The sequence below is a fragment of the Helianthus annuus genome, chromosome 1, assembly GCF_002127325.2.
Source record: "Helianthus annuus cultivar XRQ/B chromosome 1, HanXRQr2.0-SUNRISE, whole genome shotgun sequence".
NCBI classification, from domain to species: domain Eukaryota; kingdom Viridiplantae; phylum Streptophyta; class Magnoliopsida; order Asterales; family Asteraceae; genus Helianthus; species Helianthus annuus.
Genome location: NC_035433.2, coordinates 61,614,572 through 61,686,660, shown reverse-complemented (window position 1 = coordinate 61,686,660; position 72,089 = coordinate 61,614,572). Strand labels below are relative to the sequence as shown.

The 72,089-nt window shown below is 39.6% G+C and overlaps 1 protein-coding gene and 3 long non-coding RNA genes across 6 annotated transcripts; 3 read left to right on the top strand and 1 right to left on the bottom strand.

Annotated features, from left to right (window-relative positions):
- Positions 1–32,279: 32,279 nt before the first annotated feature.
- On the bottom strand, positions 32,280–54,620 carry LOC110867320. 2 transcript variants are annotated; one of them, XR_004865544.1, is made up of 3 exons: positions 54,488–54,620; positions 53,235–53,313; positions 32,280–32,465 (listed from the first exon to the last, which is right to left on the bottom strand). It is a non-coding gene; the product is annotated as an uncharacterized LOC110867320 (long non-coding RNA). The 2 variants fall into 2 exon arrangements; XR_002551521.2 differs by lacking the exon at positions 32,280–32,465 and adding an exon at positions 40,883–40,923.
- On the top strand, positions 43,721–46,563 carry LOC110867302. Its single transcript, XR_004865539.1, has 3 exons — positions 43,721–44,185; positions 45,315–45,790; positions 46,369–46,563. It is a non-coding gene; the product is annotated as an uncharacterized LOC110867302 (long non-coding RNA).
- On the top strand, positions 49,667–52,508 carry LOC110867285. Of its 2 annotated transcripts, XR_004865523.1 has the most exons (3): positions 49,667–50,131; positions 51,261–51,736; positions 52,314–52,508. It is a non-coding gene; the product is annotated as an uncharacterized LOC110867285 (long non-coding RNA). The 2 variants fall into 2 exon arrangements; XR_004865515.1 differs by having other exon boundaries at positions 49,710–50,131; positions 51,261–52,508.
- An 8,316-nt stretch (positions 54,621–62,936) lies between the features above and the next one.
- Positions 62,937–64,472, top strand: LOC110895593. Its single transcript, XM_022142943.1, has 2 exons — positions 62,937–63,053; positions 63,471–64,472. Exons 1-2 carry the CDS (start codon positions 62,937–62,939, stop codon positions 64,470–64,472), a joined length of 1,119 nt encoding a protein of 372 aa, XP_021998635.1.
- Positions 64,473–72,089: the final 7,617 nt, after the last annotated feature.

Below are 72,089 nucleotides of genomic sequence, written 5' to 3'. Positions count from 1 at the left end.
TTGAGCCTAAACCTTTCATTTCATTACCCCAAAAACCCTTTTTACCCACCAAAAACCTTTTTATTTTTCACCCTTTATTTTAGTAACAAGCTCGGTTTTTCGTAAACTTGCCCTTTCATGTGACGTAAAAAAAAAAAAAAAACAATATTGATGAAGTCAAAAACAAACAAAAGCTATATAAAAGCTTGTTTGGAGAAATACTTCAAAAATAAAAAGTCACTAAAAACAAGGCATTTTACGAAAACCGACGCTTTTTACAATTTTCGCCCTTTTTACTAACCACTAACCCAACCACCCACCTTTAACTCAAGCCTAACCCTTCACCCAAAAGTCCTCTTGATATTTACAAAGGTAAAAAGTTAAAAAGGAGGAGGATTGATTGCTTGGCAAGCCTATGGAAGGCGTAAGTTCCGTGCCGCTCTCGAGTGATTCACTAAAATATACACCTTCGGCCGAGTGTTGAGTGATCTCCCGTGAGGTATGTGAACTTGTATATAAATGGAATTTTAATAAGGCATGCTATGCCCAAATAAGTAATTTATCTTATGAAAAGTTCAAAATAAATCATAACGAATAGGATTGTAAATAAATAAAAATAAAACCTATAAAAACCTTGGATTCCCGACACTCTAGGACAAGCTAAAAAACTTCTCTTCTACCTATCCCATTTGGGAGTGTAAGCCACATTTAAAGAGTTTTGCTTGAGGACAAGCAAAAGTTCAAGTGTGGGGGTATTTGATGTGTGTAAAATGCAACATATAAATCACATCAATTAAGGCATAAAACTAACCCTTTTTAAGTACTAATGTTGGAAAAAGAGTGTTTTTGTCTTCCTTTTGTATTTTCAGGATGAAATGAGCTCAAAATCACAAAAGAAGCAAAAAAGACAACTAATTCTACCATAAATACAAGAAAAGGAACAAAAGTAGACTGCCCGGACCCTCAACGGCACCTCCCAAAGCAAAGGAGAAGAAACAGAGTCTGAACACGCCCCGTGTCCAGCGAACACGGGGGCGTGCCCAGGAAGCAGCAGAAAAGACAAACCAGTAGAAGCTTCCATTGCCCACCACGGGGCCGTGTCCAGCGGGCACGGGGGCGTGGTGAAAGTACAGCAGGCGCATTAATTGTAATAAGGGTATTTTTCTTTCATTGTGGCTTCGACTTCCCACGTGTATTCGGGACCTCTACGGGCATCCCATTTGACCTTTACAATCGGTACATGCTTTCGTCGAAGCTTTTTCACCTGTCGATCTTCAATCGACAACGGCTTCTCTATGAATTTTAAGCTCTCATCTATATGCACATCTGTGTGTGGGATCACCAATGATTCATCGGCGAAGCACTTCTTGAGATTGCAGATGTGGAACACATTGTGAATTCCATTGAGCTCTTCAGGCAAGTTCAACTTATAGGCGACTGATCCGACACGTTCAATGACCTCAAAAGGTCCTATGTATCTCAGACTCAGTTTACCCTTCTTGCCGAAACGCATCACCCCCTTCCAGGGTGATACTTTAAGCAACACTTTTTCACCTACTTCGAAGTGAAAATCCTTACGCTTCGGATCAGCGTAGCTTTTCTGCCTATCCCGGGCAGCCTTGAGACGTTCCCGAATCTGGACAATCTTGTCCGTCGTCTGGAAAACTATCTCTGGTCCTGATAATTGGACCTCTCCTACTTCCGCCCAACAAACAGGCGATCTACATTTCCTACCGTATAATGCCTCGAAAGGCGCAGCCTTTATGCTGGTATGGTAGCTATTATTGTAGGAGAATTCGATTAGGGGTAGATTCTTATCCCAGTTACCACCTAAATCGATCGCACATGCACGAAGCATGTCTTCTAGCGTTTGAATGGTACGCTCACTCTGACCGTCCGTCTGTGGATGGTAAGCAGTACTGATGTTCAAACGCGTGCCCAAAGATTGCTGGAAACTCTTCCAGAAATGAGACGTGTACCTAGTATCCCTATCGGAGATAATAGACACAGGTATGCCGTGTAAGGCTACAATCTTATCAACATAAAGTTGGGCTAGCATATCAGAGCTATACGTCTCCTTGATGGGTAGGAAATGAGCTGATTTAGTCAGCCTATCGACTATGACCCATATTGTGTCGTTTCCTTTCCTAGTTTTGGGTAACTTGGTAATAAAATCCATCGTTACGCGTTCCCACTTCCACTCGGGAAGCTCAGGCTGTTGTAGCAAGCCAGACGGCTTTTGGTGCTCAGCTTTGACTTGAGCACAAGTCAAGCACCTTGCTACATGGGCGGCTACAGACTTTTTCAAGCCTATCCACCAATAATTTGCCTTTAAGTCCTGATACATCTTGTCTGCTCCAGGATGGACAGAATATTTGGAGCTATGGGCTTCCTGGAGGATAACATCTCGTAGTCCTCCATAAATAGGAACCCATATTCGTCCGTTCAATCTAAGGATTCCATCCTAGCTAAGAGTCAACTGTTCTTCAGTTACTCCTAACTTTTCCTTAGGATAATTAGCTTCCAACACAGCCTCTTGCTGTGCAGCTAATATCCTTTCAATCAGGTTGTTCTTGACTTCAATGCTCTTGGCATTGATTCGAATAGGTTTCACCCTTTCTTTTCTGCTTAGGGCGTCAGTGACTACATTCGCTTTGCCGGGATGGTACCTGATCTCACAATCATAATCATTCAGGGTCTCCATCCAACGGCGTTGCCTCATATTTAGCTCCTTCTGATTGAACAAATGTTGAAGGCTTTTGTGATCTGAATAGATCACAAACTTGATTCCATATAAATAATGCCTCCATAGTTTTAGTGCGAATACAACGGCACCCAACTCCAAATCATGGGTGGTGTAATTCCTTTCGTGCACCTTTAATTGCCTTGAAGCATAAGCAATCACCTTGCCTTTCTGCATAAGCACACATCCCATGCCTGTGTGTGATGCATCGCAGTAAACTACGAATTCATCTGTACCTTCCGGTAGTGTCAACACAGGTGCGTTGCTTAGTTTCTGCTTCAAAATTTCGAAGGACTCTTGCTGCTTTGGGCCCCAAATGAACTTTTCTTTCTTCTTGGTTAGGGAAGTCAAGGGCGCAACAATCCTCGAAAAATTCTCAATAAATCTCCTGTAGTATCCTGCTAACCCCAGGAAACTACGAATTTCGGTAGGCGTCTTTGGCTCTTGCCAATTCATGACTGCCTCTACCTTAGCGGGATCCACCTGGATACCACGCTCACTTACAACGTGACCCAAAAATTGAACCTCTCGTAGCCAGAATTCGCATTTAGAGAATTTGGCGTAGAGTTTCTCACGTTGTAGCAATTCGAGAATACAACGGAGGTGTTTCTCGTGGTCAGCTTGGTTCTTGGAATATATAAGGATATCGTCGATGAAGACTATGACAAATTTGTCCAAGTACGGCTTGCAGACGCGATTCATGAGATCCATGAACGCAGCCGGTGCATTTGTGAGCCCAAAAGGCATCACTAGGAACTCATAGTGACCGTAGCGACTCCTAAATGCTGTTTTATGCACATCTTCATCTCTGACCTTTAGCTGATGATAGCCCGACCTTAAGTCGATCTTCGAGAAGTAGCTCGCTCCTTGCAGCTGATCGAACAGATCGTCGATCCTTGGCAACGGATATCTATTCTTTATGGTAACTTTATTCAGCTCACGATAATCGATGCACAACCGCATCGATCCGTCCTTCTTCTTTACAAATAGGACAGGTGCTCCCCAGGGAGACGAACTTGGTCTGATAAAACCCTTTGCCAACAGTTCATCCAACTGGGTCCTTAGTTCCTTCATTTCAGTAGGAGCTAGCCTGTAGGGCGCTCTAGCTATGGGAGCTGCTCCAGGAATGATATCTATTCTGAATTCCACTTGTCTATCTGGTGGTAAACCAGGTAGTTCTTCGGGGAAAACCTCGGGATATTCAGAAATGACAGGAAGATCTTCTATCTTCGGCTTGGGCTCTTCAATTATCACCTGAGCCATGTAAATGACACAGCCCCTTTTTAAACATCTAGAAGCCTTGAGCATAGATACGTCCTCGGGTAATCCATACTGTGTATCTCCTCGAATGGTAAGCGATTCACCACTCGGAGTCTTTAGCACTATATGCCTTCTGTTGCAAATGATTTGGGCCTGATTACGGGATAACCAGTCCATGCCTAGAACAATGTCGAAACCCGCCAATTTGAAGGGAAGTAGAGATAGAGGAAAAGAATGGTTCTTAATGGACATTTCACATCCCTCTAGAACAGTGGAGACGGTTTCTATCGTGCCGTCTGCTAACTCTACCTCGTATTTTACGTCTAGGGTTTTGATAGGCATATTCAATAGTTTGCAAAATTTTTGGTCTACAAAGGATTTATCAGCGCCTGAATCGACAAGTACTCTTGCAAATATATTATTTACGAGAAAAGTACCTGTAAGTACATTGTCGTTCAGCACAGCCTCCTTTGCATCCATACGGAAGACTCTCGCATTCGTCTTCTTGTTCTCTTCTGGTTTCCTGGCATTCTTGGGACAGTTACTCTTGATATGCCCCTTTTCATTGCAACCATAGCATGTTGCATCCTTGATTTTCTTGCAGTCCACCGTCTTATGGTCCTTGGACTTGCATAGTCCACAGGCAAAAGACTTTGGCTGGGACTGTGAATTCGACCCAAACCTGCATTTTCCAGAGTGGGGTTTCTGGCAGATTTTGCACTTGGGTCTCTCTCCTGACTGTTGCCCGTCTTTCTTTGCTTCAGCCCCTCTCTTGCCATCACCGTTTCCACAGTGTTTCTTTCCTGACCTTCGTGAGGTGTCGTCCTCACGTTTCCTCTTCTCTGCCTCCTTGCTCCTTAGCATCCTCAGACGGACAGCATCTAAAGTGAGAGACAAGGAGAGGTCAGTTACTGACCTGAAGGTCGTCGGCCGAGAGGCCTTCACACTATCCTTTATCGCAGGCTCTAAGCCCCCAATGAAACGGGCGATTCTCCTGGACTCTGGTGTCACAAGGTACGGGACCAGGCGAGACATCGTATTGAAGCTCGTCAAATAGGCCTGGCAGTCCAGGTTTGTCATCACCAGTGACACAAAATCAGACTCGATCTTCTCTACCTCATGCTGAGGACAGTAGTTTTCCTTAATGAGAGCAATAAATTCCTCCCATGTCATCTTGTATAGAGCAGACTTACCGGATGCCTGTACCAACGCTCTCCACCACGCTAGGGCCTCGCCCTTAAATGATTGTGACACAAACTTCACCACATCCTTCTCCGCACACCCACTGATGTCCACAATAGTGTCCATCTCATCCAGCCAGGTGATACAATCAACAACACCCTTTTCCCCTGTGAATTCCCGGGGTTTACAAGACACGAAGTACTTGTAGGTGCAACCCTTGGCACCAGATGCATCAGTATATTCTCGATCACGACGAATACTATTCTCAGCGGACGAGTGATTATCGTCATCTTTCTTGGGTTTGGAGAGTGGTTTGGATTGTGACTTTGGTTTGGAGGGTGGTTTTGATACAGTTCTATTTTGAGACTCAGTGTATTGACGATCAAGAGCTGCCTGAACAGCGTTGTCAATCAGAGCCTTTAGCTGTGCGCCTGTCAGATGCACTTGCGCATTATCGTAGTCATTTGTATGGCTGTTTTCTCCGTTGGGATCTGCCATCGTAACTTGTATCTGTTACAGAAGATAACATAATTTTATTTAGAAGCTTATTATGGAATTGTCTTTTATGACAATTTGTTAACCATGGTAACAGAGACCATATCTGATTAACTTATTACGCACTTAGTTTTAGGATTTGAATATATCCTATTTTAGCTATAACAATAATATTGGCGGCATAAAGCCTAATCACGAGGATGTTTTATAATATTAGCCGAGATTTCAGAGAATCAAAGGCATAGAGGTTTGAACCGTAGTTATTTTACCCCTTTCTGACAGGAAGTCATAGACCACCACTGTCTTTTGTCCTTATAAGACAATTATTATGGCCCATAGGCACTACATCACTAATGGATGTTTTATTAAGGTTGGCCCGTAGGCACTACATCTCTAATGGATGTTTAAATAAGATTGGCCCGTAGGCACTACATCACTAATGGATGTTTTAATTAGATTGGCCCGTAGGCACTACATCACTAATGGATGTTTAAACAAATGATCATCTCTATTGATGATTTAACCCATGATTTGCAAATCATTTGGTAGGGTTTTTGAAATCCTAAGAAGGATTATTGTATAAGAATGACGTGTGCGATTTTAACGAATCACATCTTCCATGATTGTTAACATGCTTACAGAGGTTAACAGGGAATCTGAATCTTTTAATTAGGTCGTACCATCTTGGCCGGATCTTAAAAGACACCAGGCTAGGTTTCACTCTTAAGATTCTTTATTTAGGCAGATCAATTTAAAAGGAATGGTTTTTGATTTATTTCATATATAGTGATAACAAAAATGAAATTCATGATATAACATTCCAAAATATTAATACGATTACACACCGCCCTAAACGGGACTTTTAAATAGTACATACCTACATAGAGGTTTTAAAACAAGAGACAAGTCCACGCAGGGACTAGTACAAGATAAGTGTCCATGCAAGGACTAAAAGATAAGTCCACGTAGGGACTGAAGTACGATAAATGTCCACGCAGGGACTTATTTTAAAGTAGAAATTACATTAGTACAACTATTAAGGGCTAGTGGTCACGTTTCTTCTTCTTGCCCTTTAGTAGGTTTGCTAAGCCCTTGAGAAATCCTCGGTGACTCTTTTTCTCTTCCTCGAACTCTCTCTCCACACGATCCAATCGTTGGAGTATCTCTTCCTGCTCAGGAGGAGAGAAACGTGGTTGTGGTGCTGGTTGCGGAACTGGAGGTCTGGGAGGTATTGGATACCCATGAGCTGAGTAGTCCGGTGCTCCCATGTTCCCATGAGCTCCGTCGGGATATCGTGCATTATACCTGGCCGACACCACATATGGGTCGCGCTCATAATTGTAGTTGTAATGTGCTTGTGATGACGGTTCGAACGGGTTGTAAGCCGTTGGACCCGTGTAAGCAGGTATGGGTTGGTCATACCCAAATGGTGGCGAATTTGGTGCAGCTGGTGCGGAGTTCGCCTCCTGTACAGGACTTGAAGGTCCTTCTTCTTGTAGTGGCGGATAGTGGCTACTACTAGAGTGTCGAGGGGTGCTGAAGTGGAAATCCCCTCCTCCTCGTGTGGACATACGAGCATTTGTCCTCCTACGCCTTGGCGGATCAGGCATTACTGGTTGCGCCGGTGGCGGAGGTGGTGGCGTAACTGCCACGAAATGTGGATCCTCGGAGGGATCTCGCGGATGTCGCGGTTGTTGTGATGTCTGCTGAGGTGGCGTGTAGTACCACTCATGTCGGTCGAACAACGCTTGAAAGCTATCAGGTCCCTGATAATGTGTGCCATGGAAGGATGACCCATCAGAGACTTCTATTGGATGCGTGGGCGTACCACGAGCAGGTTCTGTCGGATCAGTATCCTCGTCCATATGATCTTCGGAGAAATGATCTTGTGGCCCTAACGGAACAAAGCCTGAAGGTTCCTGGATGTAGTCAGCTGGATTAAACTGACCTATGAAGTATGGAGTAGGGTCGTCATAATTTCGATGCGATACCGAACGTTGTAGAGGTATGGAGGAGGGTTGCGGGTTGTTGGGGTCATTCTCGGAATTTGGCCCGTATGAGTGCCGGTATGATGGCGTCGAGCTGTGCGAGGTGGAATGTCTCGCAGGTTCGTAAAGGTCTCTTCGCCTCTGTGGTTCTTCACTCCTTGTAGTCGAAGGAGCTCGCGTACCTGAAGGCCCGGCTTCGTGATCGTGATGAGTAACGATCTCTCCTCTGCCTCTTCTTCCCCTTCCTCGTCCTCGGAAAATCACTGGCGGCATATTTCCTGCTTTATAAAACTTTAAATACCAATAATAAAAGAAAAGACAAAATTGGAATAACAATTCGAATTTATCCTATGTTCTTGTCTAGACTCAAGTATGTGCAATTGTGTCACTGAAAACACAATGCCTAATGTGTTTAATTCACTCAATGTTGGCTCTGATACCAACCTGTCACACCCCGATTTCCACGTGTATCACCGGTGGGCCCGGTGGGGGATTACCGTGACGTAGTTGGCAACAATATAGTCAAACCACACAATTATATGAATGCACAGCGGAAGCATAAAGATAAATATAATTCAACCTTTCGAATGTAATATCAAGTGTATTACAGAAGTCGAATTGTATCCACAGGGGATCATAAATAAAATAAAGTATTGTTCAATCAGGTACGGCATCAAGTTTGCGAGACTATTCGTGATGCTAGGAAGCTATTACCACCAAATTTCGTGTAGTACCTGCACTTAATCTTTTGGGGAAAATACGTCAGTTTACACTGGTAAATACGTTCAACTGACACATTTGAAAATGTTTATTAAAATTGATTTGAATGCACAAGGCACAAACTCTTTTATAACTTGGGAAAATTATTAAAATCTTGTGAACGAATTACATGTCCTTTTATGCGTTCAGTAGCCCGGATCCTGTCCGGGTTAAAGATTAATAGACACACCACATTTGCGTAAAACCGTAGTGTAAAAACCAACGGCTACGTCTTTTAATAATAATAATGTCGACATAATATACCGGGTGTACGCCTACACCGGGATGTCGAGGTCGTGGCCATTTCGTAAAATGATGCCAAGGATATCCGGGACAACGATCATTAACTCCCAAAAGGCTTTTAAGTAACAAGACTGTTTAAATGAGCCGATCACATTATTCAATTAACCACCTAAGCGATGGAAGATATGATGCTCAATCAAGCGGTATTAATATACAGTATCCCAAGCCCGTATAAGGGAAAATAAGTTAAAGTATTTACCTTTGCAAGTATATTCCTTAATGGATTACGCCACAGATAGCTTTTACTGGGGCTCCTATTCTGGAACGAAGGTTTTAATTAACCTCTTAGAATCCTAACGGGTCTTTATATTGGCCGTAGCCTAGACCGGTTGGTTTCGAAATATAAATACGGTTTAATCGCGCGAAAAGGCGAAAACCGAGAAAGGAGTGTGATTCTGACCCAACAAGTTCAGAGACTTGTCTTATATGGGTTTAAGGTTCACACTCTGGATTTTGGGGTCATGATGATATAATTTGACCCATATCGGCTAATTTACGAAAACTAGTTTCATAAGCCGAACCGTGCGCGCATTAGGCGAAACGGTTAGCCATGAGAGTCCTACGCTTATTTCCTAAGTCAATATGCCTTAAAGAGGTTGTGGTATCAGTAGGATACCTTCCATGATGCCCGTAACGAGTTGTAGTTAATATATCGCCCCGTAGGGGTTTTTCGGTCATTTTAAAGACTTTTAAAGAGCTTTTCGAGTTCTACAGGAAATCCGAGTTTCCCGAACAGTATATAAAGTCTAAAATACTTTATATATTATTTAAAATCAGTAGCAACTGGAATCGGGTCAAAAGACCTTGTAGAACTCAAGTTTTGGCCGAAAAGGGCATATTCGGTATTTACCGAACCGTAGCCATAACCGCAGGTTATGAGCAAGGTAAAAATTATTAAAAATCTTTAAAATTCCAAAAATATTATTTCATAACAGTGGGTAAAAGTTTTAGTGAGAAAATCTTGGTTTAGATAGGTGTTATGCTAATTGCGCCGTCTATTACAAAAGTTTACTTTAATTGCGCTATTTAGCATAACTCTCATTCTAGACCTCGGATTGACGTGAAACTTTAAGGACATGCTTATAATTTAGTAAGCAAGGTTATGGTCCATTCACGCGTCCGAAATACTCGTTTTATTTTAAAAAGACCGTTACGGTCAACTTTTAGTCGATTAACGGAAATGCGTAAAAGACTCGGACAACCAATGAACCGGTCACAGAGGTTTATACCATCATGTAACCTGGTCCTAATAGAGTCCTAAGGCATATCTATACCTCACTAAAACGGGTCAGAACTGAAGTCAAAGCAAAAGTCAAACTTTTGCGACATTCGGCTCCGAACCGGGTCAATATAGCAAATGGTCGATTCAAACGAGCGTAAACAAGTTTATATACTTAGTATCATGTTTTATGAGTGTCTAAACAGGTTGCATATCATTTATATCACAGATTATGCAAGAATCGCAAAAATAGCTTTCTGTTGACTTTTTAAGCATTCGTTTGACTCGACATTTGAACTAGTTAGAGTGGTGATCAGAGGGAACCCTTTTAGGGGTTTATTACCCACATAAATACCAACTCATAACTACTTTTGATCCGACAATTCACTGGACCATTTGTGATTTATCGCTATGACAACCGTTAGTTACGACGGTTTGGTTTATGAGCTAAATCTATTGAAAAACAAGACCACAATGGTTAGGTAACTTACAGAAGCTGAAGGCAAGACTTGAGAACAAAGAAGAAAGCTTGAGAGCTCTTAGAATGATCAGTAGTTGAGTGTTTGAGGTGTGTGATAGTTATAAACAATGCAAGCCTATTTATAGTCAAAGACAAGGTCCAAGATTATCACACATTGGTCTACAAGTGACCATGGATGAATGGCAGGTGTCACTAGGTGTTATGGGTCGAGTAGGGGGCGTCCATACCTCTGATAAACCCATTCCCACATGTTTGGCCGTTTAAATCAGCCAACAGCCATATTTCTGTCGCTGGGCATCGCTTACGGACCGTATGGCTTCGGCCTTGCGGTCCGTAAGCCATAGGCGGATCACCAGCAATCATTCACCTCCTTACGGTCCGTAAAGCATACTCTTTACGGTCCGTAAGGGGTTAAAATTGTATCTTTTTGAAATGATTACTAAATCTTAGTAATTAATATCGAATCTTTGGTAATTAATAACCTGACCCTTCGGGTTTGAAGGGGTAACTTTGCGATATGGCCCTTGATTAATTACAGTTAAGGACCTCGCGTTATTTACCCGTATCGTTAAGCCCCCGGTTAATTTATTTATTATCCGGAAAGTCTTAAAATATATTGTTGACGCTTTTAACCCTTCTCATACGAATTTGATCATAACTTTCTCGTTTTAAAACGGAACTTCGCGGAATTTATACAGTATATTCTGGTGAGCGTATAATACTGTTACAAAGCCTTGGGAACGTTAAAGGGTCACTCAGAGGTATAATTTAAACATGTTGACACGGTTAACCCCTGTAGCTCGTAATCTCTCACTTTCTTCCGCGTTTCGCTTCCGTACGATCCATGATTTATTCGTTTGAAGGTACGAGCATCATTTAGGGTTACTATACAGTATATTTACCCTTTGGTGACATTTATAACCCTCGAATTTACATACTTTCAAGGCTTGTCAAAATTAGTCCTTTATTTAATATCAATGCCACGTGTAATCAAATGACACGTGTTAACACATCATTTGACACAAAAATTCTAGGTGTTACATGAATGACGGAACGCTCACCCTAAGGTACGGGGATGATGAAGTAAAATTCGGGGTCGGGAAGAGAATAGAGGACGACGACTCGGTCAACTACATGAAGGTTATTGATTCGAGTTTGGATGCTGCTCTCCGACGGTGCAACATGGGATGCCAAACATCCCACTCGGAAAATATATAACCTCACATTGGGTCTAGCCAAGGACCCTTATAAACGTGGCGCACCAAGGAGACATTCCGCGGAACTATCCTTAGTTTAGTTTAATCTTTTAGTTTTAATTTGCAGGAATAAAACACACTCGTGGTGGTAAGGGATGAAAAGGGGAACGAGAAAAATGACCCCATGCACAAGAACAAGGCAACCGACATCAATTTCACCATTACAGAAGGTTCAACACGGGCCATGTCCAACCAACACGGCCCCGTGCTGAACCCCCTGCAGAAAAATGCCCAGTTCAGGTAACTGGACACGGGCCGTGTTCACCAGACACGCCCCCGTATCCAGGCTTCTGTTTCTTTTCTTTAATTTTCATTACTGACACCTGAACACAGGGCCGTGTCCAGACTGCCAGTAACATAAATCTTTGCTTTTAACACCATATTACACATTTAATCAACCTAAAAATTTATTTTTGGGACACATTGAGGACAATGTGTAATTTAAGTGTGGGGGGTATGCTAAAATCTTGAAATTTTGCAAGTCCTAATAACAAGCCTTACACAAAACTCTATTGGAACCGCTAAACACCCCAATTTTTTTTCAAAAATTTTCATTTTTTTTTACTTGTCTAAAGTTTAAGTTAGGAATCCTAAGATTAATAAGGTTATATTTTTACAAATTTACAACCGAGAGCGTCGTGATAACAAGAACCAACATAAGAAAATTATGAAAAGGCGTGACAATCTTAGTTAAAATTTGATTATATATACTTGATCACATAGAAAAACCCATTCCCACAAAAAGTGAGTTTTGAGCCTTTATTGAGCATACAAATTTACATCTTTAGACTAAATGCTCATTTTTCATTTCTTGTGTGAATAGTGATGTGTGTAAAATGCAACATATAAATCACATCAATTAAGGCATAAAACTAACCCTTTTTAAGTACTAATGTTGGAAAAAGAGTGTTTTTGTCTTCCTTTTGTATTTTCAGGATGAAATGAGCTCAAAATCACAAAAGAAGCAAAAAGACAACTAATTCTACCATAAATACAAGAAAAGGAACAAAAGTAGACTGCCCGGACCCTCAACGGCACCTCCCAAAGCAAAGGAGAAGAAACAGAGTCTGAACACGCCCCGTGTCCAGCGAACACGGGGGCGTGCCCAGGAAGCAGCAGAAAAGACAAACCAGTAGAAGCTTCCATTGCCCACCACGGGGCCGTGTCCAGCGGGCACGGGGGCGTGGTGAAAGTACAGCAGGCGCATTAATTGTAATTCGCAATTACAATTAATGAAGAGAGAGAATGTCAGACGGGCACGGGGCCGTGTCCAGCGGACACGGGGCCGTGTCCAGCCTTCTGTTCAGCCTATAAATAGAGGAGCTTGGCTTCATTTTCTCTCATCCCTTGGCACACCACCTCTCTCACACTTCATCCACCACCCACCACCACCATAACATCATCATCCACCACCATCATCCATTGTCCATCGTAGAGTGTGTGAGTCGTCTCGGGATCCAAGATTGATCGTAAGAGTTCTTGACAATCAAGGCCATGTTTGCTTAAGTCTCTTACATCACTTGGTGAAGACAAGTGTTTAGTATAATACTTTTTATTTTTAATCTTTTGCACTTTTTATTTGGTTTTGTATTAATGACTTTAATAACTAGTTACTTATGTTGAAGGTGATCTTTCCTTATCGTTTGTCCGTGGTGTCTTGGCATTATTTTACTGTCTATATAAAATAAAAGATTTTCACCATTCATATCTCCACGGTCTATATGGAGGTATGTTGGCTACCTGGTCGGGGGTTAAGGGAACGGTTTGGTAAGGGTCTTGCCCTTGTTCAGCGTTTAGAGGTCCTGCTTGGGACCTGGGTCAAATTTAGTAGGATCTCCTTCAATGCCCATAGGTATTGGATGGCGGGGATCCAAACTCTTTGACCCCCTCATAAGTTAACTACTATTAATACTATAACCCGGCTATTTAGGACTGTATCCCTGCTGACTCAGACTACTTAGCCGAGGGTAACGTCACCGCCAAAAGCGAGGCCTACCACAATTTGCATTAATAACTTAATTAATTATCTTTCAATAATCCGACCCTTTAGGATTGTATCCTTGCTGACTCAAACTACTGGGTTGAGGGTAACGTCGCCTTCAAAAGAGGGGCCTACTAAAATAACTAAGATAATCTCTTAAACAAGTGCAAAAGTGCGAAAATAATCAAAGGTTATACTAATACACGAGTCGGATCCAAGTGATTCATCTTGTCTATCTGTTTTTATTTTATTTTTATTTTCAGCATTTAGTTAGTTTTTATTTTCTTAGTTTAAAAACATTTTTCTAACCTTTTTTATTTGATTAGACGTTGAGGATAAACCGGTACTAAAAGCTCTTGTGTCCTTGGACGACCTCGGTATCTTACCAACACTATACTACGTCCACGATGGGTGCACTTGCCCATATGTGTGTTTAGTGTTAGTAAATATCGTGTTTTATAAATTTAAAACTTGGCTAAAGGTGTAAAAAGGGCTTAATTATATATCTAAATTATATACACACCAACACACATCAAGTTTTTGGCGCCGTTGCCGGGGACACAAGGATTTTAAGAAAGCTTAAAATCGACGGCCTAATCAGTTTTTCAAAACCTTTTTAAAACGCGCGCATTTTTCTGCATTTTAGTTTAGTTTTGCATTTACAGTAGCCTGAACACGGGGCCGTGCTCACTGAACACGCCCCCGTGCTGCATATTTTTACTTAAATACCCAGATACAGAGTCTGAACACGGGGCCGTGCTCACTGAACACGCCCCCGTGCTCAACGTGACCAGTGACTTTAATTAAAACGCCCAGATACAGACCCTGAACACGGGGCCGTGTTCACCCAACACGAGGCCGTGTCCAGCTTCTGTTTCCGTCTTATTTTTGTTTTCTGGTCCCAAGACTCAGTTGTGGTCTGTTGAGTGATTCTTATGGATCAATACTCAAGAGGTTACAACTACACCTATGATGAGGATGATTATTGGGGTAATTATTGCACTAATTGTCGTAACGCACGCTCGGTTCAATATAATAACTCATATCAACCATCCAATTCATACAATCATTATGAGGACCCTAGGTACGAGCCATCAACTTCATACACATCCTATGAAGACCAAAGGTATGAACCTACTCCCTCATACTCATATTTTGATGAACCAAGGTATGAACCTTCATACTCATACTTTGAAGACTCAAAATATGAGCCACCACCTTCATACTCTTATTATGAGGAACCATGGCGTGAACAACCCACCTCATATGAGTACTATGAAGAACAAAGTTTCGACCCTTATCCATCATATACTTACAATGAAGAACAATGGTGTGAACCATCTACTTCATATGAGTACTATGAGGACCCAAGGATCGAACAACCGGATTCAAGCTTTGAGGATCCAAATTCTTTTTCTCTCACCGAAGTAACTAATAGGATATTGGAACAACTTAAAACTATCGAACGTTATATAAAAGAATCTCGCGCAAGGGAAGAGGAATCCCACGCAAGAGAAGAATTAAAAAACGATAATAACGTAGAGGTAGTTGAATGTGTAAAAATGGAAGAACAAGAAAGTGAAAAACCGACACATGAGTTAAACAACGAAAAAGGTGAGTCCGATAATGTTAAAATTCATGAAGAGTCTAGTTTTGAGGAAATTATTCTCTTATCACCCACTTTCGAATTGTTTAATAACCCCTCATGCCAAGTTTTTGAAAGAGTTAAACACTAGTCCTAAAATCAAAGACTTAGTAAGTGTTAAGTTAACAAATGATCAAACCTCGCTAATAAAAGAAGATCCTTTTGAAATTAACATTACACCGGTTCCATGTTTCTTTCAAAATTCATTTATTAATAATATCACCATCGATAAAGATCTTTGTGTTAACATAATGCCTAACTACATTTTTGAAAAATTAAGTGTTAGTGATTTTACTCCACTTCAAATACCCATTTTTCTATCCAATCGGAAAGTAATGAAATCAATCGGTGTAGTTGAAGATGTTTTGGTTCAAACAAATCAAATGGTAATCCCAACCGACTTCGTCATCCTAGATGACGCCCCCTAGTCTTGGGAAAACCTTTTGTACAAACTCATAAAGCTTTGAAAAACCGGAAATTCAACAATCTACCTCTTCAATTAGGGGCATTCAAAAGGAGCATAGATCTTGAGCGTTCAATGAAATATCCTTTTGGTAACAATGACCCCCTAATTGAAGATGAAGCTGAACCACCCGATACAACCAACGAAGAAGACCACTTTGTCGAGGAAGAGATAGCCATAGAACAAACCTTTAAGATTCTTAATCTAGATGAGCCACAAAATAAGGTGTCTTCCAAAGACCCACCCGTTGAGCTCAAAGAACTTCCTAAAGGTTTGGAATATGCTTTTCTAGGCAAAGATGGTAGTTTACCTGTAATTATTTCATCTAAATTAAGTAATTTAGAAAAAGAAAAATTAATAAGCCTACTTAAAAAACACAAAAACGCGATCGCTTGGAAGCTTGTAGATATTAAAGGAATAAGCCCTTCCATGTGCACGCACAAAATTCTAATGAACGATGACTACAAAACGGTAATTCAACCACAACGAAGAATGAACCCCAATGTTCAAGAAGTGGTTAAGAATGAAGTCATCAAACTACTCGACGCCGGACTAATCTACCCTATCTCCGATAGCCCGTGGGTAAGTCCCGTTCAAGTAGTCCCAAAGAAAGGAGGTATGACGGTAATAACTAACGAGAAAAATGAATTAATACCAACAAGAACCGTCACAGGATGGAGAGTCTGTATAGATTATAGGCGATTAAATGAAGCGACAAGGAAAGACCACTTCCCTTTACCCTTCATTGATCAAATGTTAGAAAGATTATCCGGTCATAAATTTTATTGTTTCTTAGATGGTTTTTCAGGTTACTTTCAAATACCGATAGCACCAGAAGACCAAGAGAAAACAACTTTCACATGTCCCTACGGAACTTTCGCATATCGACGCATGCCATTCGGTCTATGTAATGCGCCTGCAACATTCCAACGTTGTATGGTCGCCATTTTCCATGATATGATCGAAAAGACAATGGAAGTCTTCATGGATGACTTTTCCATCTTTGGAGACTCATATGACCAATGCCTCGATAATCTTGAACGAATGCTATCCCGATGTGAGGAAACTAACCTCGCCCTTAACTGGGAAAAATGCCATTTCATGGTAACAGAGGGAATAGTACTCGGTCACAAAATCTCAAGCGAAGGAATGGAAGTTGATCGAGCAAAAATAGAAACTATTTCTCGATTACCTCCTCCATCCTCCGTGCGAGCAATCAGAAGTTTCCTAGGACATGCCGGATTTTATAGAAGGTTTATCAAAGACTTTTCAAAAATTTCAAGACCTCTAACAAAATTACTTGAAAAAGATGCACCCTTCATCTTTGACAAGGAATGCAATCAAGCATTTCTAACCCTCAAGGAAATGCTAGTCAATGCACCCATCATGATAGCGCCAGATTGGAAATTTCCTTTCGAAATCATGTGTGATGCAAGTGACTTTGCTGTTGGAGCAGTCTTGGGACAAAGAAAAGAAAAACATTTCCACCCAATTTATTATGCTAGTAAAACTCTTAATGATGCACAAGAAAATTATACAACTACAGAAAAAGAATTACTAGCGGTGGTATTTGCTTTTGATAAATTTCGTTCTTATCTTGTTCTTTCTAAAACAGTAGTCTATACAGACCATGCAGCCATCAGGTACCTCTTCAAGAAGCAAGACGCAAAACCCCGTTTGATCAGATGGATTCTACTCCTCCAAGATTCGACATTGAAATCAAGGACAAAAGAGGAGCAGAAAACACTGCTGCAGATCATCTCTCGCGCTTAGAAGACCCGGCTTTGGAAACAACCAGAGACGAGCAAATCAACGAGAAATTTCCCACAGAATCCTTGGAAATGATGGAAAGTAGACAAGAACCATGGTATGCCGACTACGCTAATTTCTTAGCTAGCGGTATAGTCACCAAAGGATGGCCACATCATCAAAGAAAGAAATTCTTTGCTGATGTAAAGCATTACTTTTGGGAAGACCCCTATCTTTTCAAAATGTGTGCCGACCAGCTCATCCGAAGGTGTGTCCATGGTAATGAAGCACGAAGAATTCTCCATCATTGTCATGAAGGTCCATACGGAGGACATCATGGTGCCGCAAGTACCGCACGAAAGGTATTTGATTCGGGATTTTACTGGCCAACCATTTACAAGGATGCACAAAACCTTGTAAAGACATGTGATGCCTGCCAGAGATCAGGTAATATTTCTTCCAAAAACGAAATGCCTCAAAACAGCATTCTCGTCTGTGAAATCTTTGATGTGTGGGGACTCGATTTCATGGGACCTTTCCCACCTTCAAAGGGAAACAAATATATACTTGTGGCAGTCGATTACTTGTCTAAATGGGCAGAGGCCGAGGCTCTTCCAACAAATGATGGGAGAGTAGTGGTAAAATTTCTGAAAAAGTTGTTTTCTCGCTTCGGGACACCAAAGGCTTTAATAAGTGATAGAGGTACCCATTTTTGCAATCATCAACTCGAAAAAATATTAACAAGGTATGGGGTCTATCACCGGGTCTCAACAGCATATCACCCTCAAACAAATGGGCAAGCCGAAGTGACTAATCGAGGTTTAAAACGAATACTTGAAAAAACCGTAGGAATAAATAAAAAAGAATGGGCCGACAAGTTAGACGACGCTTTATGGGCTTTTCGAACTGCTTATAAAACCACTATAGGCACAACCCCATATAAACTCGTCTATGGAAAAAGTTGTCACTTGCCAGTAGAAATAGCTCACAAGGCCTACTGGGCAAAAAAAAACGTAAACTTAGATTTAGAAAATGCAGGTAAAAATCGATTCTGTCAAATAAATGAATTAGACGAGCTAAGGAATTATGCATATTCTAACTCCGAAATTTATAAAGAAAGAATGAAAAATTTACATGATAAATATATTAAATCTAATGAATTTCGGGTTGGAGATCAAGTTCTATTGTTTAATTCACGACTTCGATTATTTCCTGGTAAGCTAAAATCTAGGTGGTCAGGACCTTTTTCTGTCACCCATGTTTTTCCACACGGTGCAGTAGAAATTAAAACTCGAAATGGGACGCCATTTAAAGTCAATGGCCAACGGCTGAAACTCTACCAAGGATCCATTGAGGATGAGGAAGAGGAGATCTCACTTCAGACGGTTAACGAATAAACTCATACCCGACATGTTACAGGTAAGTGTACGTTTAAAAACCGGTAAATCGTCTAACCATTTTTCGGAAATAAGGGGCATGCACACGAGCACATATAAAAAAAATTAATTTTAAACTTTGCTCGGCACGGGGCCGTGTCCGCTGGACACGGGGCCGTGTCGAGGCGACTGTCGGGATAAAACCCTCTTTTCCTATCAGTTACACCATTCCACACGCCCCGTTTAGCCGAAAACTCTCTGGTTTGAGGCGATTTTCTGCAGTTTTTCAACGTCACCACCGAATCTAACAATGTCAAGGTATGATTCTATCCTCATTAGTAGTTAGATTAGTTACTTGCATGTAGTTAAAACATCAAAAATTGGGGAAAAATCTAGGGTTCTTCATGTTCATCCGGATCGAACTCAAAATTTTTGATGAAATTTGTTAGTAGTAGTTTAGATTAGAGTAGTAGAAAGTAAATAGACAAATATTGTTGACAGATTCGTTCGATTTCCAACTAAAAACCCAAACCCTTGTTCTTGAACCGAAAAACACGAAATTGAAAGGGTAAACGGTTTGTTTTGGGAAAAATGACACTTAGGGTTTCATTTTCGGGGGTAACCACTACTATTGGGCTAAAAATTTTCAGGTTTTCGAAACCGGGACGAAAAATGGAATTTTTGGGTTACAGACGCCTGGACACGGGGCCGTGTCCGCTGAACACAGGGCCGTGTCCAGCCCACTGTTTGCAGTTTCACTCTGATTTTCCTTGTTTCGTACTAACTTTTTATGTATTCTTTTCAGATGGCTAAATTCACGAGGTTTAACGCAAATGAACTGGACGCTAGGGCACGATACGAGGTTCTACAAACAAGACCGGAAGAGTACCCAAGGCGGGCGTGTACCGATTTGCTGACCATGGTGAATCAACTTGACCGCTTCAACAACATTGTGAGGGGTCCACTGCATGTCGCATTGACCACCCGACTACGGTCGGTGCATCAATGCACGATGGAGTTCTACAGCACCTTCCTTTTCAACTCGAGATGTGACCCGTTTGACCATGATGCAGTCACATTCCGATGTGGAGGGACCACGTTCACAACCTCCATGGCACAGTTTGGATCTATCATTGGGCTATACAGTGATGAAGAAGTGAGGAATGAAGAGAATACTGGGGGATTACGAGACTTGGATGCAACTGAACGCCAAGCCGCATGGGCTCAAATAGGTGAAGGAATCTACAACCTGAGCAGCACCAAAAGCACCAAACTGAGGGACCCGCTATACCGATACATCCACAGGCTCCTATCGTACTCGCTGAACCAACACCACGACAGTAGTGGCGTTGTTGGGTTGAAAGATTTGGTCGTCCTTCACTGCATCCACAACCAGAAGCCTCTCGATGTTCCGTACCTCCTACTGCGAAACATGCACCTAAACCGCCTTGCTCATGCTCCTACACCGATCTTCTTCGGAGGATGGGTGTACCGTCTTTTCAAGCACTTCACGAATATCCCAAGGTCCTTCGAAAGGAGTCCATGGTCGGGACGGGTCGATTATCACATTTGCCGATCCATGAACTTGCTTTATGAAGCAGAGGACGGGACGGTGAGCTTTCAGAGGACGCAAGGCTATGCATGGAACCCACAGGAGGCTCTAGTTCTTCATGCACCACATCCCCATTTTTAGTACCCACCCCAAGGCGATCCGGGCCAATCCTCCTCTCAAGGAGGTGGTTTTCCTAACTTTCAAAGTTTACATGATCTTTTGCAGGAAAACCTCATGTGCACAAGGAACACCTACAATCTCGCCAACAACACACACCACCGGGTTGGAGCTATCGAACGCAACATTAACGATATACAAGATGATATCGGTAGCATCCGGGAGTACATGGCGAGGCACGGGGGTGGAGGTGATGGTAGTGATGAAGACATGGAGTAGGAGGCTTGAAGGAACAAGGGGCTAGTTGGTGATGAGCCCACAGGTTTAAGTGCCCTTCTATCTATCAAACAATTCATGGCCTGCGTGCCATTTGTCGAACAATTTATTTTCTCTAACTACTTTTTATCTTTGTTTTATTTTTACTTTATGTTTGGATGATGCTTGACAATGGTAAATTAGGATGGTTTATGCTTGTTTGGTTGGTGTTGAGTGATTAAACAGGTGCAATGCAAGGGTTAGAGTGCTAAACATTAGCACTTGCAACCCCGAAATGAAGAAACCGGGAGAAAAACCCTATTTTTCAGGCTAACAGACTGTCCACACGGGGACGTGTCCAGCCGACACGCCCCTGTGTCCATCTCCCAGATCTGCTGTTTGGCTACTGACCTGCAATTTTTTGCCAGACACGAGGCCGTGTCCAGCCGACACGCCCCCGTGTTCACCTTCTGTAAGTTTTCGTTACTGGCAGTTCACCACGGGGTCGTGTCCAATGGACACGGGGCCGTGTCCAGACTGCCAGTAACATAAATCTTTGCTTTTAAACCCACTTTTACACATTCTAATCAACCAAAAACATTGATTTTGGACACATTGAGGACAATGTGTAATTTAAGTGTGGGGGGGATGCTAAAACCTTGAAATTTTGCAAAATCCTAAACACAAGCCTTACACAAAACTCTATTGGAACCGCTAAACACCCCAAATTTTTTCAAAAACTTTTTCATTTTTTATTATTTACTTGTCTTAGTTTAAGTTGGGAATAACAAGTTCTAAAAAGGTTATATTTTTACAAGTTTACAACCGATAGCGTCATGATAAAAAAGAACCAACATAAGAAAATTATGAAACGGCATAACAAGTCTAGTTAAAAATTCGATTATATATACTTGGTCACATTAAAAACCCATTCCCACAAAAGTGAGTTTTGAGCCTTTATTGAGCATAAAAATATACATATTTAGATTAAATGCTCATTTTTCGTTTCTTGTGTGAATAGCCGCTTGGTTCTTACAAATCTAGAACTTGCCACGACGATACATTCCCGGTCCTTACCAACTTAAACCCAAGTAAGTAAATGATGGAGGCATTAGGACTAACCATTTTTCTTTCAAAACCATTATTTTTCTTTTTTTTTATCACCTACCCAAAATCCCCTAGATAGCCCCTTTGAGCCTAAACCTTTCATTTCATTACCCCAAAAACCCTTTTTACCCACCAAAAACCTTTTTATTTTTCACCCTTTATTTTAGTAACAAGCTCGGTTTTTCGTAAACTTGCCCTTTCATGTGACGTAAAAAAAAAAAAAAAAAAAACAATATTGATGAAGTCAAAAACAAACAAAAGCTATATAAAAGCTTGTTTGGAGAAATACTTCAAAAATAAAAAGTCACTAAAAACAAGGCATTTTATGAAAACCGACGCTTTTTACAATTTTCGCCCTTTTTACTAACCACTAACCCAACCACCCACCTTTAACCCAAGCCTAACCCTTCACCCAAAAGTCCTCTTGATATTTACAAAGGTAAAAAGTTAAAAAGGAGGACGATTGATTGCTTGGCAAGCCTATGGAAGGCGTAAGTTCCGTGCCGCTCTCGAGTGATTCACTAAAATATACACCTTCGGCCGAGTGTTGAGTGATCTCCCGTGAGGTATGTGAACTTGTATATAAATGGAATTTTAATAAGGCATGCTATGCCCAAATAAGTAATTTATCTTATGAAAAGTTCAAAATAAATCATAACGAATAGGATTGTAAATAAATAAAAATAAAACCTATAAAAACCTTGGATTTCCGACACTCTAGGACAAGCTAAAAAACTTCTCTTCTACCTATCCCATTTGGGAGTGTAAGCCACATTTAAAGAGATTTGCTTGAGGACAAGCAAAAGTACAAGTGTGGGGGTATTTGATGTGTGTAAAATGCAACATATAAATCACATCAATTAAGGCATAAAACTAACCCTTTTTAAGTACTAATGTTGGAAAAAGAGTGTTTTTGTCTTCCTTTTGTATTTTCAGGATGAAATGAGCTCAAAATCACAAAAGAAGCAAAAAGACAACTAATTCTACCATAAATACAAGAAAAGGAACAAAAGTAGACTGCCCGGACCCTCAACGGCACCTCCCAAAGCAAAGGAGAAGAAACAGAGTCTGAACACGCCCCGTGTCCAGCGAACACGGGGGCGTGCCCAGGAAGCAGCAGAAAAGACAAACCAGTAGAAGCTTCCATTGCCCACCACGGGGCCGTGTCCAGCGGGCACGGGGGCGTGGTGAAAGTACAGCAGGCGCATTAATTGTAATTCGCAATTACAATTAATGAAGAGAGAGAATGTCAGACGGGCACGGGGCCGTGTCCAGCGGACACGGGGCCGTGTCCAGCCTTCTGTTCAGCCTATAAATAGAGGAGCTTGGCTTCATTTTCTCTCATCCCTTGGCACACCACCTCTCTCACACTTCATCCACCACCCACCACCACCATAACATCATCATCCACCACCATCATCCATTGTCCATCGTAGAGTGTGTGAGTCGTCTCGGGATCCAAGATTGATCGTAAGAGTTCTTGACAATCAAGGCCATGTTTGCCTAAGTCTCTTACATCACTTGGTGAAGACAAGTGTTTAGTATAATACTTTTTATTTTTAATCTTTTGCACTTTTTATTTGGTTTTGTATTAATGACTTTAATAACTAGTTACTTATGTTGAAGGTGATCTTTCCTTATCGTTTGTCCGTGGTGTCTTGGCATTATTTTACTGTCTATATAAAATAAAAGATTTTCACCATTCATATCTCCACGGTCTATATGGAGGTATGTTGGCTACCTGGTCGGGGGTTAAGGGAACGGTTTGGTAAGGGTCTTGCCCTTGTTCAGCGTTTAGAGGTCCTGCTTGGGACCTGGGTCAAATTTAGTAGGATCTCCTTCAATGCCCATAGGTATTGGATGGCGGGGATCCAAACTCTTTGACCCCCTCATAAGTTAACTACTATTAATACTATAATCCGGCTATTTAGGACTGTATCCCTGCTGACTCAGACTACTTAGCCGAGGGTAACGTCACCGCCAAAAGCGGGGCCTACCACAATTTGCATTAATAACTTAATTAATTATCTTTCAATAATCCGACCCTTTAGGATTGTATCCTTGCTGACTCAAACTACTGGGTTGAGGGTAACGTCGCCTTCAAAAGAGGGGCCTACTACAATAACTAAGATAATCTCTTAAACAAGTGCAAAAGTGCGAAAATAATCAAAGGTTATACTAATACACGAGTCGGATCCAAGTGATTCATCTTGTCTATCTGTTTTTATTTTATTTTTATTTTCAGCATTTAGTTAGTTGTTATTTTCTTAGTTTAAAAACATTTTTCTAACCTTTTTGATTTGATTAGACGTTGAGGATAAACCGGTACTAAAAGCTCTTGTGTCCTTGGACGACCTCGGTATCTTACCAACACTATACTACGTCCACGATGGGTGCACTTGCCCATATGTGTGTTTAGTGTTAGTAAATATCGTGTTTTATAAATTTAAAACTTGGTTAAAAGTGTAAAAAGGGGCTTCAATATATATCAAAAATATATACACACCGACACACATCAATAGCCGCTTGGTTCTTACGACTCTAGAACTTGCCACGACGATTCATTCCCGGTCCTTACCAACTTAAACCCAAGTAAGTAAATGATGGAGGCATTAGGACTAACCATTTTTCTTTCTACACCATTATTTTTCATTTTTCTTACCTACCCAAAATCCCCCTAGTTAACCCCTTTGAGCCTAAACCTTTCATTTCTTTACCCTAAAACCTTTTTACCCACCAAAAAAAAAACCCCTTTTTATTTTTCACCCTTTATTTTAGTAACAAGCTCGGTTTTTCGTGTGACAAAAAAAATGATGAAGTTAGAAATAAACAAACAAAGCTCTTAAAACAAAAAGCTTGTTTGGAAAAATACTTCAAAATAAAAAGTCACTAAAACAAAGTGTTTTATGAAAACCGACGCTTTTTACGCTTTTCGCCCTTCTCTACTAACCCATTCACCCACCTTTAGCTCAAGCCTATACCCAAAAAGTCCTCTTGATATTTACAAAGGTAACAAGTTAAAAAGGAGGAGGATTGATTGCTTGGCAAGCTTATGGTAGGAATAAGTTCCATGCCGCTCTCGAGTGATTCACTAAAAATACATCTTCGGCCGAGTGTGAGTGATTTCTCCCGTGAGGTATGTGAACTTGTATATAAATGGAATTTTAAAAAGGCATGTTATGCCTAAATAAGTAATTTATCCTATGAAACGTTCTAAATAAATCACAACGAATAGAATTGTAAATAAATAAAAATAAAACCCAAAAAAATCTTGGATTCCCGACACTCTATGACAAGCCAAAAACCTTCTCTTCTACCCATTCCATTTGGGAGTGTAAGCCACATATTAAAGAGTTTTGCTTGAGGACAAGCAAAAGTTCAAGTGTGGGGGTATTTGATGTGTATAAAATGCAACATATAAATTACATCAAATGAGGCATAAAACTAACCCTTTTTTACTAATGTTGGAAAAAGAGTGTTTTAATCTTCCTTTTGTATTTTCAGGATGAAATGAGCTCAAATTCACAAAAGAAGCAAAAAGACAGCTAAATCTAACATAAATACAAGAAAAGGAACAAAAGTGGATTGCCCAACCCCTCAACGGCATCATCCCAAGCAAAATAGAAAAGTCAGAAGACTGGCTCAGCCAGCACGGGGCCGTGCCCAAGAAGCAGCAGAAAAGACAAACCTATAGAAGCTTCTATTGCCCACCACGGGGCCGTGTCCAGTGAGCACGGGGGCGTGGCGAAAGTACAGCATGCGCATTAATTGTAATTGCGAATTACAATTAATGAAGAGAGAGAGTGTCAGACGGGCACGGGGGCGTATCCAGCGGACACGGGGCCGTGCCCAGCCTTCTGTTCAGCCTATAAATAGGAGTGCTTGGTTTCATTTCAACTCATCCCTTGGCACACCACCTCTCTCACACTTCATCCACCACCCACCACCATCACAACACCATCATCCACCACCATCATCCATTGTCCATCATAGAGTGTGTGAGTCGTCTCGGGATCCAAGATTGATCGTAAGAGTTCTTGACAATCAAGGCCATGTTTGCCTAAGTCTCTTACATCACTTGGTGAAGACAAGTGTTTAGTATAATACTTTTTATTTTTAATCTTTTGCACTTTTTATTTGGTTTTGTATTAATGACTTTAATAACTAGTTACTTATGTTGAAGATGATCTTTCCTTATCGTTTGTCTGTGGTGTCTTGGCATTATTTTACTGTCTATATAAAATAAAAGATTTTCACCATTCATATCTCCACGGTCTATATGGAGGTATGTTGGCTACCTGGTCGGGGGTTAAGGGAACGGTTTGGTAAGGGTTTTGCCCTTGTTCAGCATTTAGAGGTCCTGCAAGGGACCTGGGTCAAATTTAGTAGGATCTCCTTCAATGCCCATAGGTATTGGATGGCGGGGATCCAAACTCTTTGACCCCCTCATAAGTTAACTACTATTAATACTATAACCCGGCTATTTAGGACTGTATCCCTGCTGACTCAGACTACTTAGTCGAGGGTAACGTCACCGCCAAAAGCGGGGCCTACCATAATTTGCATTAATAACTTAATTCATTATCTTTTCTCCTTTAATAGTTTTTACCATGCACTTAACTAGGTTGAATAGCCTAGTTATTTATTTCGTAATATAACGCATAAGGACACATTTCAAATATATGACATTTGAATTTTGGGGCGTTACAGAACAAAAGTGGAAAGGACAAGATGGTCCTTGGGAACCTTCTTTTAGCACTTACCTAGGATGGTATATGTGAAGATCCCATGAATCTCTGTCTAGTGAAGTGGTAAAAAATGAGCAGGAATCAGGCTGCATTTAAAGAAAACGACAGCACGCTGGACACGGCCCCGTGTCTGCTGGGCACGGCCCCGTGTGCAGAGAAAATCCTGACACATTTTGTCCGTATTCTGACAAAATCAGCAGAGAATCTTCTGGGTGGGCACGGGGTCGTGTTGACCGGACACGGCCCCGTGTTGGGAGGCTGTTTTATGGAGTTTTGTTGCTCCTAAGGATTTTATTTATATCGGGTGGTTCTTGATTTGTTGGAACAACCCCAAAGTGCCTAAGATACCTTAATTGTCCTATACTAAGGCGAGAACGCAAGAGGTTATCGGTGAGGGTAATTCCTATTTTCATTCTAGGTGGACAAGTCCAACCCTTTCCCGGGCTCTCGTTAAAGAAGGTGTATGCCGAATCGCTCAGGTCTATGTATGCATCGAACGAAGTCGATGGAGAGTCCTTCACGGCACAATCGGCACAAGGACGACTATCGTCCAAGTCTTTTCTAGGTATGAAGGTATTTTCGGGAGCAACGAGGTTGTCGGAATGCGGTTCCAACATTTCCCCATGGTCATCGTCTTGGGGCGGATCAATAAAATCCTTCCTAAGTTCCTTTGACCAATTTAGAATTAGTTCTTCTAGTTGAAATAACTCGTCAAGGAGCATTTCCCCTAGAATATCTGGCTGGGCGCATTCGAGAGAGAGATAGTGCTTATTTTTACTTTCGCCCCTCTTAAGGTTATAAGGAATCGGTGGGTCTATATAGTGGGGCCTATAATTTAGAAAATAACATTTTAATTCTTCATGTTCGCCTCCACATAATCGACACCACGTACCATAAGAGTTCCGAAAGTAAAAAGAATTACTATCACTCATGTTTGTGTCAGAAATTACCAACCGTCGGGATCTAACGGTTCTGTTTTCAGTAAGAGAATCTTGGGCACGGGGGCGTGTTGAGTGGACACGGCCCCGTGTTCAGCTTACTGTCTGACTTAAAACAGGATTGCCAGTTCCAATGATTGAGCACGGGGGCGTGTTCAGCGGGCACGGCCCGTGTTGAGCTCTGCAGAAGCTGAAAAACTAAGAAAAATCCTAAAAATTAAAAAGAAAAAAAAATATGATTAGGCCGTTGATTCCTAACTTTCTTAAAATCCTTGTGTCCCCGGCAACGGCGCCAAAAACTTGATGTGTGTTGGTGTGTATATAATTTAGATATATAATTAAGCCCTTTTTACACCTTTAGCCAAGTTTTAAATTTATAAAACACGATATTTACTAACACTAAACACACATATGGGCAAGTGCACCCATCGTGGACGTAGTATAGTGTTGGTAAGATACCGAGGTCGTCCAAGGACACAAGAGCTTTTAATACCGGTTTATCCTCAACGTCTAATCAAATCAAAAAGTGAGAAAAATGTTTTTAAACTAAGAAAATAAAAACTAACTAAATGCTGAAAAATAAAATAAAAATAAAAACAGATAGACAAGATGAATCACTTGGATCCGACTCGTGTATTAGTATAACCTTTGATTATTTTCGCACTTTTGCACTTGTTTAAGAGATTATCTTAGTTATTGTAGTAGGCCCCTCTTTTGAAGGCGACGTTACCCTCAACCCAGTAGTTTGAGTCAGCAAGGATACAATCCTAAAGGGTCGGATTATTGGAAGATAATGAATTAAGTTATTAATGCAAATTATGGTAGGCCCCGCTTTTGGTGGTGACGTTACCCTCGGCTAAGTAGTCTGAGTCAGCAGGGATACAGTCCTAAATAGCCGGGTTATAGTATTAATAGTAGTTAACTTATGAGGGGGTCAAAGAGTTTGGATCCCCGCCATCCAATACCTATGGGCATTGAAGGAGATCCTACTAAATTTGACCCAGGTCCCAAGCAGGACCTCTAAACGCTGAACAAGGGCAAGACCCTTACCAAACCGTTCCCTTAACCCCCGACCAGGTAGCCAACATACCTCCATATAGACCGTGGAGATATGAATGGTGAAAATCTTTTATTTTATATAGACAGTAAAATAATGCCAAGACACCACGGACAAACGATAAGGAAAGATCACCTTCAACATAAGCAACTAGTTATTAAAGTCATTAATACAAAACCAAATAAAAAGTGCAAAAGATTAAAAATAAAAAGTATTATACTAAACACTTGTCTTCACCAAGTGATGTAAGAGACTTAGGCAAACATGGCCTTGATTGTCAAGAACTCTTACGATCAACCTTGGATCCCGAGACGACTCACACACTCTACGATGGACAATGGATGATGGTGGTGGATGATGGTGTATGGTGGTGGTGGGTGGTGGATGAAGTGTGAGAGAGGTGGTGTGCCAAGGGATGAGATGGAATGAAACCAAGCACCCCTATTTATAGGCTGAACAGAAGGCTGGGCACGGCCCCGTGTCCGCTGGACACGCCCCCGTGCCCGTCTGACAGTCTCTCTCCTCATTAATTGTAATTCGCAATTACAATTAATGCGCCTGCTGTACTTTCACCACGCCCCCGTGCTCACTGGACACAGCCCCGTGGTGGGCAACGGAAGCTTCTACAAGTTTGTCTTTTATGCTGCTTCTTGGGCATGGCCCCGTGCTGGCTGAGCACGGGGCGTGTTCAGGCTTCTGTTTTCTCTTCTTTGCTTTGGAGGATGCCGTTGAGGGTCCGGGCAGTTTACTTTTATTCCTTTTCTTGTATTTATGCTAGAATTAGTTGTCTTTTTGCTTCTTTTGTGAATTTGAGCTCATTTCATCCTGAAAATACAAAAGGAACACAAAAACACTCCTTTTCCAACATTAGTACTTAAAAAGGGTTAGTTTTATTCCTTAATTGATGTGATTTATATGTTGCATTTTACACACATCAAATACCCCCACACTTGAACTTTTGCTTGTCCTCAAGCAAAACTCTTTAAATGTGGCTTACACTCCCAAATGGAATAGGTAGAAGAGAATGTTTTTGGTTTGTCATAGAGTGTCAGGAATCCAAAGATCTTTTTAGGTTTTATTTTTATTTATTCACAATCCTATTCGTTATGATTTATTGAGAACGTCTCATAGGATAAATTACTTATTTGGGCATAACATGCCTTTTTTAAAATTTTATTTATATACAAGTTCACATACCTCACGGGATAAATCACTCAACACTCGGCCGTAGGTGTATTTTTAGTGAATCACTCGAGAGCGGCATGGAACTCACGCCTTCCATAGGCTTGCCAAGCAATCAATCCTCCTCCTTATTAACTTTATACCTTTGTAAATATCAAGAGGACTTTTTGGGTGAAGGGTTAGGCTTGGGTTAAAGGTGGGTGGTTGGGTCAGTGGTTAGTAAAAGGGCGAAAAGCGTAAAAAGCGTCGGTTTTCGAAAAAAAAAAATTTTTTAGTGACTTTTTATTTTGAAGTATTTCTCCAAACAAGCTTTTGTTTGTATAGCTTTGTTTGTTTTTAACTTCATCATTATATATATATATATATATATATATATATATATATATATATATTTTTAGTCACATAAAAGAACGAGCTTGCGAAAAACCGAGCTCTGTTACTAAAATAAAGGGTGAAAAATAAAAAAAAGGGTTTTTGGTGGGTGAAAAGGGTTTTAGGGTAATGAAATGAAAGGTTTAGGCTCAAAGGGGTTAACTAGGGGGATTTTTGGGTAGGTGGTAAAAAAAATAATGGTGAAAGAAAAATGGTTAGTCCTAATGCCTCCATCATTTACTTACTTGGGTTTAAGTTGGTAAGGACCGGAAATGAATCGTCGTGGCAAGTTCTAGAGTTGTAAGAACCAAGCGGCTATTCACACAAGAAACGAAAAATGAGCATTTAGTCTAAAGATGTAAATTTGTATGCTCAATAAAGGCTCAAAACTCACTTTTGTGGGAATGGGTTTTCAATGTGATCAAGTATATATAATTAAATTTTAAGTAGACTTGTTATGCCGTTTCATAATTTTCTTATGTTGGTTCTTGTTATCACGACGCTTTCGGTTGTAAATTTTTTTTTTTTAAATATAACCTTATTAATCTTGTGATTCCCAGCTTAAACTTTAGACAAGTAAAAATGAAAGGATTTTTAAAAAATTTGGGGTGTTTAGCGGTTCCAATAGAGTTTTGTGTAAGGCTTGTTGTTAGGACTTGCAAAATTTCAAAGTGTTAGCTTCCCCCCCACACTTAAATTACACATTGTCCTCAATGTGTCCCAAAAATAAATTTTTAGGTTGATTGGATGTGTGGTGTAGTGTTAAAAAGCAAAGATTTATGTTACTGGCAGTCTGGACACGGCCCCGTGGTGACCGGGCACGGCCCCGTGGTCAGGTGCCAGTAACAGAAATTAAAGAAATGAGACAGAAGCCTGGACACGGGGGCGTGTCTGGTGAACACGGCCCGTGTCCAGTTACCTGAACTGGGCGTTTTTCTGCAGGTGGCTCAGCACGGGGCCGTGTTGGTTGGGCACGGCCCGTGTTGAGCCTTCTGTGATGGAGATTTGTGTCGGGTTGCTCTGTTCTTTGTGCATGGGGCCATTTTTCTCGTTCCCTTTTTCATCCATTACCACCATAAGTGTGTTTTATTCATCAATAACCATCAATCTTAGAAACCATCATATCATTGCAAACATAGAGAATTACATATAGTTAACTAAATAACTAGAGGGATACATGAGGTTATCATAAAGGTTCTACTTATTTAGGAAAATTTCGGGAATAGCTTCCCGATGTAGTAAGACCCTTTAGCCGATGGCTCCTCGGTTATTGTTCAAAGCCACTCTTCTATCTCCCTTGGGAGGAAGAAAGCAGCTTCATTCTCTTCAGTGGCTTGAGGAGGAACATTCACCGGGACTCCTTGCACCACCCTTTGCTGAGGCCTTTGGTGCATGGCATGCCATTCGGCCGGAATGATGACCTCGGGCACTACATTCCACGCTCTTTGGGTTATTACGGGAACCAAAGGCGGGGAGGCGAGAAGGTTTAACCTCTGGTGCAGGAGGTTTACTTCTCGAAGACAGCCTTCCAATCCTACCGTCAGAGGATTAATACGGTCCACTAACGCTTCTTCTACTCCCGTCATCTCGTCTATGGCTTCCCTTAAGGCGTAAACGTAGTTTACTAGGGAGTCTTCTGCTGTGGACGACCTTCTCCTATTTCGGTTATTTCGTGAAGATGATCCGCTAGTCCTGCTGGCCATTTTCTGTGAAAGAAACCGAAGATAACTAAATTTTTGCAAAACAGCACCTCGAGCACGGCCCCGTGCTCACTGAGCACGGCCCCGTGTTAAGTTGTCTGCAGGATTTTTGGCTAAGGATTCTTGGGTTTTAAATTATTTTCACATCTTTTAACTGTGGTTTAAGCTTAGAAAATTTAAAACAAAGTTATTGAATCAACTTTAAACAAGAATCCGCAGCAAATAATCTCACAAACTTTACATAGAAGGTTGGAACCATGGGGTTTCCAAGCTTCCATGGAGGAGATGTTTGAAAATTTTTGAAAGAAGGAGAAATGAACATGTAAGACCCTAATTCGTATTTGACAAAAAGTCGCAGCGGAAATTCGTGCCATAAAATTTCTTTCGTTACAAACGTCTGGACTTACTTGAAAGTTCGTCTTAATATGTATCTTTTACAAAAATAAAGCATAAGTCCTGTTTACTAATAGTACATACTCAATTATTCCCGTACAATCTATCTTGTGACTCGGTCTTCGATCTCTATTCCTCGTGATAACCGCCCGTGATTCGTACAACCTGCACTCACCACATACATTCATCACATTAGTACACAATACATAAACAAGATCCAATACATGTACACTTTCCATTCAGCTTTCTCTCTGATTTTAAGCATATCATTTGCATATCCATTCCCTGGTGAGCCTTCAATAATGTACCTGCATAAATCTTCGTTTTCCAGGCACACGATTAATATCATTGTCACACCCCAACCGATGGCGGAAACATCGGGATGAGACGAAGTGTGTAGATTGCTCAAAACGTCATAACACTATGTGACAATAATTAATTTAAATTGAAATTTCATTTCAAAACTAAATGTCATACATAATTCAAAAGGAAATAACAACTTTGTTTCATAACATAACATAACCAACAAAGTGATAGATTAATCTAGGTGTGTATCTAGTCCACCCTAAACTTGTTTCATGAATCATCCATACTTCAAAAATCAACCTGCAACATGTATTAAAATAGAGTTTCAATGCAAAAGCAAAGAGCGAGTATACAAGTTTGTTTACATAGCATAATAGAATAAAAACTCATATCCAACATGAACATAATAAAATAGTTTAAACGTGCTAGTTTACGTAGTCCATGTGATAGCCCAAGTTTCCCAATGCGTTTAAAGTACCTAACCCAAAGTTTAACGGGAGGTTGATATGTCTCCTCCTAACAATACCCCAAAGACTAACGGGGAGGTGCATTACTCCTATAGCGCTACTATTGTTAAGGCGGAACTACACACAAGAATTAAACGTTCACATTGCACAAAAAGTCTCAAGATTCACAAGTTTCATGTTTCATGTTTACATGGATAGAGTAAGTTTCAAATAAGTTTCAAGTGTCGTGTGCGTTTAATATAGAATACATGTTGCACCCAAAGTGTTAAAAGTAGAAATGGGTTCGAGTATACTCACGGTTTACAAGTGGTGACTTGAAGTTCCGAGAGCAAGTTTGTAGATGAGTTAGTTTGGAGCACCTTGTCCTTCTACACAAGGAAACGTAGGTGTGTGAGTTTGGCGTATACAGAAGATTATAGATTCGGAGTTTAAAATATAAAGAAAGTAATATAGGTGAAAATAATCATCTTGTACACATAACTCTTGTTCTTGACACTATTGAAACTCAAAAGAGTTGGTATGATTTCATGGATTCTAAGATCCATTAGAGTCGTAACAAGGGCATGGTCATAGATGATGTAACGTCCACTTAACAAATAACTATTAAGTCATCATCAAGTCTTAGTTACTTAGATGTATACGTATAGAATAACTTAGATATTATATAGTTTTACAAGTCTTAAGATTCAAGCATGAGGTAGGAGATTAATGTCTCCATTTAGGTACCTCTTTGTGTCATAGAATACATACATGAGGTAGGAAGAACAAGCTTCCATTTAGGCACCTCTATTTTTCACCACAACGCTTGTTGTTATAAACGACAAGGAGGGTCATGAACACACAAGTATCAAGGTATGAACAACAACTAATCTATAGTGAAACATCAAGTAATGGGTGGATTCTTATGAAGGATAGCCCAAGCTAATCCAACCATCACACATACATCAAGCTTCACACTTGAACACTACTTGTGGGTAAAACCCTAATTAAAACAGAAAGTTTATGAGGTTTTAACCTCTGATTTAGATGTCTCAACCATGTTTTTAAGCTTAACCAACCATGAGAGGGGTTGTAAGCATTAGGACATTGGTTTGAGATGTGTTTCACACAAGTTAGATGAAGTTTGCATAGGTTTGAAACAAAACAGAAAGTTTTAGTCCATTTTAGGGCAAATCCAAGCCTGATTCTTCCAAGGAAAAACCAAGGATTCAAACCCAAGGAAATAACAAGGCAATAGGAAGAAGAACCAAGTGATTTGGTTGAGAAATGAGCAAGTTACACTCACTTTTGTAAGTCTTCACGAATCTGTCCAAAACTCAGATTCTCAGCTGATTAGAGAGTAGTTTAGTGAAGATTAGAGAGTTGTGAAAGTGTCAAATGGGTTGGAGAAGGTGGGTATTTATAATTAGGGAGTTAGAAGGTGATTGGAGGTGATTAGAGGTGGATTAAAGGTGATTGGGTGAGATTAGAACTTGGGATTTCGTGCAAAATTTGAAAGAAACACAAGTCTGCCGAAAACAGGGGCTCGCGTGACGCCAAGGAGCCTCGCGTCACGCGGCGCCCTTGATCTCCAGACTTTCGTTTTATTACAATTTAGCCCCTGAAGTTTTGAGTTTGATGCTTTTAGGTGCAAACTTGAGAGTTTGGGGACTTGTTTCGATATAAAAGCATAGTATAAGATGTAGTCAAGCATGATGATCATAACCAAAGTATATTTAAGCGTATAAGAGTCATATTCAAGTATCGTTCTCGTTCAAAAGACGTTCAATGCGTAAGTTTAGTTTAATTACAAGTTTCGCACATAGTTTCCAAGAATCACGATTAAACATAGACTGATTCACCAAATTGAACATACGAGTATACATAGAATGCGTTTAACATAGATGTAACAAAATATAAGCTTCATTAATGATCCAAGTCTCGATTTGATAAAGATTACAAGGAAAGAAACGATTACAAGAATACAAAGTTTCCAAAAATAGAATTACGAATCAAACTTTCTATAAATGGAAAGTACAAAATAGCCGGGCGTTACAGTCTCCCCTCCTTTAGGAAATTTCGTCCCGAAATTTAGGAAGACGAAGGGAAGAGATGAGGATACTTTGACTTCATATCCTTTTTGAGTTCCCATGTAAATTCAGCGCCACGTTTTCCTTCCCATCTAACTTTGACGATAGGAATCTTGCTGCGCCTTAATAGCTTGACTTCTTGCTCAACGATTTCCACTGGTTTTTCCACAAAATGCATAGTATCGTTGATTTGAAGATCTTCGAGAGGAACTTGAAGTCCTTCATTAGCGAGACATCTCTTTAGGTTCGAGACGTGGAACGTTGGATGAACGTTGCTGAGCTCTTGGGGTAAGTCGAGTCGATAAGCCACCTTACCAATCCTTTCGAGTATCTTGAAAGGACCGACATAACGAGGGGCAAGTTTTCCCTTTTTACCAAAACGGACCACTCCTTTCCAAGGAGATACTTTGAGTAGGACATGGTCCCCAACGTTGAACTCCATTGGTTTTCGTCCCTTGTCAGCATAGCTCTTTTGACGATTTCGAGCCTTGAGCAGATTGTCACGGATTTGGAGAATCTTATCCGTTGCCTCTTGTATGATCTCAGGGCCAGAAAAATGCTTATCACCAATCTCGTGCCAGCTTAAAGGAGATCGGCATTTGCGACCATACAATGCCTCGAAAGGAGCCATTTGAATACTAGAGTGGTAGCTATTGTTGTACGAGAACTCGATCAAAGGTAAATGCACATCCCAACTACCACCAAAGTCGATGACACAAGAACGGAGCATGTCCTCTAGGGTTTGGATAGTACGTTCAGTCTGTCCATCCGTTTGAGGATGGAAGGCCGTACTGAGATTTAAATGAGTACCCATAGCGGACTGAAAAGTTTGCCAGAGACGCGAAGTGAATCGACCATCACGATCAGAAATGATGTCGAGAGGAACACCATGATGGCGTATGACTTCATTGGTATAGATACGAGCAAGTCGTTCAACCTTGAAATCCTCACGAATGGGAATGAATTGTGCGGACTTGGTCAAACGATCAATGACCACCCAAATACTATCGTAACCAGCAGGTGTACGAGGAAGTTTAGTTATGAAGTCCATCGCAATGCTATCCCATTTCCAAACAGGGATCTCAGGTTGTTCGAGTAGGCCAGAAGGTCGTTGATGCTCGGCTTTGACTTTCGAACAGGTAAGACACTTGGAAACGTACACAGCAATGTCTCTCTTCATACCAGGCCACCAATAGGATGTACGTAGATTATGGTACATCTTGTCGGCGCCAGGATGAATTGAGTACCTAGATTTGTGTGCTTCGTTCATGATAAGGTCACGAAGATTGTCGCGATCTGGGATCCAGACGCGATCACAACAATAGAGAAGACCATCAGGTTTCGAAACGAGTTGACTTTCAGAAGCTCCACGTATTTCTACAGCCATGGAACCTTCATTGATAGACGAGTATTGCGCTTCACGAATACGATTGTGAAGATCGCTCGAGATATGAAAACAACGAATGACATCTACGTGAGCTTTACGACTAAGTGCATCGGCCACGACATTCGCCTTACCAGGATGGTAGCGAATCTCGCAATCATAGTCATTAAGTAATTCCACCCAACGTCGCTGTCGCATATTGAGTTCTTTTTGGTCAAAGATGTGTTGCAGACTCTTATGGTCAGTGAAAACCACACACTTAGTACCATATAGGTAGTGTCACCGAATCTTTAACGCAAAAACAACTGCGCCAAGCTCGAGGTCGTGGGTAGTATAATTTTTCTCATGTATTTTGAGTTGGCGAGAGGCGTAAGCGATAACTTTGCCTCGTTGCATGAGCACACAACCAAGACCACGATTTGATGCATCACAATACACCACGAAATCATCAGTCCCATCAGGGAGAGCGAGAATAGGAGCGTTGCAAAGCAAGTCCTTGAGAGTTTGAAAAGATTCCTCTTGCTCAGGACCCCAAGCAAAAGGTTTCTCCTTTTGAGTCAACGAAGTGAGAGGAACGGCGATCTTTGAAAAATTCGAGATGAATCGACGGTAATAACCCGCCAATCCTAAGAAAGAACGGATTTCAGAAGGAGATTTAGGCGCGGTCCAATTCTTCACAGCTTCGATTTTTGAAGGGTCGACATGAATTCCTTTTTCACTAACAACGTGCCCAAGGAATTGAACTTCTTTGATCCAAAACTCGCATTTAGAGAACTTAGCGTATAAACGTTCACTACGCAAGAGTTCGAGTATAAGACGAAGATGACGCTCATGATCGGCTCGAGATTTAGAATAAATGAGGATATCGTCAATAAAGACGATTACGAAGCGATCCAAGTAAGGTTTACAAACACGATTCATGAGGTCCATGAACACAGCGGGTGCGTTGGTTAAGCCAAGAGGCATAACCACGAACTCGTAATGTCCATAGCGAGTACGAAAAGTGGTTTTGGGAACGTCCTCTTCGAGGACTCGAAGTTGATGATAACCAGAACGAAGATCGATTTTGGAGAAACAGGTAGCGCCTTGAAGTTGATCAAAGAGGTCGTCTATACGCGGAAGAGGGTAACGATTCTTGACGGTGAGTTTGTTGAGCTCACGATAATCGATACACATGCGAAAGGAACCATCTTTCTTTTTAACGAAGAGCACGGGAGCACCCCAAGGAGAGGTACTTGGACGAATGAAACCCTTCTCGAGGAGTTCTTGAAGTTGCGAAGATAATTCTTGCATCTCGGAAGGTGCAAGACGATAAGGAGCCTTGGCAACAGGAGTTGCGCCAGGTACGAGATCAATACGAAAATCAACGGATCGAGGAGGAGGAGGACCGGGCAAATCTTCAGGGAAGACGTCAGGGAAATCGCGCACCACTGAAACATCACTTAGGCTCTTTCCCTTGCCTTTTTCCACAACGTGGTCTAAAAAGGCAAAGTACTGTTTGCGTAAGTACTTGTTTGCTTGTGTGCAGGACATCAACTTTAGTCCCCTTGAAGGTCGGTCTCCATAAACGTGTAAAACATCACCAGAGGGAAGAGGTAAGCGAACGAATTTCTCGTGACAAGCGATTTCGGCATGATTCTTTTGAAGCCAATCCATGCCTATGATGACGTCGAAACTACCCAGTTGCATGGGTATGAGATCGATAGAGAAAACGTGCTCGTTAAGAATAAGACGACAATCGAGGAGAATGGAATCGACTAGGATAGACTTGCCATTGGCGACTTCAACGGAAAACGACTTAGGTAGCTTAGAGCGTGCACATTTTAACAATGATTCGAATTCTAAGGACACAAAGCTTTTGTCCGCACCAGTATCAAATAGTATCGAAGCATAAAGATGGTTAACAAGAAACGTACCGTTAACGACATCATTGTCGTTGCGTGCTTGATTTGCGTTTAGGTTGAAGACGCGTCCACGAGGAGGCTGCTGCTGCTCTTGGATCCATTGAGGGCATTGGGGACGAAGATGATTAACATCCCCACATTTGAAACACGCCCTAGCGGGTCTTGCGTTTTGAGGAGCAGGTTGGGCTGGCTGAGCTTGCTGAGTTTGTTGAGCTTGCTGAACTTGTTGAGCTGGCTGCCCTTGGCGACAATAGTTGATGGTATGACCATAACGGTTGCAATTTTCACAACGACGACACCTAGCATTAGCGGGATGATGGAAGTTACAGGTGGTACACTTGGGGTGAATCCCAGTGTACGGCTTGGGGGCGTCAACAGGAGCAACAGGATTTGGGTTAACAGGCGGCACAATCGCGTTACAAACGGGGTTGGATTGCTTTCGCTTCTTTCCCCTATTGTTATTCGATTGTTGGGTAACTTGATGGGCTGGCTTAGAAGAAACGGGGTTTGCGGCTTGCTTATCGCGAACGCGATTGTTGTTCAAAGACGCGGCCAAACGGTAAATGTCTTCGATGCTATCGAGTTTGGCTGCCTCAATTGTGTCACGCATACTAGGGGGTAAACCATTGATATACTTGCTTTTCTTGCGATCAGGGGTTGAAACAAGGTGAGGGACAATGAAGCTAAGTTGCTTGAAACGGGTGGTGTAAGCTAGGTTGTCATCACCAACTTGCTTTAAAACCCAAAATTCTTCCTCTAACTTTCTTTGCTCATGCGGAGGACAAAACTCATCCATCATTAGGGCCTTAGTCTCCTCCCAGGTCAACGCACAAGCCAACTCGTTCGAACGGATGTTTCTTTCATTCGACCACCACTCAAGAGCGCGGGCTTGGAATACCCCGGTTGCGCTACGTGTCTTGAGTTCGTCAGGGCAATCGCTATTGATGAATGTGACCTCTATGCTGTCAAACCACTCAAGCATAGCGGTCACCCCATCATTGCCAGTAAATGGCTTGGGATTGCACGAAGAAAAGTGCTTAAAGTTGAACGAGGCGGGCTTGCGTATTTCGACCTTAGAGTCGACGGAAGAGTGAGGAGTTTCAGATGCACGAATCTCGGAAATGACCTTTGGGACGACGCGAGCGAATTGATCGGCCATGAAAGCCATCATCTTCTTGGTGGAGCGAGACTTTGACTTCTTAGACGCGTTGGAGAGACGAGAAGACATCTAAGATTTAAAGAACGAAATGAGTGAGACTTGGTCATAATGTTTGTTTATGAAAACGAAATTGATCACATAGCATAAAGAGTCACATAGCATAAAGGTTCAAGTTGATTTTCATAGCATAAAAGTTTAAACGTTTCATATAGCATAGTCATGAATTCCACATAGCATAACATGAATAAACGAAAGCATTGTAAATTTAGTTTGTTCACGAGGGATTATTATTGTTTGTGATTGCGATAACGTGCGAAATGTTTAAAACGACATTTTGAAATGAACGAACGTCCAAGTATAAAAATCATGTATAAATTGAGATACATAAAAGAGAGGCTCAATAAAACATTGGAGTGTTTCGGGTAGAGAAACGTCGACTATTCCAAAGTGGGTCGAAAGTTCTTTCGAATTAGAGATATTGTGCTTTGGCCTATAAGTAAGATACTCTCGTCGAGAAGCGATTAACGGTATCTTACCCTTCCGGTTACTACACATCTCTAAATGATTGAAACATTCGGGACTTTGGCGAGAATAAAAATCAAGGAATGGGACTTAATCGACAAGATGCGGGTTTCACCCCTAACTTGACGATTTCGTACCCTAAATGTGGTTGGTACTCGTCGATCAAAATAAAATTTTGACACTTTGACGAGGGTCCACTAGAGTTGAAATGGAAATTACCATTAAGTTGTGGATGTCACTCCTAGCTTAATGGTGAAATTTCGTGCAAATAGATTAAAGGTAGAATGAGAGTCGTTTACCAAATTGTGGGTTTCACGCCTATTTTGGTAAATTCTTCTCGTTGGTGTTACAAGAGTATAAAAATAGCGTAAGTGTATTCGTGTTAGCCTTAGGGAAGGCACATAAATTTAATCAAAAGTATAGCTAGGAAGCATGCATGGTAGAGTACAAAAGTTTTAAACAACAAATAAGAGGCAAAATTCCTAGAACTATAGATTAGGGCAAAAGCATGGCAATTTTTCCTAATTCCCTATAGTTATGGCTCTGATACCAATCTGTCACACCCCAACCGATGGCGGAAACATCGGGATGAGACGAAGTGTGTAGATTGCTCAAAACGTCATAACACTATGTGACAATAATTAATTTAAATTTAAATTTCATTTCAAAACTAAATGTCATACATAATTCAAAAGGAAATAACAACTTTGTTTCATAACATAACATAACCAACAAAGTGATAGATTAATCTAGGTGTGTATCTAGTCCACCCTAAACTTGTTTCATGAATCATCCATACTTCAAAAATCAACCTGCAACATGTATTAAAATAGAGTTTCAATGCAAAAGCAAAGAGCGAGTATACAAGTTTGTTTACATAGCATAATAGAATAAAAACTCATATCCAACATGAACATAATAAAATAGTTTAAACGTGCTAGTTTACGTAGTCCATGTGATAGCCCAAGTTTCCCAATGCGTTTAAAGTACCTAACCCAAAGTTTAACGGGAGGTTGATATGTCTCCTCCTAACAATACCCCAAAGACTAACGGGGAGGTGCATTACTCCTATAGCGCTACTATTGTTAAGGCGGAACTACACACAAGAATTAAACGTTCACATTGCACAAAAAGTCTCAAGATTCACAAGTTTCATGTTTCATGTTTACATGGATAGAGTAAGTTTCAAATAAGTTTCAAGTGTCGTGTGCGTTTAATATAGAATACATGTTGCACCCAAAGTGTTAAAAGTAGAAATGGGTTCGAGTATACTCACGGTTTACAAGTGGTGACTTGAAGTTCCGAGAGCAAGTTTGTAGATGAGTTAGTTTGGAGCACCTTGTCCTTCTACACAAGGAAACGTAGGTGTGTGAGTTTGGCGTATACGGAAGATTATAGATTCGGAGTTTAAAATATAAAGAAAGTAACATAGGTGAAAATAATCATCTTGTACACATAACTCTTGTTCTTGACACTATTGAAACTCAAAAGAGTTGGTATGATTTCATGGATTCTAAGATCCATTAGAGTCGTAACAAGGGCATGGTCGTAGATGATGTAACGTCCACTTAACAAATAACTATTAAGTCATCATCAAGTCTTAGTTACTTAGATGTATACGTATAGAATAACTTAGATATTATATAGTTTTACAAGTCTTAAGATTCAAGCATGAGGTAGGAGATTAATGTCTCCATTTAGGTACCTCTTTGTGTCATAGAATACATACATGAGGTAGGAAGAACAAGCTTCCATTTAGGAACCTCTATTGTTCACCACTACGCTTGTTGTTATAAACGACAAGGAGGGTCATGAACATACAAGTATCAAGGTATGAACAACAACTAATCTATAGTAAAACATCAAGTAATGAGTGGATTCTTATGAAGGATAGCCCAAGCTAATCCAACCATCACACATACATCAAGCTTCACACTTGAACACTACTTGTGGGTAAAACCCTAATTAAAACAGAAAGTTTATGAGGTTTTAACCTCTGATTTAGATGTCTCAACCATGTTTTTAAGCTTAACCAACCATGAGAGGGGTTGTAAGCATTAGGACATTGGTTTGAGATGTGTTTCACACAAGTTAGATGAAGTTTGCATAGATTTGAAACAAAACAGAAAGTTTTAGTCCATTTTAGGGCAAATCCAAGCCTGATTCTTCCAAGGAAAAACCAAGGATTCAAACCCAAGGAAATAACAAGGCAATAGGAAGAATAACCAAGTGATTTGGTTGAGAAATGAGCAAGTTACACTCACTTTTGTAAGTCTTCACGAATCTGTCCAAAACTCAGATTCTCAGCTGATTAGAGAGTAGTTTAGTGAAGATTAGAGAGTTGTGAAAGTGTCAAATGGGTTGGAGAAGGTGGGTATTTATAATTAGGGAGTTAGAAGGTGATTGGAGGTGATTAGAGGTGGATTAAAGGTGATTGGGTGAGATTAGAACTTGGGATTTCGTGCAAAATTTGAAAGAAACACAAGTCTGCCGAAAACAGGGGCTTGCGTGACGCCAAGGAGCCTCGCGTCACGCGGCGCCCTTGATCTCCAGACTTTCGTTTTATTACAATTTAGCCCCTGAAGTTTTGAGTTTGATGCTTTTAGGTGCAAACTTGAGAGTTTGGGGACTTGTTTCGATATAAAAGCATAGTATAAGATGTAGTCAAGCATGATGATCATAACCAAAGTATATTTAAGCGTATAAGAGTCATATTCAAGTATCGTTCTCGTTCAAAAGACGTTCAATGCGTAAGTTTAGTTTAATTACAAGTTTCGCACATAGTTTCCAAGAATCACGATTAAACATAGACTGATTCACCAAATTGAACATACGAGTATACATAGAATGCGTTTAACATAGATGTAACAAAATATAAGCTTCATTAATGATCCAAGTCTCGATTTGATAAAGATTACAAGGAAAGAAACGATTACAAGAATACAAAGTTTCCAAAAATAGAATTACGAATCAAACTTTCTATAAATGGAAAGTACAAAATAGCCGGGCGTTACAATCATTAACACTCAACGTATCCAAAATCATACTTACATATACACGTGCATACATCCATACCTCTCTACATACATGCATACACTCATACGTATCTTCATATATTCTTAAATACTCTACTACATACGTACCTACATTCGTATGTTTCTACATACATGCCTACACTCATACGTATCTTCATATATACATAAATACACATCTGCATACGTACCTACATTCCTACGTCTTTACATACATGCATACGATCACACGTACTTCCATACATACATAAATACTCATCTGCATATGTGCATACATTCTTACGCCTTCACATATATACATACTATCCTACGTATCTTCATATATACACAAATACGCTTCTATATACGTACCTACATTCGTACGTCTCTACCTACATGCATACACTCATACATACCTTCCATATATACATAATTACACATCTACATACACGTACAAGATCTTGCATACCTCTTACATACTCATACGTTAATTACATGGGACTTAGACTTTGATTTATAGCCCATAATGTAACATCCCAAAAACGGGTTTGGTAATCAAACCTCGTTAATAGTAAAGACGGGTAAAATGCCGTTAGTGGTAAAAATTAACCCGGTAAATATTAGGACTCAAATAAATAAACCTAGTATTAATTAAAAAGGGGGATAAATACTTTGAGAAAACAAAGTATATAAAAAGGCCAAATTAACGGGACTTAAAAACATAACAGGTTATAATTTCCCGAACCCGTTAAAATAACTAGGAGTAATTAACCTAGTTAGTGGCTTGTGATTAAGTGACTAATGGTGAGGCATAGCTTTATTTGATCAAAAGAAAACCCGAGGGACCAAAACCGTTAAAAATGGTAAACTTGAAAGATTAAAACAAAATAAACACCACCAAACACACACTTAGGTGTGTTTGGTCGATTAAAAACGCAGGGAACGAGCAGGAGCTTCACACAAACCCTAACTCTCACTAAATCAATCAATTGAAGGCTCTAATCTGGTCCAAATCGAAATCCGAGCACGTATTAGTGATCCCCACTGAAAAAGGAGTCACAAGGTATGTAAATTTTATGAAAAATCTCTAGTTGGATTTCTAGGTAAACTTAGAAATCTGAAATTTGATGGTTGCATGTTTGTTATATGATGAAATTATGAATGATTTGATGTCTAGGAGTAAACCCTAGTCATTTACTTGTTGAATTGATGTTCATAATTGTGAATTCATGATCACCCGATTATGTGCTAAATGAGTTTTGTAGAAACATGATGAACCCTAGAATCATAATGGTTAAATTGTGTTAGTAGAACTCCCTGAAGTTGGATTTGAAGTTTGATGTTAGTACTTGTTACTTATGCTAGAATTTAAGGGTTTAGAACACTTAAATGGGCTGGAGAAATTTGATGTTTCGTGTTGCACACAAGGTGCTTGATGAAATGCTTGAACAAGAAAATATAACAAAACTGATTGGGATTAAAAATTATTGGGCTGCAGTTTTTAAAAAATCATATAAAATCATTGGAACGACCTGTGAGGTTGAGCCTTATATGCTCAGAAAGATATTGAAACATACTACGTTTTATGTTTGAACATGTTTGTTAAATTCTGATGTTAAACGGGTCAAAACAGTGTCCGAAGTCGGCTGAACTGTTTTGACAGCAAGCTGATTGGAAGCATTTTTTTTACTTCAGAGCTGATTTTGTAAAAATCATATAAAATCATAGGAACATCGTTAGAAGACGTACCATATATGCCTAGAAAGCTATTTTAGAGTTCTACGATCCATTTTTGAACATGTTGATCTAATTCAGCTTTTAAATGGGTCAAAATGGTCAATTACAGCAGCTGAATACAAAATCGCTGCACTTTAGTAATGTTCTTATTAACCAAGAAAAAGGCATAGGATTGTACGTACTTGCTTTAGGCATGAAGTATTGACTGTTGGGAACAAATAACACTTTATGTGACGTGCTTAAAGTGTTTAAAATCACTTACTAACTAGTTTGTATAAGTAACTTCACTAACGGGTCAAACGGTTAATGAATGAAAAGAATATTGGTATAAAACTAGTTGTTGAATATATGACATGTTTTGATTGATAAGTGTGTAAAAAAAAAAGAGAGACCATAGGGTGATGGCCATTGTATAGAATGACCAATCTAACCATCTTATGGATGTTATGATATAGTTTGACTCTAAACAAGCTAGGTGGGAGCTTGGAAAGGAACGGGTCAAACGAATGATGGATGCGAAGGATGTTTGCGCGGACGCGAGGTAAGTAAAGCTTACACTTTTTTTATACGTATTTACTTTATAGATTATAGACACGACCAAGGTTATATCCGAAATATGGGTTCCGACACGAAATGATACGGGTCGGGAAGAATAAAAGGATAAAAACCATGTTTAATGACAAAAGGGGCGAAATGGGTTAAATAATGAAATGGTAAATAAATACCATTCAAATATAAGTGCAAAATGTTGGTCGTTTAGACTAAACAGGTCAAATGGTAATGTTAACACCATTTGACGAATAACGACTAACAAGTGCATGTCAAGTCTAATGCTCACAGGGTAAAACGGCTTATGGAATTTACGTGGCTATGAATCAACAAATTATTAAGGAAAGGTATTAAAACGGGTCAATACTTTGACCCGCGCCAGGTACGTGTAAATTTGGTGAAGATATGTGAATACCTTAATGTAGAAAAATGACATGTTAAAGTAGAGAGTGGGATTTAAACTTAAATGATTAAATTTTCTCTAACGGGTCAAAATATGCATTTAAGCATAGACGGGTCAAAATCTTGTAAAAAGGTAATAAGCCGAATGCATAAAAGTCTAAAAAAATTATTAAGTCGGATGTCGGACTTTAACTCCATATGATGGAGAATCAAATTACAAACATGTAGGAAGAAATGGTAGGTCAAACGGACAAGCGAATTTAAAGATACGAAAGATTTCGTGTCAATTACGGCAAAATGGAGAGGCTGAATGCAGGGGCCACCGTAACTTACGGTGCCACCGTAAGTTACGGTGGAGCTGAATTATTTACGGTGGTTGCCTACTGTTGTACGGTAGGAAAATTTTATTACAGAGGCCACCGTAACTTACGGTGCCACCGTAAGTTACGGTGGAGGTTATTTTCAACTTTTTGTTTTTGGAATCAATGGTTTCCCGGACTCGTTTGGACACGTTTTAAAACCCGTAAGACTAAAGCATTTCGTGTTTATGAAATGTAGGTACATTTTGGATGCCGGAAGACGATCAAGCTCGACGAAGGACCGAACACGATATAGATACATGCTTCTGCACTCTAACACATTGCAAATTTTTAACAACGAATTCAACCACGTTATGTAGAATAACTTATGAATTGTAAAAGTTTTAATAAATTCGTATTTTTATAGTATGTGTAGGCTTAACTACACATCTAATTGTTGGCGTATACATATAAAATTGTTAATTAGTAACTAGGGTGTTACAAGTTGGTAATCAGAGCTCATGGTTAAAAAGTAAAGTGTGTTCGGTTCAAGGCTTGATCGCAAATCCGGTAAGTACGTGTATGTTAATAGTTTAGTATGCTAAAGTGTTGTAAACATCACATAGGGCTATCGTGTGGTACACGTTACCCCAATTAAAATGATTGATATAGTTGACGAAAATACGCGCGTTGACGCGTATAGTAGAAAAAGCCTTGTATTATAATACGGGCGATTATTGAAGTTGACGTTACTAACTTTTGTGAATGTTTTAATTGAAGGACACTCGCGTTTGAAGACGACGAGAGTCAAACAAATTGTGGATATGATGATGGAACGGTCCGAACTATGACAAGAGGAGCATGCTCACCGAGGACTAAATCGCGTAACGACCGCGAACAAGGTTAATGGCAAGGAACGCCCGTCGGGGCAAACATTACCAGGTGCACATTTAAAATAATCGCACAAATAGTAATATGCAACAAATACGTAGAAATTGAAAGTTGCATATGTAGATTAAAAACTTGGAAAAAAAACCGAATAGAAAATGTATTCGGGATATTGTTTTCAAGATAAACAAATAGAGGCGTTACTTACATAGGGCGTGATGTGAAAACTATAAAAAGGTCATGTATGTCATGTGTTAATCGCTTACTCTGGCCAAGTAAGTAGTGGCATATGGTACCATGAACTTCTTATGGCGGACAAGTTTACATCAGATGTAGTAAGGGCGGGGTAAATGGGACTAATTAAAAAGTACCCAAATGAATCAGATAAGCAAAATATTTGATAATAATGTAAACGCACAACCGAGTGACGAAAGCGTATTACATTAGGATAATGAGCGCGAGTGAAGGGACAAAGAAACATGTAAAATGATTTAGACAAGAATTGGGAGGGAGTGTACTTACACTCGAACCCGGAAAACACAAGCATGTAAAATGATTTAGACAAGAATTGGGAGGGAGTGTACTTACACTCGAACCCGGAAAACGCAAGCATGTAAAACGCAAGCATGTAAAATGATTTAGACAAGAATTGGGAGGGAGTGTACTTACACTCGAACCCGGAAAACGCAAGCATGTAAAATGATTTAGACAAGAATTGGGAGGGAGTGTACTTACACTCGAACCCGGAAAACGCAAGCATGTAAAATGATTTAGACAAGAATTGGGAGGGAGTGTACTTACACTCGAACCCGGAAAACGCAAACATGTAAAATGATTTAGACAAGTATTGGGAGGGGGTGTACTTACACTCGAACCCGAAGAATGCAAATATGACTCTTAATGGGCCGATTTTGTAAAACACCAAATTTGAGAACAAAGTAGGAATATAAACGCGAAACGAAGTCATAATGCATACCGTAAGGGTTGCAATAATAACGACTTCGGTAAAACACCCGGTTGGTGGGTAAGGGTTTAAACGCATGCGTAGACTGAGAAACAGGAACGCGAAATAGAAAGTCAAAAGACTCGGAAAATGAGTCATGACTAAAAGATGACAAGAATTTTCGCAAACATAAATTTTGGTAATTACGTTCGACCATTTCAAAGTTGGACGGGTCAAATAAAGAATGAAGTTTGACATTCTTAAGTGATGAAAATTCACCCAAAATGAGTCAAATGAGTCAATTAAGGAATAACGCTTAATAGAATAGGAAAACGCAAACCGGTGAAACCGGAAAGCTAAAAACAATAAGATAGAAGGACCCGAGTAGTGGGTTGTAAAGGAGTATAAGTGTGAACCGTGTAATGGTAAGCGTAAGACAAACCGACATGTAAATGACGCTAGAAGTCGTAAAGTCGGAAGGATAGTCCGAAAGTAAACAAATGAAACCTTAGACTACGGTCAAGGTCAACTAAAGTTCAAAAGTAAAATTTAATGATTCCAAACATAACAAAGGATGCTTTAAAGCTATATATATGTATATATATATATATATATAAATAGACAATTGAATAAAGACTAGAATAAAAGATGATCTACGGGATCATCATAACCTACGGGATATTAATTAGAGCAAGGGTCTATGGGGCCAAATTGACCCACGGGTCATAAATTGAAGCAAAAGGATCATAAGGGCCTCGCCTCAAAGAGGTGAAAGCCTAAGGAAAATAGCCTACGAGGTTAAGTGAAGGAACCTACGGGTCGATAGTGAGAGGTCAGGGAACTTGTTACGATTCCCCGTATAAAACTAAGAATGGAAAACAATAAATTATGGGTTGTCAATATCCTGGTATGGGTAATTGACAAAAGTTAAAGAGAAGATCCTAAAACTAAAACTTCGGTTTAGTAAGAAATAACGTTTTTACAAACATAAATTCTGATAGGACTTTAAATAATAAGCATGAAAGATACAAGTCCTGACACTGATAGGCGCAAGACAATATATTCAAAAGGTGATATTTTCAAAAATGAAAGGTTAATATAAATTAAACATGATGTGACATGATCACGGTCAAGAGATGCAATGTGAAGTAGAATCACATTATAACCAAGCGAGCGGTAAAAAGTAACTAGACTAATAAGTCTAGTTAGTGAGACCGGTTAAGGTCAACAATTCAAGTCAAGAAATTTGGTTTGCTCAAAAACGGTGGGTTCGGTATAGCTGAACCGAATAAATAAATTTGAAAACAAAAGAATTTGTTGCTAAAAGTGAAATATTTCACTAAAGACCTTTAAACGGGTCAAAGTAACGGATTCACAAAGAGTTCGATAATATATAAAAGCGATGGATATCGCTAAGTTGACTAAACTAGTAGGAATAGCGAAATTACGTTATTTCAAGTTACATTATGTCGTATGAGGTACATAGATGTTTTGTAACCAAAAAGATAGTACAATAATTTTTCTGGTAATACTAACAATCGGTCAAAATATGAGCAATGCTCAATTGATATTCGAAAGCAAATGCATGGAGTTAAACTCGATAAATTATGTAAGAAAAGGTTTCGAGGACGAAACCTCTTTAAGGGGGGTAGACTTGTAACATCCCAAAAACGGGTTTGGTAATCAAACCACGTTAATAGTAAAGACGGGTAAAATGCCGTTAGTGGTAAAAATTAACCCGGTAAATATTAGGACTCAAATAAATAAACCTAGTATTAATTAAAAAGGGGGATAAATACTTTGAGAAAACAAAGTATATAAAAAGGCCAAATTAACGGGACTTAAAAACATAACAGGTTATAATTTCCCGAACCCGTTAAAATAACTAGGAGTAATTAACCTAGTTAGTGGCTTGTGATTAAGTGACTAATGGTGAGGCATAGCTTTATTTGATCAAAAGAAAACCCGAGGGACCAAAACCGTTAAAAATGGTAAACTTGAAAGATTAAAACAAAATAAACACCACCAAACACACACTTAGGTGTGTTTGGTCGATTAAAAACGCAGGGAACGAGCAGGAGCTTCACACAAACCCTAACTCTCACTAAATCAATCAATTGAAGGCTCTAATCTGGTCCAAATCGAAATCCGAGCACGTATTAGTGATCCCCACTGAAAAAGGAGTCACAAGGTATGTAAATTTTATGAAAAATCTCTAGTTGGATTTCTAGGTAAACTTAGAAATCTGAAATTTGATGGTTGCATGTTTGTTATATGATGAAATTATGAATGATTTGATGTCTAGGAGTAAACCCTAGTCATTTACTTGTTGAATTGATGTTCATAATTGTGAATTCATGATCACCCGATTATGTGCTAAATGAGTTTTGTAGAAACATGATGAACCCTAGAATCATAATGGTTAAATTGTGTTAGTAGAACTCCCTGAAGTTGGATTTGAAGTTTGATGTTAGTACTTGTTACTTATGCTAGAATTTAAGGGTTTAGAACACTTAAATGGGCTGGAGAAATTTGATGTTTCGTGTTGCACACAAGGTGCTTGATGAAATGCTTGAACAAGAAAATATAACAAAACTGATTGGGATTAAAAATTATTGGGCTGCAGTTTTTAAAAAATCATATAAAATCATTGGAACGACCTGTGAGGTTGAGCCTTATATGCTCAGAAAGATATTGAAACATACTACGTTTTATGTTTGAACATGTTTGTTAAATTCTGATGTTAAACGGGTCAAAACAGTGTCCGAAGTCGGCTGAACTGTTTTGACAGCAAGCTGATTGGAAGCATTTTTTTTACTTCAGAGCTGATTTTGTAAAAATCATATAAAATCATAGGAACATCGTTAGAAGACGTACCATATATGCCTAGAAAGCTATTTTAGAGTTCTACGATCCATTTTTGAACATGTTGATCTAATTCAGCTTTTAAATGGGTCAAAATGGTCAATTACAGCAGCTGAATACAAAATCGCTGCACTTTAGTAATGTTCTTATTAACCAAGAAAAAGGCATAGGATTGTACGTACTTGCTTTAGGCATGAAGTATTGACTGTTGGGAACAAATAACACTTTATGTGACGTGCTTAAAGTGTTTAAAATCACTTACTAACTAGTTTGTATAAGTAACTTCACTAACGGGTCAAACGGTTAATGAATGAAAAGAATATTGGTATAAAACTAGTTGTTGAATATATGACATGTTTTGATTGATAAGTGTGTAAAAAAAAAAGAGAGACCATAGGGTGATGGCCATTGTATAGAATGACCAATCTAACCATCTTATGGATGTTATGATATAGTTTGACTCTAAACAAGCTAGGTGGGAGCTTGGAAAGGAACGGGTCAAACGAATGATGGATGCGAAGGATGTTTGCGCGGACGCGAGGTAAGTAAAGCTTACACTTTTTTTATACGTATTTACTTTATAGATTATAGACACGACCAAGGTTATATCCGAAATATGGGTTCCGACACGAAATGATACGGGTCGGGAAGAATAAAAGGATAAAAACCATGTTTAATGACAAAAGGGGCGAAATGGGTTAAATAATGAAATGGTAAATAAATACCATTCAAATATAAGTGCAAAATGTTGGTCGTTTAGACTAAACAGGTCAAATGGTAATGTTAACACCATTTGACGAATAACGACTAACAAGTGCATGTCAAGTCTAATGCTCACAGGGTAAAACGGCTTATGGAATTTACGTGGCTATGAATCAGCAAATTATTAAGGAAAGGTATTAAAACGGGTCAATACTTTGACCCGCGCCAGGTACGTGTAAATTTGGTGAAGATATGTGAATACCTTAATGTAGAAAAATGACATGTTAAAGTAGAGAGTGGGATTTAAACTTAAATGATTAAATTTTCTCTAACGGGTCAAAATATGCATTTAAGCATAGACGGGTCAAAATCTTGTAAAAAGGTAATAAGCCGAATGCATAAAAGTCTAAAAAAATTATTAAGTCGGATGTCGGACTTTAACTCCATATGATGGAGAATCAAATTACAAACATGTAGGAAGAAATGGTAGGTGAAACGGACAAGCGAATTTAAAGATACGAAAGATTTCGTGTCAATTACGGCAAAATGGAGAGGCTTAACGCAGGGGCCACCGTAACTTACGGTGCCACCGTAAGTTACGGTGGAGCTGAATTATTTACGGTGGTTGCTTACTGTTGTACGGTAGGAAAATTTTATTACAGAGGCCACCGTAACTTACGGTGCCACCGTAAGTTACGGTGGAGGTTATTTCAACTTTTTGTTTTTGGAATCAATGGTTTCCCGGACTCATTTGGACACGTTTTAAAACCCGTAAGACTAAAGCATTTCGTGTTTATGAAATGTAGGTACATTTTGGATGCCGGAAGACGATCAAGCTCGACGAAGGACCGAACACGATATAGATACATGCTTCCGCACTCTAACACATTGCAAATTTTTAACAACGAATTCAACCACGTTATGTAGAATAACTTATGAATTGTAAAAGTTTTAATAAATTCGTATTTTTATAGTATGTGTAGGCTTAACTACACATCTAATTGTTGGCGTATACATATAAAATTGTTAATTAGTAACTAGGGTGTTACACATAAACATCTAAGGATCGATCAAAATCATGTTTAGAAAGCCCGCCGTAGTCCACGGATAACAAACCGAAGCCTACGATACATAAATCAACTTAAATAACAAATTTCCGAGTTTTGGACTTGGGGAGGGCGTCGGCGACGGCCCTAGGGCCCGTCGGCGACGGCCCGTAGTTTTTCCCGTAGCCAAAAAACCCCGTAGGCAGGTAATTAAGGCGTCGGAGAAAAACTGGTTTTCTAGAGCCCGTCGGCGACGGCCCTAACCCCGTCAGCGACGCCCTCTAGAAAACCACTTTTTCTGCAGATTCGTTTCGTCGTCCGTACGCACTAAAACGCACATAACTTTTGAACCGTTTACCCGTTTAACCTCCCGTTTCTTCCTACATGCTCGTAAATTGGTCCTCTATCCTATGGACTCAAAATCCCACATCTGGATTAAGTAAATTCTTAACTTATGCGCTATCGGCTTATTATTCATTTACGGTTATTCGACCCGTTCATGTTTTCATCAAACAACACATTCGTTTTAACATCAAGGCTACGTTTTGACCCGTTACATCTACTTAACAAAAATCATTGGTTTCATACAACACATCCTTATTGGTCCTCACTTAACATACTTAACTAACTAGCACATAACTTTACATAAACAATTAAGAAGTGATTACGGAAATCACTTACCTTTTTGCGTCCGTTCCCTTGCCTCCTTTTTACCCTTTTGCCTTTCTTGCTTGAGTCCATTTCCACACGATCCTTATGCCTTCACATCACGCAATCACATTCTTGTTAGTATGCATGATTGTACACTTAATGATCATGTCGAATGCGTGGTTCAAGTCTAACTTTCATTAGTCAAGTCTAACAAACATAAGACATATACCCAACATCACATCTCTTCCAACTCGTATAATTCCTTACATAATTGCATATAACACACATTGTTAAACACGCATCATATGACTTTATAGCACTGAAATTTGACAAGAGTCTAGCCATACTACTTATGCAAGGTTTGACTTCCAAAAGTCAACGACCCATCTTATGGACTTTTGACTTAACCTCATATATCCGTGTCATCATATTAAGCTATAACAATGGCATTATATACACTTCATATTCATGATGTAATATGCTTACAACCACATGATCAATCCATTACATACACACACATACATATTATCAATACTACATATACTAAAGCTTTCGGGATCCCATACTAGACGACCATATTTGGGGTACATAACCAACATGATTTTACCATCCTTACTTGCTATACATTAACGCCAATTTCATTTCGTAACCTCAACTAAACCGTCGACTAAACACATAGTGTGTACCATACAATGTGAGTGAACAATGAAAGATACTAGTGCACATTTCTACCCAAACAAGACATCAATAAAACCTCCACATGGATTCGATCTTACACATGTTCCTTGTGTAAGCTTAATAACAATTTAATCATTTACACATTGTATGTATGTTCATCCACTACTTGCATACATTTTCACATAATATCGTCGTTTAGTCATTTCATCAAACACTTGGCGTGCGTACCACTATCTAAGCATAATGTACAACTATTTCATGCATCAATCTTCTACATTCATACATAGTTCATCAAATCCTTCTACTCACCATCATGTAGTATTCACAATTAATCATCCAACATATCATCATCACATTTTATTCAATTCATCAAACCATAACTCGTTATACACCGATATTTCATCAATCTTTCAACAAGAATTGGACATAGATGGTGATTAAGTCATCATCATCACCATGACTAATGGGTTTTACTTCTAAACATCAAATTAACACAAACTATACATAACCTATGTTCTACTTAGTGATTCTAACCCTTATACATCATCAATTTCATACTAATTCACGGATTAAAACATAACCCACATCTTAGTTTTGAGACATACCTTATGATCCCCTTGTGTTGGTGATCACTAATTCACGTTCGGTTGATAATTTGAGCTTCAATTCACCCTTCAATTTGATGAATATTGTTGAGTTAGGGTTTGGCTCCCTTGGGGAGCTCTGGAACGATCCAGAACACACACACACGAAAATGTGTGTGGTGTGTGTCGATATTTTCTTTTAGTTAGTGACCAAGTTTCATCCCATCCACTTTAACCCCTCAAGATTACTTCCATCACATTTTTGGCACTACTTTTCTCCTTTAATAGTTTTTACCATGCACTTAACTAGGTTGAATAGCCTAGTTATTTATTTCGTAATATAACGCATAGGGACATATTTCAAATATATGACATTTGAATTTTGGGGCGTTACAGAATAAAAGTGGAAAGGACAAGATGGTCCTTGGGAACCTTCTTTTAGCACTTACCTAGGATGGTATATGTGAAGATCCCAGGAATCTCTGTCTAGTGAAGTGGTCAAAAATGAGCAGGAATCAGGCTGCATTTAAAGAAAACGACAGCACGCTGGACACGGCCCCGTGTCTGCTGGGCACGGCCCCGTGTGCAGAGAAAATCCTGACACATTTTGTCCGTATTCTGACAAAATCAGCAGAGAATCTTCTGGGTGGGCACGGGGTCGTGTTGACCGGACACGGCCCCGTGTTGGGAGGCTGTTTTATGGAGTTTTGTTGCTCCTAAGGATTTTATTTATATCGGGTGGTTCTTGATTTGTTGGAACAACCCCAAAGTGCCTAAGATACCTTAATTGTCCTATACTAAGGCGAGAACGCAAGAGGTTATCGGTGAGGGTAATTCCTATTTTCATTCTAGGTGGACAAGTCCAACCCTTTCCCGGGCTCTCGTTAAAGAAGGTGTATGCCGAATCGCTCAGGTCTATGTATGCATCGAACGAAGTCGATGGAGAGTCCTTCACGGCACAATCGGCACAGGGACGACTATCGTCCAAGTCTTTTCTAGGTATGAAGGTATTTTCGGCAGCAACGAGGTTGTCGGAATGCGGTTCCAACATTTCCCCATGGTCATCGTCTTGGGGCGGATCAATAAAATCCTTCCTAAGTTCCTTTGACCAATTTAGAATTAGTTCTTCTAGTTGAAATAACTCGTCAAGGAGTATTTCCCCTAGAATATCTGGCTGGGCGCATTCGAGGGAGAGATAGTGCTTATTTTTACTTTCGCCCCTCTTAAGGTTATAAGGAATCGGTGGGTCTATATAGTGGGGCCTATAATTTAGAAAATAACATTTTAATTCTTCGTGTTCGCCTCCACATAATCGACACCACGTACCATAAGAGTTCCGAAAGTAAAAAGAATTACTATCACTCATGTTTGTGTCAGAAATTACCAACCGCCGGGATCTAACGGTTCTGTTTTCAGTAAGAGAATCTTGGGCACGGGGGCGTGTTGAGTGGACACGGCCCCGTGTTCAGCTTACTGTCTGACTTAAAACAGGATTGCCAGTTCCAATGATTGAGCACGGGGGCGTGTTCAGCGGGCACGGCCCGTGCTGAGCTCTACAGAAGCTGAAAACTAAGAAAAATCCTAAAAATTAAAAAGAAAAATAAAAATATGATTAGGCCGTTGATTCCTAACTTTCTTAAAATCCTTGTGTCCCCGGCAACGGCGCCAAAAACTTGATGTGTGTTGGTGTGTATATAATTTAGATATATAATTAAGCCCTTTTTACACCTTTAGCCGAGTTTTAAATTTATAAAACACGATATTCACTAACACTAAACACACATATGGGCAAGTGCACCCATCGTGGACGTAGTATAGTGTTGGTAAGATACCGAGGTCGTCCAAGGACACAAGAGCTTTTAATACCGGTTTATCCTCAACGTCTAATCAAATCAAAAAGTGAGAAAAATGTTTTTAAACTAAGAAAATAAAAACTAACTAAATGCTGAAAATAAAAATAAAATAAAAACAGATAGACAAGATGAATCACTTGGATCCGACTCGTGTATTAGTATAACCTTTGATTATTTTCGCACTTTTGCACTTGTTTAAGAGATTATCTTAGTTATTGTAGTAGGCCCCTCTTTTGAAGGCGACGTTACCCTCAACCCAGTAGTTTGAGTCAGCAAGGATACAATCCTAAAGGGTCGGATTATTGGAAGATAATGAATTAAGTTATTAATGCAAATTATGGTAGGCCCCGCTTTTGGTGGTGACGTTACCCTCGGCTAAGTAGTCTGAGTCAGCAGGGATACAGTCCTAAATAGCCGGGTTATAGTATTAATAGTAGTTAACTTATGAGGGGGTCAAAGAGTTTGGATCCCCGCCATCCAATACCTATGGGCATTGAAGGAGATCCTACTAAATTTGACCCAGGTCCCAAGCAGGACCTCTAAACGCTGAACAAGGGCAAGACCCTTACCAAACCGTTCCCTTAACCCCCGACCAGGTAGCCAACATACCTCCATATAGACCGTGGAGATATGAATGGTGAAAATCTTTTATTTTATATAGACAGTAAAATAATGCCAAGACACCACGGACAAACGATAAGGAAAGATCACCTTCAACATAAGCAACTAGTTATTAAAGTCATTAATACAAAACCAAATAAAAAGTGCAAAAGATTAAAAATAAAAAGTATTATACTAAACACTTGTCTTCACCAAGTGATGTAAGAGACTTAGGCAAACATGGCCTTGATTGTCAAGAACTCTTACGATCAATCTTGGATCCCGAGACGACTCACACACTCTACGATGGACAATGGATGATGGTGGTGGATGATGGTGTATGGTGGTGGTGGGTGGTGGATGAAGTGTGAGAGAGGTGGTGTGCCAAGGGATGAGATGGAATGAAACCAAGCACCCCTATTTATAGGCTGAACAGAAGGCTGGGCACGGCCCCGTGTCCGCTGGACACGCCCCCGTTCCCGTCTGACAGTCTCTCTCCTCATTAATTGTAATTCGCAATTACAATTAATGCGCCTGCTGTACTTTCACCACGCCCCCGTGCTCACTGGACACGGCCCCGTGGTGGGCAACGGAAGCTTCTACAAGTTTGTCTTTTATGCTGCTTCTTGGGCACGGCCCCGTGCTGGCTGAGCACGGGGCGTGTTTAGGCTTCTGTTTTCTCTTCTTTGCTTTGGAGGATGCCGTTGAGGGTCCGGGCAGTTTACTTTTATTCCTTTTCTTGTATTTATGCTAGAATTAGTTGTCTTTTTGCTTCTTTTGTGAATTTGAGCTCATTTCATCCTGAAAATACAAAAGGAAGACAAAAACACTCTTTTTCCAACATTAGTACTTAAAAAGGGTTAGTTTTATGCCTTAATTGATGTGATTTATATGTTGCATTTTACACACATCAGGGCCTACTACAATAACTAAGATAATCTCTTAAACAAGTGCAAAAGTGCGAAAATAATCAAAGGTTATACTAATACACGAGTCGGATCCAAGTGATTCATCTTGTCTATCTGTTTTTATTTTATTTTTATTTTTCAGCATTTAGTTAGTTTTTATTTTCTTAGTTTAAAAATCTTTTCTAACTTTTTGATTTGATTAGACGTTGAGGATAAACCGGTACTAAAAGCTCTTGTGTCCTTGGACGACCTCGGTATCTTACCAACACTATACTACGTCCACGATGGGTGCACTTGCCCATATGTGTGTTTAGTGTTAGTAAATATCGTGTTTTATAAATTTAAAACTTGGCTAAAAGTGTAAAAAGGGCTTAACATATACATCAAAAATATATTACACCTAACGCACATCAGTACTCGTAACTTAAATCTCATCAGCAAACACGACTACCTACAATGTGCTAGGGTCTATTAGACGAGCGGGTCGTGCCTTGCCTTAGTATTCATGTTTTGAGTTACGTTTCCTTTATGTCTTTAACATTATCACAAGTTATAATACTTCTCAAGTATTTATTTTCGTATTTCCTTCCCAAGGATGGGAGTATTTCGTACATTTGCATTTGTATTCTCATATTTGTAGTTTCCAAAATAATATATTTTCAACTTGGTCAAAAAATACAATATTACTCTCGTAATACTTTCAAGGATCATATTTTCATTTCTTGTATCCAAAACAATATTTGCCAAAAATATATTTGTAGTGATATTTTCCGGAATATTTTATAAGTTACGTTCTTGTTCGGTTTGCCAATATTTAAGTGTGTAACTTATAAACTTTATTCCTTGTGATTTTTGATATTATTTTGGAGTTGTAAATTCTTGGTATTTGTCAAGTTACATTATTTTACCCTAAAATAATATAACTAGTCTACAAAGTATACAAATATTCACACAAGTGTCTTAATATAAAATATATATTCTAAATATATATTTATCCATTTTTATTAACAAAAACCAACCTCCAATATTTGTATTTTTGTAACAAAATTTATGGCAAAGCTTATATTGAAAAACATAGTTTAAAATACACTAGTAAACACTTGTTTAGAAAATATTTTCTAAGTGTTGGTATTTTTAGAAAATTTTGCCATAGTTTCATTTGAAAATGGAGGTGTCCATGCTATTTAGCATATCATTTTCTTTTCAAAAATCATCACACAATGATCAACAATCAACCCTAAACCATAATATAATTTTCAAGTGCAAAAACTATACACTTTTCATAATAACATGAACTTGATCTTTTATTAAATACTGGTAGTGACTTGCTAAAGTGTTTAGTGGGTCTAGTTACCCTCCAAAATGTATTTACTTCATGTTAATCTTCTTTCTTGACGGTTTTCGATGTTTACAACTTGTAAACATATTTTGCAAAAATGTTTATTCATTAAACCTTCTTGTTTTTCTAGCATTTCTACACTTGTTTCATCACTAAAAATAGTGCAAGTTTAGTAAAAATCATGATCTTTCAAAAATCATCTTCTTAAACTTGGTTCTTTTAGAAAAATCATTCACAGATCTTGGATCTATAAGTTAACTAGCTCACTTTGTTTATTACTTTTCAAGAAATCATTTTGTTTTCAAGTTCATGTCTATGTATGTGGATGATTTTCTTGTGTTAACACATAATCATCCTTTAACTTGCTAGATCATGTGTTTAATCACAATCTAGCAAGCTCCATGTAGTGATCAACATCAATATCTCTAGTAATCAACAAGCAATCATCATACATATACTAAACAACACCATTTCAACAAGATTTCATCATATGAAAGCTTTATGTTTCAAGATTCAAGTTCAAGTCTTTTAGTGTTCTTATGATTTCAACACAATATGTCTTTTAACCAAGCAAAAATAGAAGTAAACAAGAGTTGACAAGAATCTTACTACTAGCTTCAAGCTAGGGAAGAACAATGGAGAAAAAGAAGTGGATAAAAGCTTGCAAAAGAGGTCCTTCAAGATCCGTGAGTTCCATACTTCCTATATCACCTTGTTACACCTTTGTGAGCCCTTATATTTGTTGGATGATGACCGAAAATGGAGATGGTGTGGAGGGGATGTTCGGCCGAAGCTTGGGAGGGAGGAGAAGGATTTGTGAAGTGTTGTGAAGATGATGGTGAGTAGGTTACTTATAATCCACTAAACTCTATTATCCATTGGTTTTTATGTTTCTTATAGTACAAACCACTTCTAATCATATCTTTAGGAAGATCATATGGAGATTTAGGAAGATTGAGGTAATCTTGAGTGTGGGGGCCACATATGGGCCGTAAATATCAAAGGGGAGGGGGGTAATTTGTAAGTTTAAATGTTAAGTAGGTAACTACTGGAAGTTAAAGGCAAAGTCTAGTTTTTTAAGATTAGGATGCTTAATGTAGTATGTTAGGGTGTTCGAGAACCATAACTAGCTCAGAAAAGTAAAACAATGCTTTTAGCAATATTTTGGTGTTCCGGGTAATGTCCGGTTGTTCGGTAAACTACCGGTTCGTTAATGTGCTAAGTTATACCGTATAGTGTCCTTTATGTAACTTTTTGTGACACTTCTAATTCCCGATACTTAAGAAAGCATACAGGACCATTTTGCCTTGTTTTTGCACATTACTAGCTTATTAAAATACTGCTTTTTGCTGAATTATGCAGAATTCTGCACTTTATGTGAGTTTTAGGCACTTTCCGGCACTTTATCTATCACTTAGGCATGCAGTTTTGGGGTCCTTACTTCCCTACACACTATACTAGTGTAATACGTCGTCTCTGGCTCATACTGGGCCTCAAAATATTGTCTGTCTATATACTGAACATCGTCAGCATTTTTGTTTGTCTGCTAATGGTGCCAATTTTGTTCTGTGTATATTAGAACTATATCGTGTTGCATGTAGCCACGATAAAAGTCTTGCAACATGAAATGCCATTGTATGTATATAACAGTAATCAGAAATTTAGTTGTCTTGTAAACTAGATCATGCACAGTTATTAAAGCACATATTACTGTTCAATTAGTGTACGGAATGTACGGAAAAGTAACGGTTGTCACATTGAAACGACTGTTGGGTTAAAATATTGTTTTTTGGAGAAGGAACATGCTTGAATGCAAATGTTATTTTGTTTACAAAAGATTAATAAATTGTATATTTTTGTAATTTTTATACTCTAAACTTTAAGTATTTAAGGTTGAAGTTGAAGTTGGGGAGATATGGTTGAATTTGATTTGAGCAATGAAGTTCTGAAATACCTCCAACATGTTAACAACTACAGTGATCCGAAAGGAGCTTTATTTATCGAGACTACTGTTTCGCCCATTGATTAGAAATTAGTATGTTGTATTTTACTAAATGATGTTTGTTGTTTTGAACTTTGTTTATTATATAGTTACCTCTGTTTGACACTTGTAGTTTTAATATAATTAGTTGTGTTAAAATTATTAACCATGTTTGTTATTTAAATTAACTAAATGAATATTTAGGTTTGAGAGTGTAAAAGCTTGTAATATTGGCAAAGGTCTGTTTAAATGATCAAAGCTCTGTTATTGTGAACAAATGTTTGAAAATAAAACAGTGGTTCATACATCTGCTGACTTTGGTCAACAGATGGATGAAAACAGATGTTTGGAACTACTATTGAGATAAAGCAGAATGTTGTGGAGAAAACTGTGGTTGAAACCGCTGTTTGGTTAAAACGGTGGTTTAAAACCACTGTTGGGTTAAAATAGTGTTTTGTGGAAGTTGAAGGTGATTGAAACGACTGTTGGGTTAAAATATTGTTTTTTGGAGAATGAACATGCTTGAATGCAAATGTTATTTTGCTTACAAAAGATTAATAAATTGTATATTTTTTTTATTTTTTTATATTGTAAACTTTAAGTATTTAAGGTTGAAGTTGAAGTTGGGGAGTTATGGTTGAAGTTGATTTGAGCAATGAACTTTTGAAATACCTCCAACATGTTGACAACTACAGTGATCTGAAAGGAGCTTTATTTATCGAGATTATTGTTTCGCCCATTGATTAGAAATTATTATGTTGTATTTTATTGAATGTTGTGTGCTGTTTTAAAGTTTGTTTATTATATAGTTACCTCTGTTTGACACTTTCATATTTTATATAATTAGTTGTTGAAGGGGTAAGGTCCTGAAAACCTCGTGACAAGTACTTAGGACCATACCACAACCTTGTCTTTCAGCTCCTTTTTTGACCTTGCGCGGCCGCGCACTGGTCCTACAAAGAAGGCTCAAAGAAACAGATAGCAGACAACACTCGCGCACCCAAAGGAAATCATAAGTCCTTGCGCTTTCCTCCATAAGCAAAGGATGAAATTCCTGAGATAAACACCTCCCGCTGAATAAATACCCAGACTTGGGATTTATTCAAGCTGACTCCACACGATAAGGAGTCACACCAGATTACAACAGTGATCTTCTAGAAGGACCCAATCGTGCACCACCAGACGGTTATAACCGTCTGGCCACGTGTCACCATCCCAGACTCCCCTAAAGTCACAATGATGGCACGTAATTGGAGAGAAACCTCCACTTGATCACTTTCCACGTGGCAAACCCCTAGCCATAGATCTAAGTCACGATCCGTGTGCACTCACGACGGATCAATAAACTTAACGGAAGGAAATGTAACCGCTTACGGGGTTAGCATCTTCCGTTAACCTTTCACCAACGGGTTTTCCCGCCCAAAAACTCTCGGTTATAAATATGAGAACAATTCAGGTATGAAATGCAAGTTACACACACTTCTTCAATACTTCTTCTTCTTCATTAAATACATACTTATTCTCACGTCGGAGTCGGGTCAAGGAGAGAACCCTTTTCTCTCCTTGACGAGGCTAACGGTGCTTTGTTTTGCAGAGTTTATCGAAGAAGAAGATCGGTAACATCGAATCAAACGAGAGAGAACAACCCCCCTTTATGCAGATCCAAACCCTCTAGATATTTCGATTCCGGTCGTTTATCTAGTGTTTCTTCATTGGCGCCCACCGTTTTTTCTCTGTTTCATCCATTTTTCTCTCGTTTTCTCAACTCACTTCGTTTATTCCTTTGCATATGGAAGAAACATCAGCTCATCGACAAACCGGCCCTCGGCCGAATTTTGGTAACAACGTCCAACCTGAAGGAATCCCGGAAGACGTCTCCGATGATAATGAGGTTCAATCCAATCGAGTAAACGATCCTGTCACTCCAGGAGTGCTACCAGCGGACCTTGTTCACTCAATTTTACCACCAGGAGAAACTCCGATCTCCTGGTACGTCAGGTCTCAAGGGGCACTAAATGCAGTATACACACAGCTGTGTGCACAAACTGCACCCTTAACCCAATCACGAAGGTCAGGATCTCGTGCTCATGCTTCCCAACGGGAAGAATCATCTTAAGAGAATACAGAAGTTTACTCCAGATCTACATCAAGGAATGAATACACTCAGTCAGGAAGTCATCAGAGAGAGTACCGTGGTGACCTACACCCCCACCGAAGACAACCAGTTCATACTAGGCTGGGTTCTCAACGAAACACCCACACCGATGAATCTGACCCAACCTATCGTGTGAGTGAGAATACCAGTGTGTTTAGTCGCTTGCAGCCCAATTTCAATAAGTGCAGACCTCGTGCGGTTTACAACCTTGAGGCCGAGCATAATTACAATCTGATTTACCGCCCTGCGGAAGCAGCGGAAAATTCGAAATTCATCATGGAAATCGCTCTCGCGCCACTTGAGAAAGCGAAATTACCATCTAATGTGGGAAAGTTCAACGGGTTGAAAGACCCAGATGATCATTTAAGAATATTTACAAGCGCAGGGTTGGTTGGGGGCTGGACCCTACCATTATGGTGTCGCCTATTCGTACAGACCCTAACCGGCGCATCAAGAATTTGGTTCGATAACTTACCAATCGGAAAAATCTCATCATGGAAAGATCTGCGCGAAAAATTTCTGACACATTTTAGCCAGCAACGGCGTTCTATTCACGATACATCCGATGTAATGAACATTTGGCGTCATGACGACGAAAGTCTGGAGGACTTTATCACCAGATACAACAAAGAAGTACTGGAGATAGGCGATGTTCATGAGCAACTAATTCACGCTCAATTCAAATACGCGGTTAGATGTGATGACATGATTAAGGTTTTATCAGGAACAGAAGGCCTCCCAAAAAGCTGGGAGAAGGTAATGGCAGCGGCAAAGGTTTACGCTCAAACTGAAAAGAACCTTACCACGAATAGGCCGCCGCCACCACATAATAGACCCGCGGACTTAAGCTCCACTGGCGGGAGGAAGTTTAAGAAATCATGGCGTGATTCTGGCTCGGGAAATCATTCATCTGAAGATGCTCGAACAACGATCAACAAACTTACTGCGCAGAGGGAGACCAAGCAGGAGAATAGGGAGAGACAGTGGACTCCCTTAACGAAGACCCCGGCGGAAGTTTTGAGCACTGAAGACTATCAGTTCAAACCCCCAGTTCCCATGAAAAACAAGCGAGGACAAGACCCTGCCCAATACTGTGATTATAACAAGGACAGTGGTCATACCACTAACAACTGCATTTCTTTGCGCACAGAAATAGAAAAAAACCCTTAAGAGCGGCAAACTCACACATTTGCTTCAAAATGTGCGCCAATAAATAAAGCAGATAACTCGGGGTGAGGAAGGCCCAAGCAAGAGGGCGAAAACTTAAAAGGCAACTCTATGACTTCTCCGCGGGAAAACACGGTTATCAAGATACAGCGGGAAAAATAGAGAGTAAGTTAAGTTTTGTCTATTTATATTAGCGAACTTTGTAATGGCCTCTGTGCCCTATCCAGAAATAAACAACAAAGTTTCTCTATCATCATTGAGTTTTTTCTTACAAAGTGCATGCAATTTCTTTTAGTAAGCGCAAAAACATTATGGTAATTACAAAACAAAGCCTCATGAACGGTCAGTGATTACGTCACAAATGACCATAAGTTCACACATGAGCTTAATACCAACTTCATTCGCCTTACTCAATAAAAAGTAATTGTACTCATGTAATATATTGTAAACTAAAAAACATGACATACTATCATCAGCGTATGAATACGCTCCAAAAACTATCAAACACGGCAGTGTTTTAGTTTCTTACGCAGCAGCGCATCAACAAAAAAGGGATACACATCCCAAAAACTATAGAAAATTGTTCAAAACAATTTCAAAAGAAAAAACTATGCTAAATCTTCACCCTCATCCGGAAATATTTCCTTTAGTTGTGCCACGTGATCATCAGATTGCAGCGCCACATTTATGAGATCCATAACTGGAAGTTGTAAGTTGTTGAATTCCACCTTCAAAGCTGTAAGCGCAGGGTCAGTGTTAACACCATAAGTTGAGGACTTGCTAGTATCCCAGTCAACCTTCAAAGCGCTATTCACATGTTGAGAACACTTGGCATAACCTTGGGAATACCCATCCTTCCGCGCAGCAACTACCAGACGTGCTACAGTCTTATCCAGCTCCTCCGAATTCAACACCGACTCAGCAACCTGCAAAACAAAAGGTAAATAAAAGAAAGGCGCAAAACAGAACCGTAAAAATAGAAAAGTAACTTACACAAGCGATCCCACGCTCTTTCAACCACAGCATATCATTCTTCAAGGGCTCCAACTCACTCTCTATTGTGGCCCGCGCCGTTTCAAAAGCTTCCAATTTTTCTTCAAAACGGCGTGAGATCTCGGTTTTCTCGGAACGCGCAAGTTCCAGATCTTTCTTGAGTTGATCCTGATCAGAAAGCAAAGCAGTAAGTTCTTCCAACTCTTTATCTCTAAGAGCAAGAGTGGCGCAAGTATGTACCTCTCATTTCTCACTACGCTCCCTATGAGAATGCGCCTCTGCTAGTGCAGCCTCTACATCAGCCTTCTCCTTTTTCAACCTTTCAATTTCCGCATCCTGCTTTTTCAACTTCTCAACCTCAGCTTTGAGATTATTAATAGCAGTGCGGAGATTCATCTTCTCAGAGTTATCTTTTTCACATATCTTCCTCCAGTTCTCACATTCTTCAGAAAGGAGGGCAGCTTCAGCTTCCGCTTTCCTTTTCCAACCGGCAACAGACCATTCCTCGGTCTTTCGATCAGCTTCAAACTTGGCTCGATCAGCTTCTAATTTAGCTTTCAACTGAGCAATCCGGTTTTCATCCACAACAAATTTCTTCTTCGATACATGGAAAGCATCCCACTCCTTGTGCATATTGTGCCATTCACGCACTATACGATGAGTGGTCGATGCATGAGAGGCAGCTTCCTCAAGAAAAGCATGATAAGTTTGCTCGTGGGACCGACCTTCTTGAAACTTGATCTCCCCAGGCGGAAATACCCCCTGCAGCTAATCCTGGCACACGCGCCAATCCGAGAAGGTGTCACCCTTCTTCAAACCCCAAACCGGGGCATGAAGCTCGGAAGCGTCTTTCTCCGAATAAGTTCTGTAATAGTAATCCCCTAGAGTTTCCTCTGGACGGATTGGAGAATGTTCGCCAGCACCAGAAAACGAGCCGTGCGCCTCAACATTAACCTTCTCAACATGCTCAGGTAAAACATTAGAAGGTTCGGAAGGAAAAGTTGAAGCAGGAGTCTCCTCAACAATTTTTTCTTTCTCCAAGTCTTGAGCAACAGTTTCAGGAGTTCTTGGATTATCAACACCATCCACAACTTCTGGATTAACTATCTTTTCAGCTTCCACAGCAACATCAACAGGCTTGTCAACCTCAACAGTCTTCTTCACACCACCATCAACAACCTCCGTAGGCTCTAACTGATCAACAACAGAAGCACGCGAAGGGGAAGATGGGAGCTCTTCATTAACCACAGGTTGCGGCTCCGTGGGAACAAGGGAAACAGGGGTTTCTAAAAAACAACAGCCTGTAAATATCTAATTTGCATAAGAAAAAAAAGCAAGGGTAGCACTTACCAGGAGCGGACTCCGAAATAAAAGCATCCAGATTGCCTTTCCTGGTAATTTTCTTTCTCTGCATTTTCTTCAAAGGCTGACCCTCAGCTTTAGCATCAGTCTGTTTCCTTTTACCCACCTTCTTTAGCACCAAATGTTCAGGACTGGACTCCAAGTCAATGGGATCATCTTGGTTGGATGGAGGGATATCAGTAGTATCTCTCGGTTCAGGTTTCGGCCTCCTAACGGTAACTGCAGGTGCAAGACCCCCCAAAGAGTCAGAAACCACCACATAATCACACCAGGAGTCAGTGGAACGGCACATACCTTTCTTTTCTCCTCCAACATTTTTGACTTTGGAAGGCTGACTCTTTACAGCTTCACTCTTTTTAGGCGCAACATTATCGGTCGTCGCGCGTTTCTTCTTCTCAGGGCCTACGCCCAGGTTCGACAACTCACCTATGGAAGCGCAAAGAACAATTTACTCAGAAGCGCAACAGGAAGAAAAGCGAACAGAAAACCAATATGTACATAACTTATCAGCGCCAGCAGCAGGCTGAGCAGACAAATCCGCGTCCTGCAAAAGAACAAAATTTTTTACAATTGTATGGTACCAAAGCTCTTCATCAGGTTTCTTCTTAATGGTACCCATCTTTCCGTCTTCTCTCTTGAACGCGACAACATACAGCGAAACAACTACAAGGGAAGAAGGGCAAGATCAAAAAAAAAAAAAAAGAAGAAGAAGAAGAAGAAGAAGAAGAGAAGAAGGGGAAAGCCCCAATCTTACCATGACCATCCTCCGTGTACACCGGCTTCAATTCAAGCTCATACTGGCACCGACAAGGGCTTTCTCTGGTAGGGCAATGTTGGGAACATCCTTAAGATCTTGATACCAGTTCTCGTCAACAGGGGTCTGGATTGTTTCAATAGGAACATCTTCCTTTCCCCGCAAAACCATCCTCACCGGAATCACCCCCGCCTTGATAAAGAAAATTTTTTGCTTCCAATCATGGAAGAATTTGGGAGGGTGCTGCAAAATCTTTTTTGCAGACGCTCTCTGAACAAACGAATAAAACCCTTGGGTACAGTGCATTTGATGAAAAACCCTAAATCGAGGAACAGTCGGCTCAGTGTGCATTGTCCGACACACAAACTCAAAATGTCGAACCCTAACCATACCAATAGGGTGCAATTGGGAAATATGCAACTTGTAGTACTCGAGGATTTCAAGAAAAAATTTCGTTACATGCAAACGAAAATTACCTTCACAGAAAAAATCCCAAAACAGAGTAATATACCCAGCCGGAGCATCTGCTGCTGTCTGCCCCTCCTCAGGATACAGGGCACCCCAGTTCTCCAGGAATCTAAAATTCCGAACCAAGCCATCAAAAGTTGCTCTAGGCCACTTCAACGACGGAAGTTCATTAGACATTTCCTCAGATAGGTCTTCTTGGTGCTCCATGTAGTGATCAACATCAATATCTCTAGTAATCAACAAGCAATCATCATACATATACTAAACAACACCATTTCAACAAGATTTCATCATATGAAAGCTTTATGTTTCAAGATTCAAGTTCAAGTCTTTTAGTGTTCTTATGATTTCAACACAATATGTCTTTTAACCAAGCAAAAATAGAAGTAAACAAGAGTTAACAAGAATCTTACTACTAGCTTCAAGCAAGGGAAGAACAATGGAGAAAAAGAAGTGGATAAAAGCTTACAAAGGAGGCCCTTCAAGATCCGTGAGTTCCATACTTCCTATATCACCTTGTTACACCTTTGTGAGCCCTTGGATTTGTTGGATGATGACCGAAAATGGAGATGGTGTGGAGGGGATGTTCGGCCGAAGCTTGGGAGGGAGGAGAAGGATTTGTGAAGTGTTGTGAAGATGATGGTGAGTAGGTTAGTTATATTCCACTAAACTCTATTATCCATTGGTCTTTATGTTTCTTATAGTACAAACCACTTCTAATCATATCTTTAGGAAGATCATATGGAGATTTAAGAAGATTGAGGTAATCTTGAGTGTGGGGGCCACATATGGGCCGTAAATATCAAGGGGGAGGGGGGTAATTTGTAAGTTTAAATGTTAAGTAGGTAACTAGTGGAAGTTAAAGGCAAAGTCTAGTGTTTTAAGTGTAGGATGCTTAATGTAGTATGTTAGGGTGTTCGGGAACCATAACTAGCTCAGAAAAAGTAAAACAATGTTTTTAGCAATATTTTGGTGTTCCGGGTAATGTCCGGTTGTTCGGTAAACTACCGGTTCGTTAATGTGCTAAGTTATACCGTATAGTGTCCTTTATGTAACTTTTTGTGACACTTTTAATTCCCGATGCTTAGGAAAGCATACAGGACCATTTTGCCTTGTTTCTGCACATTACAAGCTTATTAAAATACTGTTTTTTGCTGAAATATGCAGAATTCTGCACTTTATGTGTGTTTTAGGCACTTTCCGGCACTTTATCTATCACTTAGGCATGCAGTTTTGGGGTCCTTACTTCCCTACACACTATACTAGTGTAATACGTCGTCTCTGGCTCATACTGGGCCTCAAAATATTGTCTGTCTATGTACTGAACATCGTCAGCATTTTTGTTTGTCTGCTAATGGTGCCAATTCTGTTCTGTGTATTATTAGAACTATATCGTGTTTCATATAGCCACGATAAAAGTCTTGCAACATGAAATACCATTGTATGTATATAACAGTAATCAGAAATTTAGTTGTCTTGTAAACTAGATCATGCACAGTTATTAAAGCACAGATTACTGTTCAATTAGTGTACGGAAAAGTAACGGTTGTCACATTGAAACGACTGTTGGGTTAAAATATTGTTTTTTGGAGAAGGAACATGCTTGAATGCAAATGTAATTTTGTTTACAAAAGATTAATAAATTGTATATTTTTGTAATTTTTATACTCTAAACTTTAAGTATTTGAGGTTGAAGTTGAAGTTGGGGAGATATGGTTGAATTTTATTTGAGTAATGAAGTTTTGAAATACCTCCAACATGTTAACAACTACAGTGATCCAAAAGGAGCTTTATTTATTGAGACTGTTGTTTCGCCCATTGATTAGAAATTAGTATGTTGTATTTTACTGAATGATGTTTGTTGTTTTGAACTTTGTTTATTATATAGTTATCTCTGTTTGACACTTGTAGTTTTTATATAATTAGTTGTGTTAAAATTATTAACCATGTTTGTTATTTAAATTAACTAAATGAATGTTTAGGTTTGAGAGTGTAAAAACTTGTAATATTGGCAAAGGTCTGTTTAAATGATCAAAGCTCTGTTATTGTGAACAAATGTTTGAAAATAAAACAGTGGTTCATACATCTGTTAACTTTGGTCAACAGATGGACGAAAATAGATGTTTGGAACCACTGTTGAGATAAAGCAGAATGTTGTGGAGAAAACTGTGGTTGAAACCGCTGTTTGGTTAAAACGGTGGTTTAAAACCACTGTTGGGTTAAAATAGTGTTTTGTGGAAGTTGAAGGTGATTGAAACGACTGTTTGGTTAAAATATTGTTTTTTGGAGAATGAACATGCTTGAATGCAAATGTTATTTTGCTTACAAAAGATTAATAAATTGTATATTTTTTTATTTTTTATATTGTAAACTTTAAGTATTTAAGGTTGAAGTTGAAGTTGGGGAGTTAAGGTTGAAGTTGATTTGAGCAATGAACTTTTGAAATACCTCCAACATGTTGACAACTACAGTGATCCGAAAGGAGCTTTTTTATCGAGATTATTGTTTCGCCCATTGATTAGAAATTATTATGTTGTATTTTATTGAATGTTGTGTTCTCTTTTGAAGTTTGTTTATTATATAGTTACCTCTGTTTGACACTTTCATCTTTTATATAATTAGTTGTTGAAGGGCTAAGGTCCTGAAAACCTCGTGACAAGTACTTAGGACCATACCACAACCTTGTCTTTCAGCTCCTTTTTTGACCTTGCGCGGCTGCGCACTGGTCCTACAAAGAAGGCTCAAAGAAACGGATAACAGACAACACTCGCGCGCCCAAACGAAATCATAAGTCCTTGCGCTTTCCTCCATAAGCAAAGGATGAAATTCCTGAGATAAACACCTCCCGCTGAATAAATACCCAGACTTGGGATTTATTTAAGCTGACTACACACGATAAGGAGTCACACCAGATTACAACAGTGATATTCTAGAAGGACCCAATCGTGCACCACCAGACGGTTATAACCGTCTGGCCACGTGTCACCATCCCAGATTCCCCTAAAGTCACAATGATGGCATGTAATTGGAGAGAGACCTCCACTTGATCACTTTCCACGTGGCAAACCCCTAGCCATAGATCTAAGTCACGATCCGTGTGCACTCACGACGGATCAAGAAACTTAACAGAAGGAAATGTAACCGCTTACGGGGTTAGCATCTTCCGTTAACCTTTCACCAACGGGTTTTCCCGCCCAAAAACTCTCGGCTATAAATATGAGAACAATTCAGGTATGAAATGCAAGTTACACACACTTCTTCAATACTTCTTCTTCTTCATTAAACACATACTTATTCTCACGCCGGAGTCGGGTCAAGGAGAGAACCCTTTTCTCCCCTTGACGAGGCTAACGGTGCTTTGTTTTGCAGAGTTTATCGAAGAAGAAGATCGGTAACATCGAATCAAACGAGAGAGAACAACCCCCCTTTATGCAGATCCAAACCCCCTAGATATTTCGATTCCGGTCGTTTATCTAGTGTTTCTTCAGTTGTGTTAAAATTATTAACGATGTTTGTTATTTAAAATAATTAAATGAATATTTAGGTTTGGGAGTTTAAATGATGAAAGCTCTGTTGTTGTGAACAGATGTTTGAAAATAAAACAGTAGTTGATACATCTGTTGACTTTGGTCAACAGATGGATGAAAACAGATGTTTGAAACCACGGTTGGGTTAAATGTATTTGTTGTGGAGAAAACTATGGTTGAAACTGCTATTGGGTTAAAACGGTGGTTTAAGACCACTGTTGGGTTAAAATAGTGTTTTGTGGAGGTTGAAGGAACATGTTTGAATGCAAATGTTATTTCGTTTACAAAAGATTAATAAATTGTATATTTTTATATTTTTTATACTCTAAACTTTAAGTATTTATCGACTGACTTATTTATTTATAAGTCTATAAATATAACCCAATACGTCACAATTTAACCTCAATAATAGGGGACAATCTCATAGGTCAACTAAGTATCCTAACATTTTTTAAATTTAAAACTACATAAACCAATCATTTAAATAAAAAGACATTTTCCTTAATTAGATAAAAA

Coding starts and splice junctions, on each gene's coding strand:
- LOC110895593 (XM_022142943.1), top strand. CDS start 62,937: ATGGAAGAAACATCAGCTCATCGACAAACCGGCCCTCGGCCGAATTTT. Junction 63,054..63,470: donor ATGAGGTTCAATCCAATCGA/GTAAACGATCCT, acceptor AGTCGCTTGCAG/CCCAATTTCAATAAGTGCAG.